The 60,948-nt window shown below is 39.9% G+C and overlaps 3 protein-coding genes across 9 annotated transcripts; 2 read left to right on the forward strand and 1 right to left on the reverse strand.

Moving 5' to 3' along the window:
* Positions 1-12,462: 12,462 nt before the first annotated feature.
* Positions 12,463-24,802, forward strand: LOC131220163 (vacuolar protein sorting-associated protein 32 homolog 2-like). Of its 2 annotated transcripts, none has more exons than XM_058215134.1 (7): positions 12,463-12,723; positions 19,976-20,075; positions 22,107-22,192; positions 22,601-22,692; positions 23,340-23,454; positions 23,540-23,738; positions 24,620-24,802. In XM_058215134.1, exons 1-6 carry the CDS (start codon positions 12,652-12,654, stop codon positions 23,732-23,734), a joined length of 660 nt encoding a protein of 219 aa, XP_058071117.1. In that variant the 5' UTR covers positions 12,463-12,651; the 3' UTR covers positions 23,735-23,738; positions 24,620-24,802. The 2 variants fall into 2 exon arrangements, with proteins under 2 accessions (XP_058071117.1, XP_058071113.1); XM_058215130.1 differs by having other exon boundaries at positions 12,464-12,723; positions 24,611-24,802.
* A 3,181-nt stretch (positions 24,803-27,983) lies between these two features.
* Positions 27,984-33,758, forward strand: LOC131220175 (thioredoxin-like protein Clot). The gene is made up of 2 exons (XM_058215141.1): positions 27,984-28,229; positions 33,332-33,758. Exons 1-2 carry the CDS (start codon positions 28,085-28,087, stop codon positions 33,583-33,585), a joined length of 399 nt encoding a protein of 132 aa, XP_058071124.1. The 5' UTR covers positions 27,984-28,084; the 3' UTR covers positions 33,586-33,758.
* Positions 33,759-37,112: 3,354 nt separating this feature from the next.
* On the reverse strand, positions 37,113-47,369 carry LOC131220183 (sister chromatid cohesion 1 protein 3-like). 6 transcript variants are annotated; one of them, XM_058215165.1, is made up of 16 exons: positions 47,159-47,369; positions 46,780-47,090; positions 43,388-43,649; positions 42,926-42,972; positions 42,780-42,829; positions 42,611-42,675; positions 42,156-42,532; positions 41,921-42,029; positions 41,368-41,504; positions 40,727-41,271; positions 40,603-40,639; positions 40,243-40,285; positions 39,999-40,132; positions 39,658-39,798; positions 38,832-38,925; positions 37,113-37,705 (listed from the first exon to the last, which is right to left on the reverse strand). In XM_058215165.1, exons 2-13 carry the CDS (start codon positions 46,904-46,906, stop codon positions 40,054-40,056), a joined length of 1,878 nt encoding a protein of 625 aa, XP_058071148.1. In that variant the 5' UTR covers positions 46,907-47,090; positions 47,159-47,369; the 3' UTR covers positions 37,113-37,705; positions 38,832-38,925; positions 39,658-39,798; positions 39,999-40,053. The 6 variants fall into 6 exon arrangements, with proteins under 6 accessions (XP_058071148.1, XP_058071143.1, XP_058071132.1 ...); XM_058215160.1 differs by lacking the exon at positions 46,780-47,090 and having other exon boundaries at positions 42,156-42,505; positions 47,159-47,367; XM_058215149.1 differs by lacking the exon at positions 46,780-47,090 and having other exon boundaries at positions 47,159-47,366.
* Between the last annotated feature and the right edge of the window lie 13,579 nt (positions 47,370-60,948).

The raw sequence follows: 60,948 nt of genomic DNA on the forward strand, positions 1-60,948 counted from the left end.
CCAATTGCAAATTCCCATCCTCGAAATTCATTCTATGCATTCTAGAAGGTGGCCACCAACCAAACGACCACTTCTTTGTTGGGTTGGGAAAAAACTCTATTTACACTCATTTTCTTTATACTAGGGATTTCTACTAGAAAATTTCACAAGACTACGATAAGCCTGTTCGGATATTGAAGCAATCAGTGTTTTCTAATGTTTTAGCCTAATGGGTTTGGAAAAAAAAAAGTGGGTTGTTTGGATAGTAAGTGTAAATCTCAATTTATTAGATAACAGTCACCCTACATCTTGTATTAGTTATTTGTTCTCACGGATAAAGTATATATATAAATAAATAAATAAATAAAGTGAAAATTTTTATTATAATCTAAATGAATTTTCTTGCAAATAGGAGGAAAACATTTTATTATTCACCAAATGCCTCATGTTAGCCGGTTGCAAATTACAAACCTTGTTTTGGGTATGTTTGGTTGCACTAAATATCATAAAATTGCATTGTCACATTTTGCATAATGAAACACTCTTAACCTCTTCTACCGCTTATACCCAAAATCCCTCAGCCAACCAATTGCAAATTTTCTCCCACGGAATTCATTCCATCCATTCTAAAATCTGGCTCAGCAAACGGCCACTCCCTTTCCAAGGAAAACTCTATTTACATCCATTAACTTTTTAATTGAAATTTCTACTATAAAAAAATAATTTCAAGATTTTATTAAGCCTGCTTCGAAATACGAGGAATTAGCGATTCCTAAGATTTTATAAGCCCAGTAGATTCAAAATTTTAAATAAATAAATAAATAAGAAGAGTATTGGTTGAATAGCAAGTACAAATCTTCAATCTTTGTGTGGTCCATTTGGGTGTTGGATTTGCCTTATTTTTGGGCTCATGCCTTAAAATGATATGAGAAATTGAATGAATGGCGTGGATAAACAGATAAATCACAGTGACCTTCACATAGATCTACCCATTCCTGGCTAGAGAACAGCGGGGGTAGGCTGCAATCCGCCCTGCCCTGCCCGGAAAATTACCCATCCAGGCAGGGCTCTGGGGCCCACCATGATGTATAGGTTTCTCTATGTCATTTACCCATTTTTTTTAAAGATCATTTTAAGATATGAACCCAAAAATGAGGTAGATCTAAGGCCTAAGTGGACCACATAGTGGGGATTAAATTTCCGCCATTAAAAACTTCTCGTGAGCAGTAAAAGTTTTGGATCAGTCTGATATTTGTATTTTCCCTCCATTTAGGTTTATATAACCTTATGAACATATAGGACAGAAAATAAACATCACGGTAGCTTGGGAAGGTTTCAATTGCGAGTTTTTTTATTTTATATTGTTGTTGCTTTCTATGGTGTGGTCCACTTTATCTAAAAAAATGGATGGACGGCGTGGATAAAACCCATACATCACGGTGGGTCCGATGAAACCCTTGCCTAGATGCATTAAGTATTTAATGTGTCCAAGATGGGGAGGACACAAACGGCTTCCTTAATTTTGATTTTTGGCAATTTAGTTTGAATTATCTACTTGCGATGTATTCTAACTCATATTTTAATTTACCATGAAAATATTTGTTGCAGGTTAAATATTTTTATAAGAAACTACATAATTATTATAGAATTTACATTCAATGACTTCTCCAAAAAGTTTTTTAAAAAGCTACTTTATTAATCAATATAATCATCATTCTATTTGGGTGCGGATGGGGTACGGCCAACTAGAGAGGGATGGTCTTATCAAGGGCCCTGTGGGGCTATTGTGATATATGAGTTTTATCCAAGCCGCCCATCCATTTTGAAAGATTATTTTAGGTCATGGGCCTAGAAAGGAGGTGGATCAAAGGCTCAAGTAGAACACGCCATTGGAAGCAGTGGTGACAATGACCCTCACCATTGAAACCTACCTAGAATCCACCGTGAAGTTTATTGGCCATCCAAAACATAAATATTAGCTTGATCCAAAACTTCATTGCCCCCAAGAGGTTTTTAGTGGTGGGCTATCAATCCCCAATGTTTCCTATGTTGTGGTCCACTTAAACATTTGATCTGACTCAATTTTGGGCTCACCACCTAAAATGATTTTTCAAAATATATGTATAGGGTGGATAAAACAAATACATCATAATGGGCCCCACAAAGGCCTTGACAAGACCGTTTGTTTCTAGTTAGTTCATCGTGGGCAGTACCCAATCCCCCCCCGGCATGAAAGCAAATGGATAGGCTACCTGAGTGCGACTTTATGATGTTTATGTAAAATCCACTCCACGTGGTGCACATCTTGTTAGGCCAAGGCCCCTCATTTATTTGGTGGATGATTTGAAAGAGTGTTCAAGATAATGATAATGATCGTCCTCCAACCTGTTTCCTTGGCATGGCTGGCCTGAATCATAGATAGAAAGTCAACATTACCTCATACATTGTTTTCAATTATGTGGTACACTTAAATCACAAATGGAGCTGAATTTTTGGACTATAGCCTAACATTAAATCACGGATGGAGCTGATATTTTTTGGACTATAGCCTAACACAATGAGACACACCTAATGGTTGGTTGGGTTGTATTTTACATAAACATCAGAGTGGGGTCCACCCAAGCCATTGAGTCAATCACATGCTTGCTTATATTAGGAAAGGTAATGGGATAGCTTATTGAAAATCCTTTTGAAAAAGTTAAATGGAATCTTAGATAGTGTATAGTAAAATACCCTACCGAAAACTTTTCCCTACATACCCTATACATCAAATGTTTCTTTGTCGGCAACCAATTAATAGGTTGATCACATTCTCAATTTGACCTTAAGAACAAGTTAGATGACAAATAAACACCACACTGTGCCCTAGAAAGGTTTCAACAATGGGTATCATTATCCCCATTGTTTTGTATAATGTGGTCCACCGGAGCTTTGGATCTACCTTATTTTGGCTTAGGCTCTAAAATGTGCTATCAAATCAAATGAACAATATTATAAATCGAGCACCGTCTTCCTCAAGAGGATAACTATTCCGAATCCAGGGAACTTCTCTGGACTCCTCACAAAGACTTCTCGAATCCACGAGGAAAGAAAGTAGAAAATAGAAATAAACTCTAATAAATTCGAAATTGATTGATGCATAATTAATGATTCCATAATGTGTGTCCTTACACTATTAATATAGAAAAAAAAAAAAACTAAAATTCGTAATTACCAAAAATAGCAAAATTCTAACTCTAATAAAAATCCTAATTCTAATAAAACTCTTCTACAGCCTAATTTCTAAAAATAAAAATTGCAAATAAACTTTCTCTAGAAGAGTCCTAGTATAACTAAAATTTATTTCTAAAAGGAAAGAAAATCTAAAACTCTAAAAAATATTAAAAAATCGGAATTACTAAAAATAGTAAAATTTTTCTAAAAATTCGTTTTTGAGCTGAAAGCATGCCTTTTCTGATGAAATGGACAAATGCGACCCACAAAGTGGGTCGGTTCACCTCGGATGGCCCATTTCAGTAAAGATTGATAGGTTGTGCGCCCCGTAACGATACCCGGATCAAAAGTTATAGTCAATTCACGGTCCATCTTCTTTTGGCTCAATCATGCTAGGAACGTGTCTGTGACAGGTTCTACAAGACCCCTCCACTTGGGAAAAACTCGTCCTCGAGTTACGAAAGAGACTTGGCACATGAGTCCGAGATAACTGACGCCGATGTTCATTAAACTTTTTTTTGTACTTGGCATTAAGCTTTTGAGCCGATACGATACATATACTCATGCTTTCCTTGACTTGACTAATATCGATTAATTCCTTCACATCTGTCTTCAAGATTTCATATTTTTTCTGATAATGTGAGCAATTAAGTGGACTTACCCCTGCGATAGGATCAACGTGATTTTGCATATCTCGTATGAGAGGTAATTTATTAGGGAGTTCATCGAGTACAACCCCCTTGAACTCCTGCGATACTGGTTCCAAATCCTCTAGGATATTTACAGGCTCCACATATTTTTTCTCTTCAACTACTGCATATATGTCTCCCGTTTTCTCAGATTGTTTAACAAAGGCCTGTTCAGTCATGAGAGATTGTCCCTCCACTTTAGAAGTCTTGAGTTGGCTCACCGTTCCCATAGAGGTCACATGTTTTCCACTGATGAATCTTGTGGTTTGTTGTAACTCCGTTTTGACCCGGTCACCTCTCGCCGACAAATAATAGGATTTCTCTGCATAACCCTTTAATGATTGGTTATCTTGCCAATAATTTTGATTTTGTTGGAATAATACCTGATCGTAATTGGTAGGAAAGAATCGCATGCACAATAACTTCTTCATCCGCGACCATGTGTGGATTGGCGCCTTCATCCGTCTCGTTCGCTCGAGTTGAAGTTGTTCCCACCAATCTGAAGTTGCCCGTCAACTTGTAGGCCACGAGTTTAACTTTCTTTTCTTCCATTATGTTCATGTAGTCAAAGAAACGTTCGACTTTAAGCAACCAATCGAGGAAGTCCTTGAAGTAGAGTTGACCATTAAAACTAGGAAGATCGACTTTCATCTTGAATTCTTGATCCATCTGATCAATGCCTCGTCTAGGATGCTTGTAAAATCATGTCGCTAGATCCCACTTTATTAGAAGGGATCCTGCGGTTCACGGATAGCGTCGCCCTACGATCAATATGATTACTAATTCTCTCAATTGTTAATGGTGGATCACCACTCTGAACACGGAGCGGCCCTAGGGCTCCGTTTTGCGATCCACCATGCGATCAATGGAAGCTGCGGCCCTTGCATGGCTTGCCGATTCTCTCGCCGTGTTGCTTCGAAGCCGCCGTTAAAGGTAAATTCCACGGAGCACCGCCCATGGGATTGTTGCCCGACCGTCGTTAGAAGCCATCAATCCAGGAGAAACCTCGCTTTGATACCAAACGCGCAAGGGAGGACGTGAGGTCGAGCACCGTCTTCCTCAAGAGGATAACTATTAGAATCCACGGAACTTCTCTGTACTCCTCACAGAGACTTCTCGAATCCACGAGGAAAAAAAAAACACAGAAATAAATTCTATAAAATTTATAATTTGATTGATAAGTGTTTGATATCTATGTGTCCCTATTACACCATTAATATAGAAAAAAAAAAAAAAACAAAAATTCGTAATTTCCAAAAACAGCAAAATCCTAGCTCTAATAAAAATTCTAATTCTAATAAAACTCTTATAAATCCTAATTTATAAAAATAAAAATTTCAAATAAACTTTTACTAGAAGATTCCTAACATGATTAAAAGTTAAATTCTAAAAAATACGAAAATCTAAAACTCTAAAATTTAAAATTTAGAATAAAAATTGGAATTACAAAAAAAAAAAAAAAACAAAAAATTAAAATTTTCATTTTTGAGCCGAAAGCACGCGTTTTCTAGTGAAACGGACAGACACAAATCACTTTGTGGGTCGGTTCACCTCGGATGGCCCATTTCAGTAAAGATCGATAGGTTTTGCACCCAAATCAAAAGTTATGGCCAATTTATAAATCACCTTCTTTTGGTCTAACTATGCCAGGAATGTATCTGTGCCATGTGCTATCAAATCAAATGAACAATATTATAAATAAAATGCATACATCATGGTGGGCCCCATGAAACTTAGGACATGTCCTGCTCTAAGGATATTCTCGGAGACCTTGCTTTAAGACCGTCGGTATCTTTATTCCAAAATGCCATGACCATATCTTAATGCTTCATATTGATATGAATGGAACAGGATGTGACCCAAGTTCCATGGATCCATTGTAATGTATGTGTTTTATCCACACAAGGCATGAGCCCAAAATGAAACGGATACAAAGCTCAAGCGGACCATACCACAAGCATAGTAGCATTTAATTCCCAACATTAAAAACTCTTTGGTAGGAGGAAATTTTGAATGAAGAAGATATTTGTGTTTTCCCTTCATTAAGGTGCACGTGTCCTCATGAGCAGGTTGGTTGGCATTTGGCGAATGCATATTATTGTGGGTTTTGGAATGTTGTGAAAAAACACTTGTATTTAATCAATAAACAACACAAAAGATACAATATATATATATATATATATATACTAATAAACATATGATGTAAAGAAATAAAAATAAAAGATAAGATATAGAGTTTTACATGGTTCGGTAATATGCGTATTTCGTGGGATAATACAGAGCTTTCTTCTTCACTAAAAATAAGAGAAACATAAATACATAACTTATCTCTCTCTTTTACTGTACAATAAATCCTCAAAAGATGAATACCTTAGAGTACATCTCTACAAAGTTCTCTTCATATATATAGAGAGCAGGTGATAAAAACTTAGAAGAACTAAGCCTTTGTAACAACATACATCCCTGTCCTTATGCCCAAACGAGAGATAGAGAGAGAAGGAGAGAGATCGTCTCTCAAAAAGAGGTGTGAAAGTCTCCTCCTCCACCTTAACATGGAAAGGTCTCAACAGTGAAATTGTTATCCCCATTGTTTTATGTGATGTGGTCCCTTGAAATTTGCATCTGCATCATTTTTGGATCATGCCCTTATCATGGCATGTGCAGAATGCAGAATGGATGTATCATGTATGGACATAGGGGTGCACATTTAACCGTTGAAACCATGTAATTGGACCGGAACTGTTGGATCGGTCCGGTTTGGTCCGGTTCCAAGGTGCTAACGGTCCGGTTCCGGTTCTCAAAATTTGAAAACCGTTGATTACGGATCGGTTCCGGTTTAGGGTCTTGTAGAACCGATCCGAACCGTAGAACCGACCCGTGACAGGAACTGTGGATCCGAACCGCCGCTCCGATGTATTTAAAACCAAAAAAAAAAAGAAGCCCCAAGTTGCCTAAGTCCAATATCAAAGTCAAATCTCTCTCTCTCTCTCTCTCTCTCTCTCTCTCTCTCTCTCTCTCTCTCTCTCTCTCTCTCTCTCTCTCTCTCTCTCTCTCTCTCTCTCGTACCAATACCAGATTAAAATTCGCATGCGTGACAAAGCTAAAGCCAAAGCGTGTGTGTTTGGGAAAGGAGGAGATGTGTTTGAATTACAGTCCTTGTTTTGACTTCCCACTCAGAATTAAAAGGCTCATTATAAAATTCAAGACAAATAAAGTCCTATGGAGGCACTTAGGAAGTGCAATCCATCTATCTGGACTGTCCATTAGGTCCATTAAACATTTCACATGCTACCATGCAAAAATCACAGTAATTGGACCACTATAACCAATCAATCGACTAGGATGGTCAAGATTTTTCGAAGAGAACCATCCATTTGTTTGGGTCCATCATGCTAGGTAAAGTTAATGGGTGTATGTATGTCTGAGGCCGCGTTCAAACTGGGGGCCTCTAGTCTGTAAGACTTGCATAGCAGCCGACAACACTGCCGAGACATGGGGCCCAATTCAGGCCATTGAAAACAGAAGACCAACACACAAATCGATCCATTCATACGGTTGATGTGATATTTGAATGGCAGCCTACAGAAAGTGTAGACCTAATGGACAGAGTAGATGAATAGAATTGGAATCTGCAAGTGTGACGGTTCCATACACCATATGCCAATGCCATCCAAAAAGCAATTCAACACAATCAGCTTTTCTTATCCAAAACTACTTTACTATGTCTTAATCAGAGAAATAAAATCACTCCCATCTCATCTCATAAGCCTCAACCCCACTCAAGATTTGCAATGCCTGGTCCCACGTATTTAAAACCAAAAATCAACTAACTGGGCTGGATTTTTAAAAGCCCAAAACCGTGGATCCGATTCGGGACCGAACTGTTCTTCACGGTCTGGTTCCGATTTGGTTCTAGAGTGCTAACGGTCCGGTTCCGGTTCCAATATTTGCAGAATCGTTAGGAACGGTTCAGTTCCGGTTTCACCCCAAAACCGGACCGAACCGACCCGTGTGCACTCCTATATGAACGTGATGTTTACATCGCCGGTGGCAAGAGAGAGATAGAGAGAGAAGTATGTTAGGGGTGCACTTCGAACCAGTAGAACTGTGGAACCAAACCAGAACCGATCAAATGGTCCGGTTTGGTCTGGTTCTAGAGTGCACCGATTCTAATTCTAGTTCCAAAAAACAAAGAACCATTTAGTACAGTTCGGTTCTGGTTTAGGGGTATGTAGAACCAAATCGAACTGTGAACTGAACCGTGGAACCGAACCTAGAACCGAACTTGGAACCAAACCAGGAGTCGAACCTAAGTTTAAAATAAACAAAAAAAAAAAAAAAACCTAATTCTACCCAACCCAACCCTGCTACGTGTGTATGGCTGCTCTCTCTCTCTCTCTCTCTCTCTCTCTCTCTTCCACAGAGGCCAATTGGGCTGAATTTTAAAAAGCCCAGAACCGTGGAACCGAGCCAGAACCGAACCGGTTTTCATGGTCCGATTCCGGTTCGATTCTAGGGTGCTAACGGTCCAATTCCGGTTCCGAAATTCCTAGAACTGCATGGAACGGTTCGGTTCCAATTTCACCCCAAAACCATACCAAAGCGACCCGTGTGCACCCTTAAAGTATGCATGTGGGTGAGACAAAAGAGATGCTATGTGCGGTCTGTGATGTGTAGTTACATCTTAAGTGCAGACATGGCACACGTGTTTGATATATGAGCTGCTCATCAGTTAATCCCTACGATTGCATTCCATTTCTCAGAATCGGGAAGATGGGGCCGTCGTTTCTTTTCTAACGCACGGAGGGACTCTACCAATAGAAATGGAGAATTACAGGGTGTTATGACGTGTTCCAATAACATAGGTAGGATTATTGCGGTTGGATTTGTGTTTTGTAGTGATCCGGACCATTTATTTGATAGGGAGGGGCTCACGTAGTACTGGTACTTCCCTAATGATATGGGCCATATGAAGCTTGAACGACATCCAACCCACCCATCAGAATGTGTCATCAGAAATACGCTTAAGGCTCAAAAATCAGGCCGATCAAAAGCTCAGTTGGGCCACAGCAGAGGGAACAAAGAAGAAGGGGACGACACCCTTGATTTGCATGGGTCACCATGTTTTGTATATGGAGTCCAGGCTGTTCAGACCCTTCATCTGGCCTGGAATGAATGGTCAGGCCAAAAAATCAGATGATTTAGCAAGTAAGGTGGGTCCCGATGGAAATCAAGGGTGGGTATCCCATCCCACCTTGTTTCCTGTTATGTGGACCACTAAAGTTTTGGATCAAGCTGATTTTTTAGGCATGGAGCCTATGGTGGTGAGGCATCCGATGGACAGGTTGGATCATGTGGTCCTGCATTTGTTTGGCGCACACCTCTAATCTGATAGAGGATACCTTGACGTATAAACGTATTCTTGGATTGGACACTTCAAATTTCATAATTTTGAATAGAGGATACCATACATGCTCCGTTAAAAGTGTCCAATTAGTGGGGCCCACTATAGAAACACATGGGTGGCGCTAGTCGGTAGACATCTTAATTGTCTCTCCACCCTACAAATTGTGAGACAGAGACACTTTTTGTGGTGAAAAGATCGCATACCTAATATGTAGGATGCAACAAATCAAGGATCCAGATTTGGAAGATATTGATTGTCATTTTAACATTCTGTAGTGAAAAGCATATGCCTATTCAACGTGGGATGCAACAAATAAAGGGTCCGAAATCTAGATTAGTGAAGGAGACAGAGCCCAATTGGAACCATTGAAAACTCATGCAATTTAGAGGTGGCAATGGTCCGGTTGGAGTCTAGTCCAGGCCAGGCCTGGCTCAACACTTAAAGACCCAAGACCCATGACCAGCGTAGGCCTCTAGCATTACAGGCCCAGGCCCATGGTTAGGCTGGGGCTGTCCGTAAAATTGATAAAATCCCTATTTTACTAAGTGAGCATTCCTAATCAATCTATCAGGTGGGTCACACATGCACTAAGAAAAAGACTTTTTAGATGAAAAAAACAGACGCATAACCAGGATTAGAATGGCATATTTGTAGGATATAACACATGTAATTGTAAATCCGGCTGGGCTGGGCTGAAGTGGGTTAAAACAACTTGACCCAAAGCTCCACCCGAAGAATGATTAGGCCATGCATGTGAGGATCAGAGCCCAGTCCAAAGCCAAATCAGGCAAGTCAGCTGGCCCATTGCCACTGTTACTTGCAATATCAAGGGTGGGTGAGTCACATACCTTATAATTCAGCTCGGAGAGCAAGGCGAGGTACACTTGCTGGCATGAGCTGGTGGGGTGCATTTGCTATGTTAGAATATGGACCAGGAAAATACTTTCACAATCTAGGTACTCTTTTTCAGTGTGCATCTTTGCAATGTTCCTCTTCTTAACCGTTGATAGTGTGGGCCATAGAACAAAGATTCATTGCGACATAATCATCCATTCATCCATTGTTGGGTACATCACAAAAGAAACCTATTCCACAATAGATCCAGTTGTCAAAATTCATGAAAAACCCACGCTGTGGATTGCATCTTATAGAACTCCTCTTCCGGACAACCTCTCCATCTCAAACTCTAATCAATACGGTGCGCTCATTGTACCGAGAGCGGATTGGGTGAGACCCTAGCCTCACCCAAGATGTTGCGGCCTTACTGTGGGGTTACCATGGGACCCTCCTTCATGTATGTATTGTGTATCAACGTAGTCTATCTATTTTCCTAGATTATTTTAAGATATTATCCCAAAAATGAAGTAGATCAGATTATCAGGTGGACTATACCATAAAAAACAAAGCTTATTAACTGCCCTACCATTAAAAACTTTTTAAGGCGCACCTTAATGTTTTCGTAAGGTCAAGTAAGCATAGATAAAGGGAAAAAACAAATATCTAATTGATTAAAAACCTTTGTGGGCCATTAATGGTCAACAATCATTGTTTCTCACAGTATGGTCCACCTAATAATTGGATCTACTTCATTTGTTGGATAAACAGATGGGCAGTGTTGATACATGATACATGCATCAAGGTGTTGATATATATATATATATATATATATATATATATATATATATATATATATATATATATCTCGTAATATGGAAAAACGGATGGACAATGTCGATAGATAATACATGCAAGGTGGGCCCCACGTAACTCCATAGTAAGGGTCGCGCCATCTTGGGTGAGGCATGGTCTCACCTAATCCATCTCCACTGTACTTAAGTACAAGGAGAAAAAGTCTATGAAATCTCAACTTGCGTTAATCATTGTTGCACCTGCATGGTAACCCACTTTCCTTAGGAAACGGATTGGCTACTCCCCAGCCACCAGCCAGTGGCTGGTGGTCGGTGCTCTATGGGCTCCACCATGATGTATGTGTTACATCCATTCCATCCATCTATTTTTATACATTATTTCATGGCATGAGACCAAAAACGAGATATATATCAATCTCAAGTGGACCACATCACAGCAAACAGTGTTGAATGAATGTCAATCATTAAAAAATTTCGGGGGCCATAAAAGTTTTGGATCAAGATGATATTTGTAGTTTCCCTTCATCTGGTTTTGTATGACCTAATTAACAGATTGGATGTCAAATAAACAGTGCAGTGGGCCTTAGGATGATTTTAACGGTGGCTATCTAATCACTACTGTTTTCCTATGGTGTGGTCCACCTGAGATTTATATCACTCTAATTTTTGATATTTAAACTAAAATGATCTGTAAAACTGGATGAACGGAATGGATGAAACACATACATCATATTGGGGCCCAAAGAGCACCGGCCATCAGCCACTGGGTTGGTGGCAGGGGGAGTAGCCAATTTCCTGCGAGCCTACCTGCGGACGGGGATTACCTGCGAAAGCCTTTCGCAGGAAGTTCCTGCTCTGGGAACTTAGGTGGGGCCCGAGGTGATGTTTTTGAGAAATCCACTCCATTCCTCCGTTTTGTAAGCTCATTTTAGACATTCGGCCAAAAATGATCCGGATCCAATAATCAGGTGGGCCAAAAACGTGAGTATTGAACGTCAACAGTTGAAATATTCGTGTGGCCACGGAAGCCTTGAATCAGGATAATATTTGTGTTTTCATTTCATCCCAATATTAATGACGTTATAAACAGTATAGATGGCATATAAACAACACCGTTGATGCTAGGAACGTTCAACGGCAGGAATTTCCCTACACACATTTTTCTTTAGTGCGGCCCGTTTGAGTCTTTTACCCTGTTCAATTTTGGTCTTAAGTCCTAAAATGATCTCAAAAAACGGATGGACGGAGTGGATTTTTCACAAACATCACGGTAGGCCCCACCTAAGTTTCCACCACAGGAACTTCCTGCGAAAGGCTTTCGCAGGATTGCGTCCTACCCCCGCCAGTCTCCAGCTGGGAACGGGCAGCAGCTTTAAGTAGCTACAGTGATGTATGTTCTCATCCACACGGTTTTCTTCTTTTCGTATTCCTACGAGGAACCGCCAAATTCCCTCATTCCACCTTCAAAATCCAATTCCTTTTAATACGATTTCTTCGATCCGATTCATCAGGGAAAAAAACAAAACCCAGCGCAATTGATTTTAATTCCAAGTTACGTTTCTTCGTTCCCTCTCATCTTTCTTTCTCAATTGTTATTTTCGTTCTCCTGGACGGATAGCTTGGAGAATCCCCTGCAATTCTCCCATCTGGGTTTAGGGATTTGAAATCTTTTCCTTCTTATCCAGGGCGGGGGATCTTAGCGGAGGAGGAAACCATGTTTACGAGGATCTTCTGCAAACCTAAGCAGGAAACCAATCCCCTGGCAACTCTCGACAAGCTTACTGAGGTATTCCGAGGCTAACTTCCTAGTTATTTCATGATTCCTTTGTTTGATGGCCTGGTTTTTAATGGGTTTGCCATTCTTGTTGCTTTTGATCCTTTCATATGGTTGGTTTTGTTAATTGGTCGACTAGATGCGATTCCAGTTAGAATTTGAAATTACGCATGTAATTGAGTTATGGTTACGTCTTTTTGGTGGAAAGACCGGGCATTAAAAGATCCGCCATTATATCGACCAGGTTTTTGATATTTTATTGCAATGGAGTCAGATGCAGTGTTTGGCTTCCCTGATGATTTTATCACGATCGCCACATACTGTTTGGAGCATGCTGCACATCCAAATAGGACCCTACTGTGTTTCTAGATTTTGGGTTCCGGTTCTGATATCTCAGCCGTTGCATCTTTCATGAATTGTGGTACTTTAACATACTCTAGATCAAGTTACCTTTCTAAGTAGAGAAACAAGAGTGATTCATGTATAAATGTGTGTGCTATGTGTTTTTATGTGTCTGTGCCTGCATGCTCTTGGATGTCACTCTTGCTATGTTGAATGTTTTGTGTCTGTGCCTGGCCAGTCACATGTGTGTGGGTGATGCATTTATCAAAAGATGGAGATCAAACATCTTCAGCTTTTTTTATCTATGGCTTTTGAAACAACTGGAGTTTGCTTGTTTTACATCCTTAGTTTATGAATTGAAGATTGATATTCTGGGATATTGTTTTTGAGGAAACATACAATGTTTGATAAATCGTTTGCTCGGCTCAAAAACTATAAATGGAAGGTTGGCATCTGAAGTGATACATATTGTTTGTATGGTGAACCTTGTGGTGGATAGGACTTGGGAGATACCTCAAATTCTCCCGCACAATTACCGTCCAATTGGATCCGTTAAATGCGAACCAATGGTTATGAATTGTAATTGTTCATTTTCATTAGATGGCTAGGATCATTTCATAGGGAGATATTGGGGCATGGCCCATCCCATGATGTGACTCACCAGATCAGTGGCTTAACTTACTAAAAGTTGATGCCACTTGTACCACGGCTAGTTTAAGGCTGTGAGCAGAAAATTTGTATTGATTTTAAATGATTGGCCAAATTATTGTAATTCCTAGTCTACGTTAGCATTTCTTTTCTTTTCTTTTTTAAAGATAGGATTGTTAAGAGGTCTACGAGTCCTTCGGACATTGTACAATGCTTTTAAGGCTCTAGTCAGGTTCTATAAGGCAGAAAAAATGTGTATAAAATATTCAAAACTCAGAAAGTGGTAATAGTATTAAAAATAAAAATTTTAAAAAAGAAAGAAAGAAAGAGGTAATGGTAGAAAAAAAAATTGCAAACTTTTTTTACACACTCACTCCACAGTGGGATTTCACCACAATGGGTACTGGAACACATGACCTCGTGTTAAAACTCCTGTGAGTCTACCACCTAGGAAACATAATGTGCTTGGCATGTAGCATGAATCAGTCAAACAGCTATTAAATATAATTGGTTGATTTGTGATGAAATGTAGTGAACTACTGGTGCCAATAGGAAAATGCAATAAATGAATAAATTTAATAAATAAAAGAAAAGACACGGAGTCTCTAACTACTAAGACTGCTATGTCTTAGCCTCTTAGACAATGCCGAAAGGCCTAAATGGTCAGTTCCAAAGGCCAGGGAAAAAACCAAGTACAGTTAAAATAAGTAAAGAGCATGTCCCAAATGTCAAACTGACCAATGCCAAAGTTCCAAATCATGCCAGTTTGGTATAAGACATAACCATTAAAGTCAATATCCAAAAGCTTATCGTGGAGTGATATTATATTTGCAATTGCATGGAAAGAGGGACCGTCCCATTCAGAAACTTTGGGATTCCTTAGCTTCTCCAGGTTAGCCTCTCTTTGGGGCAATGACTAGATCTCTCCTTGTTTGAATTAGAGCAAATGTATGGGAAAAAAAAATATCTTTGAAAATGTTACAATTTTCTCACTATCTAGAAGCTAAAGAATTATTTACTTCCAAGTAATGATTGGTATGAGACAGTGTGGAGGATATTTCAATTTAATTTCTTTTATTTCAGAAAGTATTGGTTCTTTGGGTTGATGCTTAGGCCATTAGGGGCATTTTGCATGAAGAAATTGCCCTCAGCCCTTTCATAAGTTCAGGAGGAGCAAAATCAAGTTTTTTTACTCTGTGGACTTGGATTTCTACCTTTTGGAGGAGGAGATAAAGTGGAGACAGAAGTACAGGGCTATGTGACTAAAAAGGGTGATAAAATATCAAACATTTTCATGGTATTGCTACTTGGAGATTGAGATCACATAGAATTCTGAGTCTTGAGGTAAATGGCAATAACGTCATAAGCATGCATGAGAATCTGATGAGGTATTCTGTCAATATCTGTTAATGATGGTACAACTGGCCTACACAAAAACTCCATAATTTGCAGTTTATATCAGTGATGAAGAATCTGATGTTTTAGAGTTCACTTTTGGTGAACAAGCGGTCAAAGCAGTGGTGAATTGAGCTGGGTGGAGATAAAGCCCTGGGGTCGGACAGATTTCCAAGGACCTTCCAACTATTATAGGAGGAGTTGGCTAATATGGCCTCATGTCTTTCTGATTTTTAGCCAATAAGTCTGCTAGGAGGGCATAAGAAATAATGGCAAAGGTACTGTTCCCCAGATCACGGAAGTTGTTGTTGTTGTTATCTCTTTGCCCCAAGGTGCTTCCATTATGAGGAGACAAACATGGGATGGTACTTCAATTGCTTGTATGTGTTTCAACTCTCGTCGTAGGCTGGGCAGGTGGGCAAGGTCTACCTTTAAAAAGCTTATGATCTTGTGGATTTGGACATGCCGAGATGTATAAGTTTCAGGGTTAGAGGGAAAGAATGGATGAAGGAATGCATTTCATTGGTGCGGATCTTGGCTGTTGATCAATTGCTCCCCAAAATGCTTCTTTACTACCATGTGGTGCTCATTAAGGCAAACTTGTCTCTGTATCCATTTCTTATAGTATCAGGAGCTTTAAGCTATATGTTAGCCAAAGCCACAGAAGGTCTCCTTAGCCAATTCAAAGGTGAAGAGTCTGCAACCATCCTCCAGTTTGCTAAGAATCCCACGTTAATATGTATGCAAATAGGGAGTGGGTACAGAATTTGGAAATGATTCTAACATGGTGTTTTGAAACACAATCTGTGTCGAGACTTGAGGGTGCTTAGGCTACAGCCTAGGGGATTCAATTTGTCAGCAGAATCGATGCATTAGTATCTCAGTACTTGTGCTGACTAAATCGATCATTATACAGACCTGTGCATCCTCACCAATAGTAGTCACAAGATTCTTCAACATCAGTCGGTTCGGACCTCCACTTAGCTGAAAGACCTACACCCCACCCCAAGCCTGTTTTCCCAGCTGTCAGTTTTCATGGTACCTCAATGATTTTTCTGTGGGTGTTCTAAGAGGGTTCATTCTATGCTTTGCTTAGCAGTTCTAGTTATTAGACCAGGATGCTTGTCATGTACTCCACTGGTCGAGGAAGTTACAAAGATCTCGTCTACCTAGCCAATCAATTTAGGTGGCTATGTTAGAGCACGGGTCCCTGCCATTTTTTGAGATCCCCAACTAAGACGTGGCAGCTCCACATTCGTCCGAGCAGGCAAGTTGGGCTGATTGAGCAATTTTTGATTTCCTAAGGTGAGGCTGTTCCTGAATTGTTCCAGCTCATAGCAGCCTGCCTATTGACATGGGATGTTTCAATTCATAAAACTTTAGGTGACCTCCCCTACTGAGCACCTAATATCAAGAACCTTAAGCGGTTCAATGCCTCTAGAAACCCCTGAGAGGTGAGGACTATTCATGAGAACAGGCTTGTAGCTTCCTTTTAGCTCATCTATCTCCATCTGTTTTCTCCTCAGTTTTAATCATCTTGATGACATGTTTCAACCTGCGTGCTGCCAGTAGTAGTAACCTTTTTGCTTTTAGCTTCTTTTTCTTCTTCTTCTTCTTCTTCTTCTTCCTCTTCTTCTTTTTAATAATTCTGTTTGAATTTGCAAGAGTGAGCCCTGTCCTTCTGAACATCTTGGTTTAGCATGATGGTGGTTGGAGGATTTGGGTACTTTCATGGTCTAATTTTTCTATGCTAGCCTCCCTTGCAAGGTTGCAGTCAATATGATGCTCCTACTGTGCATGTCTGGTCCTTTCATTGGCTCCTCATCTAATGGCATTTTCCTCGTTGGTGGGGTTGGATGAAGTGCCAAATGTAGTTGTGACTTGTGAGGCTTTGGAAACTATAAAGATTTGGGATTTGGAATCCAAGAGGTCACATTTTAGGGAATGTTAGCATTATTGTCATTCTTTGGTTGATTTGGACATATAAATGCTAGAACCTGTGATAAGGAGGTGGTGACGGTTTTTTGGTGCATTTGTAGTGGAATCATCACTGCCCTTGTCTTGAAGTCCAAGATGTGCATCAGGCAGATTTGATGTGAGGTTGGGTGGCAAGATGGAAGTAGCTCTGACAACAGGATCTTTATATTGAATCCTGCACTTCATGGGATTTTGAAGGTTAAATTTTGGTTGTTCTTATGACAACTCAGGTTTGGCAGGAATTGGAGGCATCATCATGGTTGAGATGAGGGAGATGAGAAAATTTTGCTCAAGCCTGATTGCAAATTGTACTTCAAACAAGTAGACGTCAGGGCATTGTGGATGGGTGTGAGAACTTGTTCTAGCTAAATTGGCGATGCAGTTTCGCTGAAGAAAGGGAGGAAGTGCACGAATTTAGGATACCCAGAGGAGAGATGACATCAGAAATTTGATGGCATGGTCCTTTCGTTTCATAAATATGGTTTTGTGCATGGTTTGGGAAGCCTTTGTGGACTTCCTATTTGTCCCGCATGGACCCACTCATATCTTTTCTCATTGATGTTTCACGCATCCTTCATTTGTTTCCCTTAGTTTTTTGTTATAAAGGCTAGGATTAGTTTAATCTAAGGGTCAAGATTTAGTTTAGGTTTGAGGGTTATTAGTAGAGAAAATTTTATCTCTATATTCATAAGGTAAATATTGGAGAATATGATTGGTGTTTTCTGGGATTTCTTTGTTTATAACAGAAAAGGCGGGCTACATTTGGGTATTTGGAAGTGTGTTTGAACCCTAGTTCTTCTTTGGGTTGAGCCCACCGCTTAGCAGAAACAATAGAGCCCACCGCTTGTATAAAGATAACCTGCCCGTTTCCGCACTTTCAATGGGATTATGTGATCAAGATTGCCTAAGATATTGGAAAATCAATTATTGTACATATAGAAATAACATATATGATATATCTGTCTTTGGCACATACCTAGCCTATCTTTTGCCCTTAGACATAATCATGAACTAATATATTCATCTCAGCCTGGTAGCGATGTGCCAGCCAATCACAAGCCTTGGTAAGTGATGGTAGGAAGTAGGCAGCTGATCATTTATTTCTTTACCAACCAATAATGGAAGGTGACCGTAGGACAAGGTTATGATGTTGATGATTTTCTTGTGCTTCTGAACTCCTTCGTCGAGTTTCTTCTGTAGAGAGATATCAGTCATGGGATCATTTACCTAGTCAACCATGTACTCAAAATATCCAAGGAGAGAAATTTGTTAGAATAGATTTAAGAGGTCTCTCCCAACTTATATTTGTGGTTTAGAAGCAAGAGCAGCAAAAAAGGCCAATGACAATAAGAACAAGAAATAATTTTTTTTTTTAAAGTCCCACTTGCCTAAATTATAGTTGCACGAAGCATGAATCAAAAATGGCAACAGATTCCAATGCGGAAGTGGGGAAGCATTTGTTTCAGCTAGCAAGTATCGAAGCAGGTGCAGGAGAGTGAGTTTGAAGCATGTGCTGAGGTGAGAGGGCACTTGGGTGGAAGGTCTTCCAATGAAGTCCTAGATACAAGATGTTTACACCTGTTGTGAGGCATGCATCTTGGCCATATTAGGCTTATTCTACCTTGGTGAGGAAAGGATATTTATTCATCAGTGAGGCAGCATTGACGAGACAATTGAAAGAATCAGAAAGGTGATGCCTAGTTGTTGTATCCTTATTTTCCTCACTTATTTTATGGTCACTTTTTTTGTACTAAATGGCATCTGAGTGATAAAAAAAAGTTATTTCTTTTGAAAGCCTGTTGTGTTAAACTTCAAACAAGCCAAGTTCTTGCATTTTGATATAAATTGAGTGTGTTGTGGCTGGTTTATGGAACAGCTATATGGTTCTGATAGAGTTAGGGTATTTTAGTCATTATACGTTGTCTATTAAAGTAGGTGGTTAGTATCAGAATTAATGAATGTTTAGGATTAGATCCAGGTTTCTTTTGCTTTGGGAAAAAAATAAATATTCATCTAAAAATGTCTTTAAGGGTCTGTTTGGGTTTGTGGAAAGGAAAGGAAAGGTAAACACTGCTAGCCATGAAACTTACTTTTCGTTGTTTGTGAGACATTCCCCACTTCCACTTTTTGTTGGAAAATCAATAATTTTATTTTCCCACCTTCACCTCTAAGAAATACGTCTTACCATGATGGAAGGAAAATGCGTTTCTCAAGCATTAAACCCACATGTGCCACCATACATCCTCTACCACCTCACATGAGCCACCGTCCATCTTTTGCTGTGCCCTTCATGTGCCATTGCCCATCTTTCCTTGCACCCAGCATATGCAAAACGTCCCACATGTTCCAATGTGCCACATATACTATCAGATCCATCTTCAATCAATCCATATGCTAATGTGCTGATGTGCACACACATATGACATCTAGCTTTAAGTGCGCACACACGTCAAATGTGCCAATGTGTCACTCACATGTGCCACGTCTACCACTATTCAGCTTCAATGCTCCACATGTGCTACATATGCCAAATGTGCCACCTTCCATCTTCAAGCATGCACATGTCCCACGCGTTAATATAGCACATTCCAGTAACTACAAGGAATTTTTTTTCCCAAATAACAAAATTTGGAATCATGCTCATATTTTCTAAGAAATCTTGTTGAAAAACAAACAGGGAAAATAATTTTTCCCTTCCCACAATTTCCTGGAAATGTGGTTTCCCAAGAAACATTATTTTCATTTCCTATGCTTTGTATGCACCAAACAGGCCTTTGGCCTTACAGAAGAGTTCAGTTTTGTTCCCCGTCTGCGATGCTTGTTGAGCTTCATGATATTACAGTTGCTATTTTATAAATTTCCATTGGATTATCTTCAACACATTGCTATGTAAATTATGCAGACACTTGAAGTGCTAGAGAAAAGGGAGAAAGTCCTTTTAAAGAAGGCTGCTACAGAGGTCGAAAAGGCCAAGGAGTTTACTAGAGCAAAGAACAAAAGAGGTATGCTTTACAGCTATTCCTGCAAAGCCTGTCCTTTGTTGTTCTGACAATACCATTGCTTTTCAACAAGTCTTTGTATTCTCTTTACCAATGTTTCAAAAAGCTGCCCCAGATCATACCATTTTTTTGTAGTTCCATCGAACTGCCAGTCTGACTGGGTTGTACTACCATTCCAAACCAGTACATATGCATTAGTACAATGGATAAAATGCAAGAGAACAATTAGTGGATGATACCTTTCACGCTTGAAGGGACATCATGGCTTCTAGTTTTACTGCTGTAATCATGTAAATGATAGTTCTCCAGACCTGGGTTTCAAGTGAACCAGACCTTGTTTGTGTCTGGTTTCAGTCCAACCTTGTCTAACCTTCTCGTCCTCTACTATTATTTTATCTAGGATGACCTTCTTTCTTTTACCTCTTGGTCGCAGTTCAGCCTTTCATTCTTTCCATTGGGTTGTAGAGTCCATAGGATCTTTATTCCAATGTCCATAGAAATGGGGTTGTTTTGGAGTAGGAAAAGACGGAGACTGACTCGATGAGATGAAAAGAAAAAATCCATTAAGTGGTTAAATTTTCTAATAACAAGGTCTACTTGCTAAGTGACAAAAAGCAATGAAGTAAAAGGGTTGTAGTGGTTGGACCTTTTGCAATAAATGCTTCTATCACAATATATGTTGTATCCAACTTCCAAATAGCCCTAATATGACTTGAAAATCTAGCATATCTGCAGATTGAATATTGTAATGGCTGTTCGTGTTACAAACCTCGTCTTTGTGTAAATGCACTGTTCACATCTCTTGTTGTTCGTGTGACATTTTCGAGCTACTATCATCAATTGCTACCTACTTTGCTCATGGTAAGTGTGTGCATTACAGAGCTACTATATGACAATATATCCATCAAGTTGGGTTAATACAAAGATACCTGACAACTCTTAATTGGTTGTATTGATCTTAATACCCCATATCTATACTACTTGGTAAGTGACTTGGCACCACAGGGTTTTCCCTTTTTGATGAATACTTGGAGCTTAACCTTAGAACCATTGTTTAAGGGTCCCATGAAGTTTGTTTTTGACATTTCACATATGTTTTGCCAAAATAAGATTCCTAATGGAGGACTTCATCTCTGTGTAGCCCTAAATGCTCTCGATGCATCTTATATCACTGATTGTAAAAGGAAGAAGCCAATCTTGAGGCTGTGCAAGCCCATTGGTTTGTAGGGCAATGTTCTTAAGACTGAACCCACAGTTTCAGCTTTGAGAATGAGAAGATTGATGGACTCATGCCTCTTTTGTCTTCTTGATCCTCATGTATAGGTTCGGTCACTTCTGTTTCTCAGTGGATGAGTAAAGTTTAATGCTCCAGATATAGTGGGATGTGATGCTCAAATTGGATCTAAAATGAAGAATTTATACATCTCATTTAAAAAGTACCATCTCTAGCATCATCTTGCATCGAGAAGCTGGCTGTGGTGTATTTTGGCTCTGAGGTGTGACACCTTTCTGTTATTTTTGTCCCTAAGGTTTGGTGATGTGGACCCATAGATACAAAATTCTCCACTTTTTTTTTGCTAAAACATTGTGAATTATATGAGAATTTTCAGGAAAAATGGCATTTTTACTCTAAATATTCGTGAGTTGTTCAAAATATTTACGTTTGGTGACTGAGAGTTGGGAGGTGGCCCCAAACCAAATATGAAAGCACAAATTGTGTCATTATATTGGGATTTGTGGTTGTTTGTCCTCCTGCATTGCCAGTATTAACCATCCATTAGAATTCAGACCTAGAAAATTTAGTTATGCAAACTGTAATGTGGAAAGTATCTGAAACTTCCAAGTGAATCCATTGTGCTCCATTTGCTTATGATGCCATCCGAGCAAGTTTTATGTTCAGTTGTCTTGGGGTTGTTTTGACAGTTGTGTTGCCTTCTCTCACATTCATTAAAGAAATGCACTGCAGTGATAGGGTGTGAACTGTGGAATATCATATATTTATGTAAGAATGTGTAATTTGATTCTTCTATCTAGCTGCCATACAATGTCTGAAGAGGAAGAGGATTTATGAACAACAAGTTGAGCAAGTTGGAAATTTCCAGCTGCGGATTCATGATCAGGTACGCTTGCAATTTTAGAATTTTAATTGATGATGTGTTTCCAATTTCTTTTGGCAAATTACAACTGTATTCAATTTCTTGTGGGACCTTACCTGGATTCAATAATTTTAAAAAATAATAATAAAAAAAATAAAAATTACTAAATAGCTTTTATTAATGCATCAAAAAGGCGAACAAATCCATCTAGGCAATTGTTCCCTATGGAAAGATTAGATCTACAGGCCCCTTTCTTCACAATAGGGTCACCGTACAATTTGCTTCTCTTGGAACACAACTGGAGCTAATAGATAAAAAATGAAAATGCATTCTAATCTCATTTAAAAGCTAGAGCCCAAGGAGGAGAGAGCTTTTCTGATGCGTCCAGTCCTATGCAGAGTCCCTTCAATGTCTTTCTGGTTGTGATTTCAGATGATAATGCTTGAAGGTGCAAAAGCTACGACGGAGACTGTTGATGCACTAAGAACCGGAGCAGCTGCAATGAAAGCTATGCAGAAAGTCACGTGAGTAGCTTCATTCTTTCTTTATCTTCAATGATTAATAAATATGCATTTGGACATTCTTAGTTTTCCCAGATTCAGATTTACAAGGAATCCCTGATTCCGATAAAGGTGAAGCGTGTTGCCTGCAGACCCTTTTAAAGTTTGAACAGACCCTTCAAACCAATAAAGAAAAGTTATGTTTTTAAACATCTGAAGTTTTCTGATTTAGAATGTTGGCCATATATCTGTACGCATTGAAAGTAAACAGCGGTTGCCTTCCAAAATGAGGGATTTAAATGGCAACCAGGTAATCATGATTTACAAACATCTGGTGCAAGGTTCTTCAAATGTTTCCCCAATGCAATGCAGCACCTCAAGATTGGACATGGCAGCACTTTGCACACATTCAAATTCCGATACGTAGTTCTAGTGAAAAATTTCTCCTCTTCCAATGCAAAATCGTGATACACGAACATCCAGTCCAGGATTCTTCAACCATTTCCCCATTGCATTTGAAATCACTTTCTTATGGCCTGATGGTGTTTTGAGATGACAGCACTTTGCACACATGTGAATTCCAATTCTTAGTTTTAAATGAAAATTTTCTCTCTACTCGTATATTGCAAAAACTGGTTTCAATAATTCCATAATGGTGTTTTATTTTACAGAAACATTGATGATGTGGACAAGACAATGGATGAGATCAATGAGCAGACTGAGAACATGAAACAGATTCAGGAAGCACTGTCTACTCCTATTGGCACAGCAGCTGATTTTGATGAAGTATGTTCATCCTCGCATAAATCTTCATTTGCCCATTTACTTTTTCTAGCTGGAGATTCTGAATATAATCTTTTCACCATGTTAGGATGAACTGGAGGCGGAGCTCGAGGAATTGGAGGGAGCTGAGTTGGAGGAACAGCTTCTTCAGCCTGCCACAACTGCCCCCGCCGCTCCAGTGCAACATGTTCCAGCAGGCAGGCAACCAGCTCGCCCTACCCCTCGGAAGAATACTGCTGAGGAAGATGAGCTTGCAGCATTACAGGCAGAGATGGCTCTTTGATTAGGTCTGTTCCGGTTCTTCTCCTTCGTCGTCTTCTTCTTGGGGTCTTTAATACTCTTGTGGTAGCCATTAAAGGGGGGAAAAAACTGTAAATGAGGGTGGCAGAATGTTCAGTCCAAGAGTTTCCATTTTACCCTTGGGTTTTCATCTATACAAGTGGTGCCATGGTTCAGTAATTCAAGCCATTGATATTATGTGCCCCTGCTCTGGATGACCCAAGGGGAGTAGGGCCACATAATATCAATGGTCCCTATTTAGCCAAGAAAAGGTCAATGATTCAACAGCTAGGATCTTCCAATTTGGGAATTCTTTAGTACATGGGTCGTGCATAGGGATGCAACTCAGGAGGGTTGGCCTGAGCCTAACCTGACCTCACCCAACCTGCAACACCCAAATACTTGTGATTATTCCCAACCCAACCCAAGTTTGCTCAACCTGAACCCCACCCGATTTTAAATATGGGTGGCGTTTTTCAACTGGAACCTAACACCATTTTAATTATGGGTGCTGTTTTTCAATCTGAACCCGACCCGAGGACCTTGACAACGTGACCTGACCCAAGGACCTTGACAACATGACCAGACCTGACTCGAACTCAGGTTGGGTCAATGGGGTTCGGGTTTACAAGAACCCTAGGTGCAGCCCTAGCCATGCACAGTGGGATCCATGCCAGTAGTTTGGATAATGGATTCATGGGAACCACTTGTACAAGGTAGTAACTGGAAACCTAGTGCACTGTAGTAAATCTGACACTGAGATTTGTATAATATCAATCCCAAACAATGATAGACTTGAACAAGCAAAGCACCAATACAAGGGATTGTATCATGTTTTTTCCTGGTCGCAATAAATCAAGGCATGGTTATATTGCTGTAGTTTGTGCAGGTGTTCTCAGATCTACAGAGTAGGAGAAACCATGTAAAGATTGGTTGTGTACTGCATCATGGAGGTGATTCCTTAGCAGCAACGACTCCAAAGCAAATATACATATTCGTTTCTTGGCGTGTCCAACTCTGCTAAAGATCTTATAATGGAAGCATAAGGGAAACAGCCTTGCCTTTTTTCAAATTCATATTTATACTGAGGTTCAAGTCATCTGCTGGTTTTGTGAGCACCTTTCACGTCCGTGCCTAATATAGGCTGGCGATGGCTGGGTTCAGATCAGGTCATTGTCATCTGGACTCTGACCTATTTATTGAGCAGGCCAGAATATTAGGCCCGAGCCTGACCTATGAGCTGAGATGAGATGAGACACCCTAGCCTGATTGAACCACCCTTTTCTACAATAGCAGGCCTTGATCTGACCTAACAACCCACTTGTAAAAGAATTGCATTGATGGGTCGGGCAAGTTGGACCATGCTCATTGAAAGCCTGACCCAGGTTACTTCAAGGGCCACACTTTTCTGACCCTGAGCCTGACCCAAAATCAAATAAACTCAACTGTTGCCCTTTTTCAAGTGGGTTGGGTTGGTCGGCCTGCGGGTTGGCCAAACCCATTGGCAGCCCAAAATGTCATCTCTCAGCCTAATTTCGTTGGACAAGAGATTGGTTGTATTTACTGTTTGGTCCTAAGGGTAAGTCAAGCTAATAAATTAAGAAATTTCCTGGCAATTTCAATTATATTACCCATTACCCTTTTGTTTTAGGCCGTCATTGGACAGCCATCAACCCAGTGGCCTCTTGAATCAGCACATCTGATCTCACCCCTTGTATTTGGCTCAACAACCGCTTCCTTCTCATCTATTCAGTTGATACCCACCAATTGCATGACAATCTTGTTGTCCCGCAGGCTATGCCATTGATTTGCCAGTTTTCTTACTAATTGCGACCCATCAGTGACTCTTTCAATATGCATGTGTAGCCCACTGGTTTTAAAAAGTTTGATCGTCAAAACAGCTGATTTTTGGTGTATGGCCTTATTCATTGTTCAACGGTTATGATCTCGTCCCTGTATGCTTCCGAAGGCACTAAAAGCATAGTTGCCTGCGGGGGGCCCATTGTAGGACAAGCAATCACATCACCGTTGAGAAGATGATCTCGACCTAACTATGACTAATCAAGATAGCAAAAGGACCTAAATCAGTTTGAGCTCAAGCCGGGCTAGCCGTACCCACTTTCCCCTCTAACCCCAATCCAACCCACTTGTTTTTGGTTTTGGGCCCACCTAACTATCGGATAGGTGTCTGCCAAGAATTGCCTTGATCAGATGATCACACATATCCAATCAAGGTAATGTAAAATAGAGTGTGAGATGATGTTTAATCTTATCATGGATTTTGGTGGTATGGAATTGTATTGATCAAATGTAAATTTCATCCAACATTTGGAAATGATAGGAAGGACTTGATTAATCCGGGTATCATATCATCCAGTCCCACATGGAGATATGGTGGGATTTCTAGTGGATTTTGAAATTCACTACATCTATGGGCCTCAAGTTGATGCATGTGCTGCACATACATGCTCTTTACATGTGACAATCGAGTTGCATATGCATACAGGTGATTGGTATCATTTGTGAAATCCGGTCCGTTGATTATAATTACATTGTCCACCAGATTATAATTACATTGTCCACCAAATGCAGGTTTCACTTGATGTAGTCGAATTTGATCCCAAATGTAGGGTTGGATGGCCAAAATACCTTGGTATTTCCAAATATAATCATTGTGCTATCATGGTGTTGATTCTACCTAATGCAATTTTATACCATTTAATCCTGCCTTCCAAACAGGCCCTTGAAAGCAAGACATGCATAGTGGTTATGTTGAATGAGAAGTCCATCTATGATAGGCCCACTATCTGGGCCCATCCTGATTTTTACAGCCCAGTAAACTCATCAGGCCAGGTATGGGCTGTTGTATGCCAACAAATACAATGGCCATCAGGATCCTTAGCCCACTAGCTAATTAGGGCCTGCACCTGGGTATTTTGATCATGGGACATGCTAGATTTGGGCTGGAGCAGCCCATTACTTGTAGTTCCATTTTCAATAGAATAGGGTACCTCCCTGGGCCATGGGCGGGCACTAAGAATTTGGACACCTTGTATAAAAACTTAGTCAATATAAACCGTCCAAATCATAGTTCCCTAATTTAGATAAATCATTAAAAAAATTAATGTTATTTGGTGCTCCATCTGATCGATTGGTGGACAATTAAACTGATGGCTGTAACAAAAACGATATCAATTAGTCAGATTTTTGGACCGTTCATTCCATCAAACTATGAGGTAATGACCTATCCATGTATTTCCACAAATTGGATGGTTTGAATGGACTCAACTTACGCCACAAGTACAATTTTTCAGTGCTTGCCAATCAAGCACAGTACGCTGCAAGAGTATCTCTATCTCTAATCTCTACTGGGCAAATGGACAATTTTGACAATCCAATTACTTTTAAGAGAGGTGGCCTAAGAGATTTTATAAGATATTGATGAGATTTTTAAAATAGCAAAGAAGTATTTATGGAATTGTGAAATTTTTATTGCTCATCAACAAACGGCTTGAATTTATTCACTCACTCCTGGCATTTCCTATCATTTGTTTTTTCTCTTACCTCGCATGATCTCTCCTGATTTTCCTCTCACCTTTTCTCCACATGCATTGCATGTACCACTTCCTCTTAAGTATATGATTTTCCTCTAACCTTTTCTGGACGTGCATTGGATGAACCACTTCCTAAGTGTAGATAATGCCAATAGCTTTGGACATTTTGTCCTCGCAAATAGTCTTCCTAGCATTAGTTAGGAGGTACTTTTGTCATAAAAATGTAGCTTCTTTGCAAGCAATTGTATTATCTGCTTGTTGCTTACAAAGAGGAGACATGGTGAAGTTTTATATGAATCCATATACATATGCAGATCCAATCCATGCATCACATGAGAAGCAGACCACACATTGGGGATTGAACGCTCACCATTATAAACTTCTCAGGAGCTGCAAAAGTTTTGGATAAAAGCTGATATTTGTTTTTTTGACTTCATCAAGGTCTATATGACCTTATGAACAGGTTGGATGGCAAATAAACATCAAGGTCGACCTAGGAAAGTCTCAATGGTGGGCGTCATCTTCACTGCTTCTTCTTGTGGTGTGGTCCACTTGAGCCTTTTATTTATCTCATATTTGCGCCTACGAAGTAAAATGACGAGAAAAATGGATGGACGGTGTGGATAAACCCATACATCACGGTAGGCCTCTCCTTCAGCCTGTTCTGAGCTCGGAATAGGATGGCGCAGTACCCAATCCGCGTCCCCTCGCGTCTGCCTACAAAAAGTCCCGTAAGCGCTTTCAAACCACGCTAGCGGAGCTCATCCTCTCTCTCTCTCTCTCTCTCTCTCTCTCTCAAAATGCCGGTGAAGACGGTGGATGCGACAGTCCCTACCTTTAATCAGGCATTCGAGAATTTCAGATCGGAAGCCCCCAAAAATCAAGCAAATCTCCTCCTTTTCTTAGCCGACAAAGACCCTTCTACCTCTCTTAGCTGGTGCCCTGGTACTCTCTCTCTCTCTCTCTCTCTCTCTCTCTCTCTCTCTAAATGAACAAGAACATCAAAAATAAGAAAACCCATTTCTGCAAGGTGTCGTTTGGATGCCTGTAAATGGTTTAAGTGGTAAATGATTGTGTGTGTTTAAATAGCCTGTAAATTGTTTAAGTCATGTAAATGAAGAGCCAATCTTCGATTAAATGGAGATCCTGTAAATGAAATCCCACCTTTTTGCCTGTAAATGAGATGGGGGTAAAAGATGTAAATCATTTACAGCCTGAAATGATTTACAGGCAAAAAAGGTCATCCAAATGCATAGTGTAAATGATTTCCCTGTAAATCATTTACAAGTTCCCTCATTTACAGGCATCCAAACGACCCCCAAATCCTGCAAATATGTCTGGCTAGCTCTTGGGCATTGGTCTTAAAGGAATTCTCTGATGCTAAGTGTGATGATTTTTTAGTGATTGGTCAGGATTTCTCCTGTAATGCTGTAATGTTCCTTTCTGCTTCATCTGTAGCTTGACCCTGGGGATATATTTTTCTAATAAAATCCTATTACCAACCAAAAAAGAACAAAAGAAAATGGACACTCCGATCGCTAAGGACCTGTTTGGGTGCCACTTAAAAATGAGTTCATTTCATTTTAGTTAATCACAATTATGTATTGGAGAACAATTTTTTGGAAGGGATTAAAACCAATTACCGACAATTTGTAGAAATTATGGTCTCTAATACATAATTCATACTAACTAAATGAGATGTAGTCATTTTTAAGTAGCACCCAAACATGCCCCAAGTTAAGGGTTGTTAAGGTGGTTTCATACGCACCCAAGGGGAAGTTGGTGAGTCTTGTGATCATGTTTATTATTGACATTTTTTCCGAGTTCTTTCTCATGTTATTTTGTACATGCTGAAAAATTCAGCTTGTGATCAATTACTCTTATGGTTTTAAGATCCGGACGAGTCTGCTCATCTGAGTCATCGCGGATTTGGTTGGACCAGATCTGGTTTTATACCACTAGTCACCCTCCTGAGCACCCCTTGACTTCGGTGAGTCAGGTCAATTCAACCCAACTTCGGCGAGTCCTGACTCGACTTAGGACCGAATGAGTCTATGCCAGTCAGCAAGTCTTTTAACCTTCCATATAAACATTGCTTTGAACATTTACTGATACTGTCTCCTCCATATTCATACAAGGAAGTTGCTCCATTGCTTTGAACATATGTTAATATTAGCACATCTATGCACTTTAGAAAATCACCTTGTGGGCTTGTTAAACCCTTAAATTGCTTCTCTGTGCTTTCGACATATTCTGATATTTATTTTTTTTGAAAGATCACTGAATATATATTAAAAGAGGAGAGGAAAAAAGGGGGGGAGGGATACAAAACAGAGGAGCATAGGGATATCGCCGAGGAGGCAATCAACGACTAAGCTCCAAGAAAAAGGAAATCTACATCTTTCATGCCTACAACGTAAACAGCCCATTCGATCAACGCTTAGCCTTGCTGGCGATAACCGAAACCAGGTTTGAGATGTCTCTGAAACATCTGTTGTTTCTTTCTTCCCAAACCGACCACCAGATGGCAATGATTGTCATTCGCCAAATCCGCGTCTTGTGCTTACCGAGACTATTCCCATGCCAAGCTTTGAGAAGGAGACTGACCGAACCGGGGAAGCACCACTTTAAATTGAAATAAATGAGGAATTCTGACCAGATTGATGAGATATACGGGCAGAAGAGCAGGAGGTGGTCGACAGATTCTTCGTTCTTCATGCAGCAGAGACAGATGTTGACGATGGGCATGCCCTTTTCCTCAGATTATCGATCGTGAGAATCTTTTTGGTCCCCACCAGCCAAACAAAGGCTGTGTGTTTAGGTGGGACAGGGTAATTCCAGAATTTTAAGGGAGGATGATTCACAGGGGGATTCGACATATTCTGATATTATTGCATCTAGGCACCACCTTGTGGGGTTTGTTAACCCTCAATTTGCTTTGAACGTACTCTAGTACTATGGCATTCATGCACTTTGGAAAACCACCCTGTGGACTTGTGAAACCCTTAATTGCTTCTTGGAGCTTGTAAGTGTTAATGTTTGTTTGGTTGTTCCTTTCTTCACTTCCCCATGTAAGAAGGCGTTCTCTCTGTTAGGCTGGCATGGGAGCAGTTGATCGTTTCAAAAGCTAGAGAATCATCTTTCCATAGTAGAATTTCATTGCCACTTAATGCGCATCAATTATCTCAGCTGTAGGAATGAGTTGCCATTGATGAAAGCTTCTTATGCATCATTCTTCATACAAAAAGCTCTTCAAAACCATTGTCAGATTGAAAATTTAAAGTTAAGGCTCAGGAGTCAAGAACATCAGCCAAGTCTCTATCAGTAAACCAGGAGATGATGGCCCATCCTAGTAGGAAGTAGGAAGGAAAAGGAAAAGCTTTAGAATACATCATAATGCTAGCTGTAACAGGAATGGAGACTCTGTATTAGACAATGAAAAATGCTCATTCTTATAACCAAATAACCACCTTTATTTACGTAGGATGGCTATTTTATATATAACATTGTTATGTTATACGATATCACACCTTTTTGAAAAACAACTATGATTTTCTTGTGGGCCTGACTTACCCTTCATATTAATGGCCGGTGTAAGATGATTACACCATTTGTAAACCTCAGATATAGATCAAAGAGGAAGGCGTCCTCTGAAATATTCACATAGATCTATTGAGTAAGTTCAAGTTGAAAACAATCTAAAAGGACAAGGGGAAGGCCCTTGTCTTTGTTTTATTTTCTTTCACATAGATCTTAGAGCTTAGTGGTGTCTGCCCTCTCAGCAGGCACTCTTAGCTTTACCTGTCTTTGTTTTGTTTTCTTTCCATTAATAAAATTTCAGTTGCCTTTCAAAAAAAACGAGGGGAAGGCCCAAAAGGTCATCGGTAAAGGTAGTAAAGAAAGGTTTAATGACCTTTGGTTTAACTAAGGACATGGTCCTTGATAGTGGAATGGCGGAATAGGATTCATGTAACCAAGGTATTCCAAAACAGTAACGGTGGCCGTTACGGCCACCGCCGTTACTGTTATGATACGGGCCGTTACGGCCATTTTTTATTTTTTGAAAAAACTGTTACGGGCCATTTTCCTATAACGGTTGTTTCGACCCCGTAACGCGTAACGGTTATGACCGTTACCGTTATACATTACGGTCGTTACATTAACCAATTTTGAATACCTTGCATGTGACTGACCCCAATTAGTTAGGATAAGACTTAGATGATGACGATGATGATGATGAGATCCACTGAGAAGTTCCCATCCTACTCGGTTTCTCAATTAGATTTTTTTATTTTTTATTTTTTGAAACAGTGTATTTCAATCTATAAAATGGCCGTAGCCAAAAATACAAATATACAAAAAAAAAAAAAAACAAAAAAAAAAAAAACAAAACAAAACCACAGGAAGGTACTACAAAGCACCCCACGAATCGGGCAAATGGATATCCACCTTCGACACTTTAAGCCATTCAACCACTTGCACCTTTGCTTTGCCGAAAACTTCATCTGCCCGCCCCCTCTTTAATAATTCCGGCAACTTTCAAAAATTACATATAAAACCGTCTTATAAATTTTAATAAACATGTTCCTAGTCTAAAGAGAATCTACTAAAATCACTCATAAGGGTGTCCAAATATAAAATAATTAAAAACTAAATCCTAAAAGATAATAAAGTCTAAAAAATTGATGTGGACGATCCATGATCAATGATCCGATCATGTGATCCATGCGATCTAATAGCCCGATCGTCACGTCCCTATGCATCTTCCCAGCGTGGGGTCTTCTAGATGCCCGCACATGCACATGGGGTCTTCATCACAATACGTACGCAATGGTACACATGAAGTGATGTCCTCATCAATACATCTTCCCATCTCATGAAATGAAACTTTTTTCTTCCATTCCTTTCCAGAAAAAGCCCCTCCTTATTTTTTTTCCAATTTATCTAATACCGACTTTGGGCATTTAAAAAGAGACAAAGTAAATCGGAATGTTGGACATAATTGCCTTAATCATAGTTATCCTTCCCCCAAGAGACAAATACCTGCTTCTCCACTGCGATAGTTTATTTTCCAATCTTTCAATGACTTTGTCCCATACCCATTTGGGAGGATTACCTATTCACAAAGGTAACCCAAGATACATGGTTGGGAATGATCCTTCCCTGCACCCAAATAACCTTGCAAATGAAGACGCCTCGGCCCCCAAGATACCAGCCAATATGTATCTTTACACCAAACATCACTTCAAAACAAACCACTATCATTCGTAAATTTTCCACCATCTCCTCATCATCTTTATAAAACAACAACGTATCATTTGCGTATTGCAAATGAGTAATGTAAAAGTCAGAGTCATCTATTCCGAAGCCCTTCACGAGATCTACCACTACCCCTCTCTCTATCATCTTGCGGAGCGCTTCCATTACCACTACAGGGATATGGAGATGATGGATCCCCTTGCAACAACCCCCTGGATGAATAGAAAAAGCCATTTGGAGAGCTGTTTACTAGAATAGAGAACTTTGGAGATGCGACATGCATCCATGATCACCATCTCCTTCTCCTCAATGTTCTCTCCCAATTCATCCACAGAAAATTGTCACATGGCATCCTAACTTCTATGACTTGTGACCCAAGTGAATAATATTGTTCTTGGCAGTTCCTCGGCAAAAAAAAAAAAAATCCCATCCCACTCAGATTCTCAATTAGATCCTCTATGTTCCCGCCGAATTCGCCCACAGACAATTATCTCATGGCATTGAATCTTCTGTGACTTGCAGCCAAATGAAAAATCATTGTTCTTGGCAGTTATTGTACAAAAATTCCTCTGGATATCCACAAATTTTAGGGTATTTATTGGGATCTTTCAAGAATGTAAACAAATGTGTGATTACAAAAGTGTACAAGTAAATAATAAAAGGGTGATTCGTGCTTGGGAATCTCATGGAAGTCTTACAAAAGCATTTTTGCGTAATGAAACTGCAATGTGGTGATTAGGAAATTCATCCAAACAATTGTTTCTACATTTCATTCTCTCATTTTACAGATTGTGTCAGAGCCGAACCAATAATATATAAGAAGCTCGAGGCGTCATCAGGTGATGTTGCACTCTTGAGAGCATTCGTTGGGGACAGACCCACATGGAGAAATCCTAACCACCCATGGAGAGTCGACCCAAGGTTCAAACTCACAGGAGTCCCGACGCTCATCCGTTGGGAGAATGATGCAGTTGGCGGGCGCCTTGAAGACCACGAGGCACATGTCGAACATAAAATCAATGCCCTCATTGCCAGCAAATGAGCCTATTATCATGCCATTTTCCTATTTCAAGGTTACTTTATTTTGGCGGGTTGCTTTTGAAAAATAATAAGTACATCCAAACTTATTATGAAATAAACTGATGTGACTTGATACATGTTGAGAATGCTAACACCATTTCACACAGGATTGATCAGTTGAATCATTGTACTTGTGCAAGATCCCAACAGAGTACAGCATGGCCCCTATAACTTGTCCCAATTTCTCATTTTAACACTTGGTTGGGCAGGAATCAAGTAAACTATGGAGAGAGAGAGAGAGAGAGAGAGAGAGAGAGAGAGAGAGTTTACTGCATATGGAAACCATTCATGTGCACCAAATTGCAGTCAAGACTCGTCGGGTATTCACATCGCCATTTTTTTGTACTGCCCATTATTCCGCTGTTGTGACAGCAATCTGATTGTCCCCAATATCCATCATTTGATTGATTGTTGTATGCCACTAACGGATCATCAGAACAGTGATATTTTCAAGGCAGCCCATGAAGAGTGATTGGAAGTAGGTGGGTGATGTGGATGGCTGGAATCAAAATTCAACTAGGTGCATTGGAAGGTTTCCATACAGTTAGCTCCCCAGATCATCACTCCTATGTAAGCACATGGAACTAAATTCAGCAAATGCCATGAAATAGGCTTCTCTGGTGATGCCACCCTTTTTCCATTAAATCCACAAGCAACAACCAGATGGCATGAAAGCTGCTTTGTCCGTTTTCCTATCCTTTTTAGTTTATTTTATTTTTTTTGCCAAAAAAGGGTTTGTTGCTGCATTGCCTGACTGCCTCTTGCGTGTCAAATATGAGATGTTTTCAAAAATCTGAACAATTCATCAGACTCAACATCACAAAGAAAGTGCAGGTAAATTTTCAGTACCCATTGTTGGCGACAATCTAAGATTTAATTCTAGTTGTTGGTATGCTTTGGACAGGCACAGGCACATTGAAAGAACTGCAATCTCCCACTGCTGCTCTTGCTTGATTGTTTTCCTGTAGACTCCTTTGGCAAAAATGAAATTCTTGTCATTCACAGATGAAAAAAAACAGCAGTCGTTTAAAGGCCAGGTTGGGTGAAAGAATTGATATTACTTTCATAATCTCCTCTATTCTGAATTTTTCCCTTTCACAAGGGAAATTCCCAGATCTTCTAGACATTCATCATATTGACCACCTTATATTTTGTGCACTATGAATAAAGCTAATGATTACGTTATTTGCAATCCCAGAAGAAATGCAATATTAGTGGAAACGATTTATTTTACACACAACACTTCTCTATGGGAAATGTAATATTAGTGGAGTCGATTTACTCTTCGGATATTCTCTATGGAAATGTAATATTAGTGGAGAAGTGATGTAGGATGATGGAAACTACCCTATGATAAAAGATGAAAGATCAATTTATACATTAATTTCAGCCATCAACATATAAAATCAAATATAACCACATAATATATTCGAAAATTTAGATTTATAACACGAAAGTCCTAAGTTATCACATACATGGTGCACAAAAATATAAAGTAATTCAAGAGTGGCGCACTTGGAAATATCGACTTCCAATCTAGCGTGAGTAGTGCAACAACGATGTGTATAGACAAAGATGCAAGTAGAATTCTAGTTTCGAGAAAGTTTCACAAAAATTCAAATTTTTATTAAGGTTTTGTATTCATGGATAGAAATTTAGGAATGGAATTTTTAGTTATTCAAATGATCTAGGGATTAGTGAGTTTTTTGGGAAAATCAAAGAGGGAAAACCCCAAACGGGGGCCCACACGTGTCTAGGTAAAGGTGGAGAAAGAAATGTAGGATTGAGTGTGATTTTGATGGGTTTAGAAGGTTATAATGGAATGGGAAAGGGGAACACAAGAGAATAAGAAGAATACATTTTAAATGAGAGAAATGAATGATGTACCTTAGGGAATCCACTATTAAACAAGCTTCTACCTTTCCACAATTCAATTGAAATGAAGAGTTTCTTACAAACCCTGAAATGTAAAGAGAATTTCTTTAACATTTTTTCTTTCTTCTCAATCAGTGTTTCAAATAGCGCCCGTAGCGTAGCGGTAGCGTACGCTACGTAGCGTGGTCATAGCGCTACGTAGCTTCCCAAATAGCGTAATCGTAGCGTATGCTACAGCTATGTAGCGTGTAGTGTCTGTAGCGTAAGCTACGATGTATTTTTTTACTATTTTTTTTCACGTTTTCTTTGTTTCTAATGTTGAGGAATGTTACACTTGTGGGATTTTTTACTATTTAAAAGTACTTGATACTTTTAACCTATGGGATTTTTATTTCTTTTCATAATTGTGACTTGTGGTTTCAATTAGACATTATTAATTAAAGTGGTTTGCTTAGAAAGTTGTTGATGTAATAATTATTTGATTTGGCTTATATATGTGGATTGGCTTTTGATAAATGATAACTAATAACTTTTTCAAACATGCTTATAATTGATAAAATGAATCATCTTTTAGGCATTTTTATATTTTTTCCCATTTTTTTCACTATTTATTGTATTTGTCCTATTTTTAAATTTAAAAATAGAAGTATCGTGTAGCTTACGCTACATGCTACGTATTTACGCTACACACTATAGACAGCTGGGCACTACGCATCACGCTACCGCTATTTAAAACACTGTTCTCAATAACACCAGTAGGGTTGGAACCTTCCTTACTTTTATAATTAAAAATTCAGAATAATTACAACTATGCCACTCACCCAAGTGAAATGGCCTATCATAAAAAATAAGAAAACTAAAATACTTTTTATCAATCTCAACCATCAAATAAATTTTTTTTTAAATAATAATAATAATAAAGTAAGCAAGATTAGAGTCCAATGGACCCAAATTTAGAAGATTTGGCGGTCCAATGGCCTGATCGACAAGATCTAACGGTCGGATCGACACGAAATAAAAATCGTATTACTAAAATGGTCTCCTTAGCAGCCCACATACATCATCCCAAAGTGGAGTCTTTCTGATGCACATCCAATGCATGCGGGGTCTTCGAAATGGCTCGGCGGGCCACATCTAGAACTCGTCTCCCATCCACAAAGGAAGTTGCGTTGCTGTGGGTGGTCGTCTCCATCTCTAGTACACCTGAGTAGGTCATCTCATGTTCCCATCAAGAAGATTTACTTTACAGGACTGATATTCTCTATGGAAATATAATATTAGTGGAGACTATTTCTTTTACGAAGGACTCTTTATCTATGGGACTCTTTATCTATCTGAAAAGACGCTAATTAGAAAGGCTTTTAAAGCATGGGCAGTGCTGCTCACAATCCATGGCTTGCAGTAGTGTTTCCCAATTTTATGTTTTATGAACATCTAATGATATGCGAATTCATCTAATCCTCTTCTACATCCAAACATTTACAACTCGCTCAGAAGCATCCAAACAGCCTCATCGAAGGCAGGATGTATCTTAGCCAACAAAGACCAAATGGCAGTGTTTGCTTGGGAATGGTCTACTTAAATCATTTGATTATCACACATCAGAGGGGGCCATGCTGAAAGGAACAGATACAAGACATTGTGAAAAACACAAGCATTGTGATTGGGTCCTTACATACTGGCAACAATGTGAACAACGTCCAAAACAGATGCATATTGCCTGATATATATGCAAACAAGTCATAGTCCAAAACAGATGCATTTTGCCTTAACATGTATGACCTGGTTTTGGTGCTGATCAATACAGTACATAAACCAGTATTCATACCTTGATGGTTTAGTATGATTTGGGCTCACTGGATGTGGGCCGTTGCTCCTTTTAATGTTTCTGCCAGTGATGCTCCGTTCTCAAATCCTTCTCCAGCAAGTGATGATCCAGCTATCAAAGAATCTCACTGATAGGAGATCACCACCATTCATGTTTAGTTAGAAGCTGATTTACTGAACCATCGTTTCTGAGTCACTTTGCCTAGATGCTGCTGATGAGTGAGATCTTTACAAAATGGGCCATATGTGGTAGGGCCTTCTAGATGGACTGTCTGGATTGTTACATGGAGGAAAAGAGGTGAGCAGATTAGATGAGCCTCAACTTGCCACTAAGTGAGAGCCTTGCTAGCAAACCTGTTTGTCCATCAGATGGTAAGAACCTGCAGACAAGGAAGCACTTCATAAACAGCCTAATTAGAGCGTAATAAAAACAGATCAAATGACTTGGGGGCAGAAATCAAGAAGTTGTAGCAACAGATGCAAGCAAACATGCATTCTAGGGAGTATAATAAGATACAAATAGAGTAGAGTTGCACCAAATCAAAACAGAGTTTTCTCATTTTTCTTTTTCCTGAGTTTTAACTTGGTCATAACCAGATCAAGGTTTTCTAGAGTCTTGGTGAAATATGATCGAGTCGAGTTGACTTGGGTGTGTTTGAGTCAAGCTTTTTGAGTTTTTGGACTATGGAAAGGACAAACATTTGTGCCACAAGGATACCTAACAAAAAATCAATTCAGTAGACATCCAGACAGCACCAGACAAGCCATTCCAGTGGTCATAATTTCTGGCCTGTCACCGTCCACTTTGTGGCCCCCTGAATCTATGGTCCCAATCGCCACAATCACACTACATGGTACATTTAACTGTGTGATTCAGTAGCACAGATCCATCGAGAAAAAAAATATATGTTTGGGCTGAGGCTGAAAACAGAAAACACGATGAGTTTTCAAGGCCCAGCCAATGCAGCAAGACTTGGTATGGCCTGATTAGTGCGATACTAGGGGTGCAACTCATGCAGGATGATGGAGTTGAGGGTCAACCCAACCTCAAGAGCACCCAACCTGCCACCCGGTCCAACTTAAATTCCAACCCGAGGTGCACAGCTTGAACACAATCTGAATTCCTCCATGCTCAACCCTAACCTGACCCAACCCAACCCAAATACATGCGATTGATCCCAACCCGACCAAATTTACTCAACCCGAACCTAACTTGATGTCAAATAAGTTTAGATTTTTCCAACCCTAAGCCCCGAGTACCTGACCTGAACTCGCGTTGGGTCAGTCAAGTTGGGGTCATCCCGAATCCAAGTTGCAGCCAAATGCATAGTGCTAAAGGGTTTGGTCATGAGCAGATCTTATGGCAATGTGAATTTTGTGTTAGTCACAGCAAACAAGAAGACAATATAGAGACAAGTCTCAGAGAACCAACACCATTTTATTTGCTAAAGACCAAAAATACACTTCATAAAAGAAAATGGTTATAACTACAATGATTGGCCATACCTGCAGCGTTGCTACAGAATAAACTAGCTGACTTTGCCCTTGCAGAGAACTTCAAGCTATATATAACCTCCTTGCTGCCAGAAACTTGTTGATACTGCCACAGCAATTCATAGCAAAAAAAGGCGACTGACATTAGTTTCAGATCTGAACAGAACCAGGTTGTAAGTTACAACAAACACAACCAAAACCAGATATTAACACGAAATGGACTCCTGACACCAGATCATTTCAGTGAATTGCATCAACATGATTACTCATAAGATTGGAATATGGAAATCAATCCAGACCAATCAACTGGTAGGCCACCTCATGGATAAGGCCCCTGGCAAATAGTTGCAGCATTTGGCCACCTCTAACATTCAATCTATTAGTTTTTCTCGACAGTTCTAGGCCATCCAAAAGAAGGTGATGGACCATGTAGCTATGTACTGCTGATTGGATACATTTTTGGACCATGGGCCTGTGCCTCATAATAGATATCCCTATAATATATAATGCTGGTAAGTCTTGGACACTTTTGTTCCTGCAATTAGTTTTTCTGGATGGAGAATCTTGACTATTTTAAGGACATGGTAGGATATTTAAATGGTATTTTAGGAACTTGAACATGTGTCCGTCAGCTGGTTTAGATTTCTCCTGCAAAAGGCCATGAATGGCTTATATTTTACCCTAAAAAAGCCTGGCATGCTGCTGACTCTCTCTCCCCAAACTCTAGTGCCGATTTTCCCTCCCACAAATTCCTCTCTTTCTTCCTCTCTCAATGTGCTTGCAAGTGCCACACCCCTAGTTTGCTATAAGATGCAGGATCATCAGCTATCAGTTTTACCTTTGTACATGAAGGCCTGCTAAGCATTGTTGAAGAATGCATTCAGAGCTGAGTGTTCAAGAGCATAGGAGTCGGTGACAGAGTAATATCACCGAATGCTGCTTCTTGTTGTACATTAATAAACCCATAACTTGTTAAAACCTATAGCCAAACAACAATCAGCAATTAATAAAATGCCAAAAAAAAAAAAACCCATGCTTGGCTAGAATGGGTTAGAGACGGACTGCAGTGTGATCTAAACAATGCTCTACAGTTGATCTCTGGTAAAAGCGCATGGAAATGGATATCAGATTTTGTGCTAAATGGCAGTAGTAAAAGGAGGTACTATTCTAGATTATTACCAGTGTTTCAAAAAACATCCGGGCACATTGTTTTCGTGTTTTCCCTTCTAGGATTCTATTCGAGCTGAGATGATCTGATTGGCCTTTTGAAATTTGAGGTGAAGAATTTCTTTTTTAGATACTGTGCCACAGCCCTAAACCAGACAAACCATCATTAAAGTATACCACAAAGCAGAAAAGGTAGTAGAATATTTTTTTACTTCTTTCTGAGAAGTAAAAAATCATTAAAACATGGAAACCTTAACTGGTCATTGTAGGCAACATGCCAACTTCATTTTCTTCATTTCCTATTATAACAACAGAATATGGAATCTTTATACACCATAAACAAAACAAAAAATAATAATCCAAGTCAAAATGAAAAAGAATAAACAAGAATTCCAGCTCAAAACTTCACACGCCATAAATATCTTTCCAATTCTAAGTAAACAAGAATACTAACAAATGCAATTATTTCCCATGTAAGAGTATTCCTTTGTTGCATTCATGGAAGATGCAAAGAGCAGCAGAGGTTTGTTTTAAAAAAAAAAAAAAAAAAAAAAAAAATCTGAAACAAGTGGCCTCATCTAAAACAACCCCGTCAAAGGAAGTCTTTTCAGCTTACCAGCTTCTGTGGTATCTGCTTCCAAAAAACACAGCCCCTACAAGAAAGACAATAGACTCATACTTCTCTAATGCATTGAGAAGAAAACAAATTCAGAGAAAGATCCTTCCAGGATGAAACTCACTTCTGCCTCTGCAGAGTTCAGCACATTTGGAATCTCAGGAAGATTAGTGTCTCCTGCTGATAGTAGTTCCTCGAAACCAGCAACTGGTGTTTCCAGTTCAAGGCCATCTGATTGAGCAAAAGGCATTTCCGGTGTATGCAGTGCTTCAGTCTCTAGAGTCTTCCCTGTTTGAGACATTGACCCAAAGTTGCTAGCAAGGAAGGGTGTGAACTCTTCTCTTCTAGATGGAGATGGCATGAATTCAGGTAAACCACCGTCGACATGAACTTCCTTGAATCGGGGATGTTCAATTTCCACTTCGCATTCAGGCAAGCCAACAGGAGAGTGTGCATCCCTAGGAGGAAGTTCGATTTCCATCTCAAATACAGGGATGCCAGCAGGAGATTCTGCATTCATTGGAGGATGTTCGTTTTCCATCTCGAATGTGGGCATGCCAGTAGGAGATTGTGCATCCCTGGGCTCTAGATGAGCTTTTGTGGAAGTCGAATCAGCTTTGGAGGCGAGAAAGTCTTTCTTGAAAACTTCCTGAAGATTGGTACACATTCCTGTAAAGGATGCGAGTCTTATTCATACAAAACTAGTTTGACAAGCTAGACTGCATCAGTTTACCAAGCTGTGTATTGTATAAAGGGGACACTAACCAGAAACTGAGGGCTCAAAAAATATTTGCTCCATCTGCAAGCTCTTGTCAGATTTCCAAATATCAAGTTTTGTTACAGGGAGACTCTCTCTCTTGCGTTTCAATTTACTAGCATGTTTGAGTTGTTTCTTCATAAACCTGTATAATCAGCATGCATTAAGTGCTTTGAGAAAATCAAAACTCAGAGAGAGAGCTTCATATGGATTGTGAACTAAAATAGGGGATAATAACTTGCCTAGGACTACCACTAAGAAATATACATTAGTCTCCATTGCTGGTATAAGAATTTATGTGCCAATGCCGCATGTACCCATTTTAATATTACTTTATGATAGTTTGGCTAATTGACGCCTTTCCTTGATTTTAGTTGAAATATTATAGTAATATTACATTAACTCATCCACACATAGGAAATGAGATTGTGACAAGCACATTCAAATTCAGATACTCTTCCATGCAAGAGAAATGAACTAGCCATGGCAGTCATAACTATCCTACAAGTACACTTCTACCATACATAAGAATTGAGTAACCAAGAAAACAGGATCACATACTCATTAGTCAACACCAAGGACTCATCAAATAATTGTTTTCTCTTCCTTGACTTTGCCTTTTGCTTCTCAAGGGGAGTTGGTTGTATTGCCATTTCAGAAAATACAGGTCCTGGGCCATGAGAAACCAAGGGTTTAATAATAATTAAATACATCATAAAATCAATGGATAATATGGACATATTGTGCTAGATATAAAAAGAGAGATCAGTGAAATGGTGAAATGCAAGGAACTGACCCAAAGAGACATTCGAATAAAAAATCTCAGGTTCCTCTATAGATCTTGCGGTTGGTTCTAACAGATGTGGCTGGGATGGAAGAGATTCTCCTCCGGAATCTAAAAACCCTTCCACAATTGGAGAAAGGCTCTCCTTTTGATTCATGATTGGATCAAAAGGTTCTCGTTGTTCAACAATATTGTCGGCAAGATTAGGCCACTCTGGAAGGTTCTCCAACTCAAAGGGTTGTACAGCATCACGCAGAATCTCAATCTCTGGAAGATGTCGAGGGAATTGGTCCTCCAAAAACTCTTGATTGGATTCTTCTGCTTGACTACTTGGACCAGGATCTTGAATACCCACAGCACCACTCTCTCGAGGAAATGGAAGGAGGATACTAGAAGGAAGAACAATGTTAAATCAAGTTCCTTGTATAAATAAGTTCCAACTAAACCTTACAAGATTAAAAATATACTCTTCATCCATTGGTTCTGCTACAACATTGTGAAGCTCAGTTTGATAAGGATCCACCATGCTACCCTTCACAACAAAAGATCTTTCAACTTTCAGCCTCTAATGCAGATTATAACACTCAAGCATCTTGAAGACCAAAGAAAAATAAAACAACACTGAGAAAGTTTGACCTCATTGATAAAGAAAGCAACATATGGATTTTCTTCACCCATCACCTGATCTGTGAGCATGATAAATCCCAAACATTCAATGACTGATGCAGACAATTCGAAGAGGCTACCAAAAGAAAAAAGAATGCTATGCACCAACAGAATACCTGTAATTGTTATATCCTCACGAGCTTTAAGATGATTATCCGGAGCCCTGATAACATTGTTCATAGGGTAAGGAATGAGTATTTCTCCACATTAAGAGGAACCATACGGACCTCAAGCAAGGGAAATGACAATATTCTCAAGATTCACTATTGACATAGCCAATAGCTAGTTGGACCAAGTGGGCCCTGATAGTGATAGACCGTGCCTCCAAAATCCCCTGGATTAGAAGCTCATAGCCTCCAATATTCAGATTTCTTTCACAACAAATGCAATCCATTGCATCCCCATCCACGGAATGGTCCCTCAAATCAATGCTTTCGATCACTAATCCACAGGCCTCACTCGTCCAAACTCAAAGGCTGAAGGGATAATGTGCATATCATTGGCTCAAGGTTCATAGAATTCCACTCTATGAATAACTCAATCACAAAAAGAAAAAGACAAAAAAAGAAAGATCATACTCGGCTTGGAGTATTGCGTCATCCAGATCCAAAGCATCAAGTTCAAATGTCTTTGGCAAAGTGATTGAGTGAAACAGTGCATGTCTCGCGTCTTCTGGTAAATTGACTTGTTCTGAGGCAAAGGCAGATCTTATTTGGATCAGAACCATGTTGCAGTCATGGTAAAGATAGTCAACTTTCTTTGAGTATATCCGAACTACACCCAGTAGAAGATGCCCAGATAGTCTCAGTGCTATCGGGACCTCAGGGAACATGATGTAATCTGAAGAACATCAACAGAAATACACAGGCAGAAATTAGTCGACATGGTATGCTTACCAAAAAAATATCAGTATGTAACCATCAAAGTGAATTAGTAGTAAAGTGGAAGAAGCATGACTAATATGACAGGTTATCAGGCTGTGTTTTAGATGTACAAGCGAATCAAATTGCAAAACCTCAGTTTATTTTATTTTTTTAAATGCCAAAAAATAATGGTGTTTCCTAGCATTTGTAATTTCATATAAGTTAGTAACTTAGTATCACTCATGCAAGTCCAACTTCAGAATGATATGATTGCAACATGGAGCCTCCCTGAACATGTAGATAAAGAAAAGGACTTACGGTTTGTTTATTTCAATTTAATCAGACTAATTATTGCAATTCAATCTAACGTTGCATCCAAATGCACCAGAAACCTCTAAAATTATCCTAGAAACTTGGAACAAGCCCAACATCTAACAAGGTCCCAACCAACCCTGGATTACAGCTTGAGAGAGAGAGAGAGAGAGAGAGAGAGAGAGAGAGAGAATCATAAATGATTAAAAAAAACAAAAATGTGAGTTATAGAAACAAGATGGTGCTGAGTCAAAACAAGAACAAGAACTACTTACAGAAAATAGTTATTACTGCTTCATGATGGAAACTCGCCCAAATGATATGAATTCTAATAGGATAAGTTCAAAAAATGTGGTTTATCGAAAATCATAATGAAAGAAAATAGAAATTCACAAAAATGTGATTTATTGAAAATTTTAATGAAAGAAAATAGAAATCCAATGGTTTTTTAAATCAAGAAGCCTATCAAAACAAGGATTTATGAGAAAGTAGGAAGACACAGATGGTTCAATCAATCTTGCAATTGAATGCTTCAAAAATGGAAGCTTGTGAATGAAACAATTCAAGAAAGCTCAAAAATCCCCGCAACTTCTTTATCCATCGTAAACATTTAACTAAGGGTCCGACTCTTACACCATGCATATCTCCCACAATCCAATGACAGCAGTGGGACTTTTTTGGGAGTTGATAATGCCAATACCGAACTACATTTAACAGCTCCCATCCACCGTATTTGGGAATGCTCGACTCTTTGGTGTACAGTGCATGCACAGCATTTTCCTGTTAATTAGAAGTAATATGAAAGGTTTAAGAAGCAAAAACGGTGAATTCGAAGGGGACTTGATACTCTGCCAAGTGAGATGTTTGGTATGCACACTCATAATCTGTACACATAGCAAACCCTCAACTCAAATTAAACCGTTCAAATTGTGGGACCCAAAAGTCATATTCGTTGAGGGATACTAACCTTTGATTGATGGGAATTGGATTTTCCAAATCAGACCTAAAACCATTTTTCATTTTCGACCACGCATCAACATCCACCAATAAGCCAGTTAGGAAATTAAATAAGCTAAAATTTCAAATTACCATCCTCCTAAATTGGGCCCCATAATTTGAATAGTTTATCTACAGTAAGTGTTTTAAATAGAGGTAGTGTGTTGCATAGTATTTAGCCCTTTGTAGCTTGTAGCGTAAGCTACACGAAACTTGTTCTTTTTAAAAAATTAAAAATATAAAAATATGATAAATAATAAGAATATATATAGGAATGCTCACCTAAGCACCTTTTTAAGTGAGCACCCGTGTCATGGGCACAGAATCTGAACGGTCCACATGATGCGGCACCCCTTGAAACTCCATAGACCCAAATTTCAACCTGATCCAAAACTCTAGTGGGCCATATCAAAGAGAAATACAAATCAAGGGAGGAAATAGTTTCCTTTTGCCATGGCCCACCATAATTTTATATCGGACTGAAAGTTAAGCTTCTGAGGTTTCAAAGGGCACCGCATCATGTGGACCGTTCAAATTCTATATCCATGACACATGTGTAGAGGTGTGCACTATATATATATAAATATATATATATTGATTCATTTTTTCAAGGACAAGCATGTTCAAATAAGTTATTAATTATCATTTTTGAGAACCCATCATACGTGATGTCGATCCAAAATCTGAACCGTTCATGTGAAGCAGCACCTCATGAAACACCCCGGGCCCAAGTTTTACTTTGATCTAAAACTTTGATGGGCCATGAAAAATGAAAACAGCTTTCCTCCCTTGATTTGCATTTCTCTTTGCTATGGCCCACCGAATATTAGATCGGGGTGAAAATTTATCACATAGGGTTTTATGGGATTTCACATCACATGGACCGTTCGATTAGACACCCATGGCACGTGCGCAAAGGTGCGCACGTGCGTAGGTGCGCAGGGGAACATGACTATATATATATATATATATATATATATATATATATATATATATATATATATGAGAGAGAGAGAGAGAGAGAGAGATGAGTCGGGTTTGGGATATTGGACAAAGTCTGCTCGGTTATCAAAAGTTGATCCACTCGTATAAATCAAATCAAATCATTATCATATCAATGACTTTCTAAGTAAATCACTTTAATTAATAATGTCTAATTGAAATCATAAGTCACAAGTATAAAAAGTAATTAAAATCGCATGCTTGAATATTAAGTACAAAATACAAAATGCTACATATATATTCTAGCCACACCCCCACACACACACAAATAATAATAATAATAATAATAATAATAATAATACAAAATACAAAATGTAACTATCATTTGTTAGAATAAAAAAAGTAGTATATTGTACATCTGCGTACATGCTACATGCGCTACATATATGGTACGTGCGCTACATATATTCTATAATCCATGTATCATACTACTACACCTACGCTACATACACTACGCATATTCTACAACTGTCGCGTACGCTATAGGAAATTTACGCTATTTGCTAACACTAGGAACGATATGTACGCTATTCAAAACACTATTCTTAGTAGCATGTATGCCACATGCATAATTTTGCTTATGTATCAACCCTAACACTCCTCCATAGTGTCAAAGATTCTCTTCTTAAAACATAATTTTACTATAAAATGACAGCAAGAGTTCTTTTGCCTATAGGTATATCAGAATATCCGGGATGTGTTGGCCTCCCTTGGGATCATGTGGTCTGATAACTTAAACCCAGATTGTCAATATTCATGATAAAAGTTGTAGCCTAAGTTTGAAGCCAGCTGCCAACCTGACGCAACCCTCCTCCTTAATCCGTGCTTTGGACGGGATGTGAGACTGCAAAACTCCCACCAGCAGAGTTTGATATCCATGTTGTTGATGCTATCATCAATAAGCTTCCCGCGATTGTGTTTCATTACTAATCCTGACGTTTGATTTTTGGAGTTGACTGTGAGCCACTGAAAAATCCGTTTTCAATGTTCTCAAAACATTTACAAGTAGAGTGACCTGCATAGCATAGAATCCGCAACATGGATGGTTCGGATCAACAGACCATCTCCGCATGCAGGCCCCAATACATACATGCTACTGTCCTGAATCCTGAAGAAGCAAAACCAATGACGATGGAAAATCGAAAAAGTAGAGAGAGATAGAGAAAAGAACGTTACCGGCGGAAGCAGAGATGTCGGTGACAGCAACTTGCGATTTCTGGAGCTTGTTCTGGAGATGAGCGGCGATCCAAACGGTTCCAAGAGGGCCTTTTCTGGCCAGGAAGGTGTGGGAATAGAACATATCTCTCTCTCTCTGGAATGAGATTTGAGGAAAGGAAGATTTGGACAACGTTGTATTAAATGAGCGGGAACCGCGTTCTACCGCAATTCCGACCATCGAGATATCAAACGGGGTTAAACTACTAAAAACTCCCTGACTTTCAAGAAATTGACTGAAACAACTTCTCATATACTTAGCAGGTGAATTCACGAAAACACCCTTTTCCGTTCGCTTTCTTTACGGTGGACGAGTCCTATTAGTTAAGGGGCGTTTTTGTCAGATGAGATCGCCATGCCACCTGTGGGAGGACAGGGGTACACGTGTCGTTGTGCACCCACGTGGAGTATACGATGAGTATATCTTATCTTGTTAGAGAGTTATCTCTCATTCACTCAACCTGCACGTGGCAGATTCAATCAGTCCAGCCATATACTGCGTTCCAACATGGATAGCATTGAGCCATCCGTTAACTTTATTTCTTTTTAGAAACTAAGCCGTCCATACTATTTCGCAGTGGTTGAATAGACCCGATTGATAGGTCATCCTTGCACGCACACTACAGAGAGATGGCTCTACCTTATTCCGGTCCACCCGGCTCCACCGTATCTTCTCCCACTTATAAAATAAAAAAATTCGCCGGATGGATTAATCGGTCCATTTGAGAAGCTTGCAGCATACGCTCGAGAATAGTGATTCAGTGGAATCGTCTCTACCGAATACTCCATGCAACCTATCTTCCAGCGTACGCCTGAGTAGATAGCTTCCACTGGGAAACGGATTGGCTACTCCCCCTGGCACCAGCCAATGGCTGATGGTCGGTGATCTATGGGCCCCACCATGATGTATTTGTTTCATCCATGCTGTCCATTTATTTTTAAAGATAATTTTAAGTTATGAGACCAAAGATGAGATATATCTCAATCTCAAGTGGACCACATTACGGGAAACTGTTTTGAATGAGTATCGACCATTAAAAACATTTTAGGGGCCATAAAAGTTTTGGATCAAGCCTATTTTTGTTTTTTACCTTCATCTGGGCCTGTATGACCTAATCAACAGATTGGATGTCAAATAAACAGTACATTAGCCCTTAGGAGGATTTTAATGGTGAATATCCAATAACTATTGTTTTCATGTGGTGTGGTCCACATGAGATTTATATCTCTCGCATTCTACAAATAAACACTAAAATGATCTTTAAAAATGTATGAACGGAATGGATGAAACACATACATCATGGTAGGGCCCACAGTGCACCGACCATCAGCCATGGGGCTGGTGGCAGGGGGAGTAGCCAATCCGTTCTCCTTCCACTGAAAGCTTGAAGGGAAGGACGGCCGATCTATATCGTTCCTTTGGTGGACCCAGCATTAGGTGGTGCACATATATATATATATATATATATATATATATATATATATATATATATATATATATATATATATATATATATATATATATATTAAAAAGGGCGAGACTCTATGAGAATTTTCCATCCACCTCACATGCGGCACTGATGTTGAGTAATCCAGAACCCCAACTTATTGTGGGTACCATTGTGGATATATCAAAAATCAAACTGATCAAGCCGTCCAAACTGTCCAATTAATGTTTATCAAATGGTAGTTAAAAAGAAAGTAGTGAGGGGCCCAGAGGGGGAAAAAATAAGATTGCCGATATCACTTTCTCGGTTTAAATTTTCAGTTATGCTCCATCCACAGCTGGGACAGGGATTTCTAACGGTCCAGATTGCTATGAAACTGTGCCATGTGTACCGCAGAGTCACTGACATTTCTTACCAATGAAGGCTTAGAGATAAGACCGTACACATGGTTCCATTTATTAAATAGTACTGAAGTAGCCACGCGTCCATGGAGCCTGCATGTACGTGGCCATTGCCTGAATATCAGGCTGAGGGGACAATCTAAGCCGTCCAAATTTGTCCGATCAACTTGAACGGTGTGTTTATTCATTAAAGCATCCATTAAATCGTTGTTTTTCTTCGTAGGATTTTTCAAACTTGCCAAATGATAGACCTTTATGTCTGTCATAGGCCCGAAGGTCGACCCAAATCCAACCATACAATTAAATGGGCCACGTTTTATGAATTGAGCCTGATGCGACGCGCAATTTATTCAATCCAAACCCATCTTTTAAATAGGTGGGCCCATCCAAAACAAGGAGGCAAATTTTCAATGGAGTTATTTAATACTCAATATGGGATGCAGATTGCCTACCGAGCGCCCCCCATCTACCTGTTTTTTTCGGATCATTTTAGGAGATTAGTTAAATAATGAGGTAGATCCAAATCTCATGTGGACCAGACCACAAGAAAATATTAGTGATTGGACACCAACTGTTCAAAACTTATTAAAGCCTACTGTAATGTTTTATTTGCCATACCACCTATTGATTAGATCACCTAGACTTGGCTAAAGGGAAACCACAAATATTAGCATCATCCAAAACTTTTGTGCCCTAAGAAGTTTTTAAAAATGGGCCTTTAATCGCCACTATTTCTAATAGTGTGGTCCACATAATACTTGGATTTATCTCTTTTTAGGCTTATATTTTAAAATGATTTGAGAAAATTGGATGAATAACGTTGTTAAAACACGCATGATGATAAGACCACAAAGCACAGTCCAGGAGCTATTAGCGACTGACCTGTCAGTAGATAATCCCCAATCCCAAAGCATGACGCTGGAGAATACACGTGGCGCGGATGACAGCAGAGTAAAATTACTGTACCGTGGAACCCACCATGGGTAGGCTATGAGCTGATGATCAACATAGGCCTGTTTCAACCTGAATTGCTCGACCCCTAGGCAACCCGTTTCCAAATTAGGTTGGCATGGCCAACGCAAACTTGAATGGGACAATGTAGCACAACATTGACCCGGTACTTTTGCATTGCTAGAAAAGCATTGTTGTCTCTGCCAAGGTATATATGTTTTATTCTTATATTCTACCCCAGGTTATCTTACCACATGAGCCTAAATATAAGGTAGATTTAAATCTCAAGTGGACCACACTACAGAAAATATTTATAACCGAACACCCGCCAATAAAAATTCCCTAACACCCACTACAATTTTTTTTTGCCATCCAGCATGTTGATTAGGTCACACAATTTTCGATCAAGGGAAATTACGAATATTAGCATGATTCAAAATTTTTATAGCTCTAAAAAGTTTTTAACAATAGGCATTCAATCACAGTTGTTTTCCCTTCTAAGATTCTGTTCTACCTTGCCTTTTTTGGCTAAAATGAGATGACAAAATGCACGATAGCATAGATAAAATACATAAGCCATGACCGGGCTCAGAGATGAACGGTGTTGCAACGAGCCCAAGTCACTTTGGATAGATGTGAACCCAAGTTGCAGCCATGACTATGGTAGTCCTGAAATTATTCCGATTAACACAATCCCCCCAGTCCCAGCCTATCAGTGGTGGACACTTTTTATGTTTTCCTTAAACATTGTTATTCGAGAAATTTCCAACTGTACGACCCAGATATGACCCATCAACCTTTTGAAGCCCACTGGCTTTTTACCTCCCATGAATAAGCTCCAGCTGTACGGCCCCATTTCTCAAGTCGAAAATGCCTTTGCTTTTTAAGCTTTTTGAACCTTTGGCTACGGATTATAACTGTAGTAATAGCCGTAGCTATAGCCATTACCATAAACCACCAATTACAAAAGGGTGGACTGCGAGTTGGGGTCGACCGGGTTTAGATCTGGTTAACCCCGAGTCACGGTCCCACTGACCCGGTCAACCCCAACTCGCTGTTCCACCTTTGTACTTTTTATTATTATTATTTTTCTTTTTTATAAGGAGAACTTTTTCTCTCCTACATTTTTCTCTAATACATATTTATATAAATATGTATATGTAAGCATATAAAAAAAAAAATTCTCTCTTTTTATTCATTTCGTTCTTTATTCATTTAATAAACATATCTCTTAAACCATAATGAGTTACTTGACGTACCATATAGGACTTGGGGGTAGGAGATGCTACTTTAGCTAACCAACCTACTTATTTTCCAAGATTCCATCAAGTCGATGGTCGAAAATTCATTTCATTCACTTTGTGGCCAATTTAAATCAGTTCGTGGTCAATTTCATTCATTTCATTTCACGGTCAATTCCCTTCACTTTCACGGTCAATTCATTTCACTTCATGATCAATTCCATTCATTTCACAGTCAATTCGCTTCACTTCACGGTCAATTCTATGCAATTCATGGTCAATTCCCTTCACTTCACGGGCAATTTACTTCACTTCACGGTCATTTCCATGCATTTCATGATCATTCCTGGCGATTCCGTATTGATTCACGGTCATTTCCATGCATTTCACGGTCATTTCCCTTCACTTCACGGTCATTTTCATGCATTTCACGGTCAATTCCCTTCACTTCACGGTCATTTTCATGCATTTCACGGTCATTTCCTATAAGACCCGTATCCTATACCGTACCGTTCCGTAGGCTTCCGCAGTACTCTCGGTCGAATTCCAGGAACCCTCGACATGTTACCGGTAGTTGCACACAGTCCTGAGTCATATCCCGTATATTTGAGTCAACTCGACTCGAGACTTATATCTTTACGACCGCGCCATCACCGCTGTTCCGATGCCGCGTCTCACGCGTCAAGGCGATACGCAGGCCAGGAGATATGGGCCCGCGTTTAGTTCGAAAAAAACCCCGACGTTGCAAATACCAAGGGAATCTCTACGACATATCACACCACTCCATCAATCAATGTCAAGTACAACCACCCCTCTCTTAAAGTTAACTCTCTCTTACAACTAAGTACATTCACCCATCACTCACCATCCCTCTCCCCATCACTCCATCACTCACATCACCTCTCTCCTTCTCTCTTACACTTCCCTCTCATTTCTCTCATTCTCCAAAAACAAGCAACCCACGTCTCAACCCCCCATGAGAGCTTGGTGTGGCCCACCTTCCTACCACCCAATCCAACCCTTGGATCATCATCTTAACCGTCAAAACTGTCCCCTTAGAGCTCTAGATTGCATGGGCGGAAGAAGGAGTTGATCTGGAGGTGGGTCTCTCTCTCTCTCTCTCTCTCTTTCTCTCTCTCTCTCTCTCTCCTTCCTTTATTTTGTGGCTCACTTAATGAGTGTATGTGATGTCCAAACCATGCATCAAATGGACCCTAGGGCCGTCAAAGCTATATGAGCTCTACCCTCTGGATGATGGGAAAACGTAAATATCATATTAATACAAATCAAGTGGGTCACGTTCACGTGGGACCCACCAGCTGTGGTCCCCACACGTGGGACCCACCCTGATAAATATGTACACGTCCAGCATCCCTGGACGCTGGACGTTGTGAAGAGTGATCAGACAATGAGGTGTACTCACCGCCAAAAAGGTAGTTGATTTTAAACTTTTTGGGTGGGCCACTCATACAGGCCCCACCTTGATGTGTGTATCTAATCCACACCGCCCATCCTATTTCCTAGATCATTTTAGGCGTTGAGCCGAAAAAAGAAGTCACTCTGAATCCCTAGCGGGCCATATTGTAGAAAACAATAGTTTTGGGTGATTTCAATTGTTAGGGCCTGCTGTGGTATTCTGTGCATCAAAACACACCCAATACTGGGCTTGTTAGACCCGTCACGAGCCTAGGGACCCAACCAGTGGAGTAGATCCTCCTGATGTGGGCCCCACCTATGAAATTCTTTTAAAAAATAATATTAAAAAAAAAAGTCGACGCTGCTGCTGCGGACGCTATCAGCGAGCAGCATCCTGGCGCTGACAAAACGGGCAGGGAGAGTGGACCCCACCTCAGGCCCCACCGTGATTCATTTGGGGTATCCACACCGTGCAATTGATGGGTCCCCTTTAGGCATGGGGACGTCCTAAAAGTCAGCCGTTCACGGCACCCAGGTGGTCTGCACCATCAACAACAGTGGGGTTGAAAGTTTGCCATTAAAACCCTTTTTTTTGTGTCACAGAAGTTTTGGATCATTATGAAATTTGTTTTTCCTCTTCATCAAGGTCTGTGTGACCTTATCAACGGCTTGGATGAAAGATAAACGTTATGGTGGGCCACATGTGGGAGCCACTGCATGAGGATTGGCTGGCGTACGGATACACCAGCTATACAGCTACTGTGTAAGACGTCAGCGAGTTCTGTGGGTCTAGCCGTGAGGCTGTGCCACATCCAGACCGTTCATTCATGGGGCCCATTGTGATGCTGGTGTGGCACTTACCTTCCATGTGTACGTGGAGCCCGCCTTGAACTTACGTGTTTTATCCCAGGCGTCCATCATCTAGACGGTGGGTGGCCACCTAATGTATGCGAAATATGCTCACACGGTGAAAACATTAAGATATGCTTTCTTTTATTTTTTTTTTCTTCTCTCTCATGGTATTACAAGAGGTTGGGATATAGATATATTTATATATATATATATATATATATATATATATATATATATATATATATATATATATATATATATATATATATATATGTATGTATATACATATATGTTATATAAAATATGTATAATATAATGTGTACCCACCTTGATTTATTTATTATAATCCACACCGTCCAGATTATGTTGGACAATGCTGGACAATGGTTGGATAGTGCCGATTTACATGGACAATGTTTGGATGGTGCTGATTTGTGCTGATCATCAATAGTGGGCCATGTGCTCCATAGAATGATAGTGTATAGTGATATACATGATGCACCTATGAAAAGGCCTAGCTATATGTCCTAGAGGGGGGGTGAATAGGACAATGCCAAATAAAACTTATAACGGCGGAATTAAAAAGAATATGATAGCCAAAGTAAATCACAATGCAGGAAAGTAAAACAGCCTCAAAATTCAAATCTTGAGAGGTTGATACAAATGTTGTTCTAAGGACAACCTTACACCAAAAACCAAAGTTTATGGTAGGACAACCTTATTTCAAGAAAGATCTTTGTATCAAATCTCAAACCGAAGAAGAATACAGAAATAAATACAAACTAAATTAAAATAAATTGTATTCACAAATGTATTGTTCTAGGGACAGTCATACATCATAAAAATGGCAGGGCAATCTTGCTGGAACAACTTTTAAAAGAAATAGAATATCAAGCTGATAAAGGAATAGCAGAAAATAAATTCTAAACTATTACAACATTCTCACAATGCTTGAATTAAATAATTACAACATTCACCACCATACATACATCCCACAAAAGAATAATTAAAGATCAGAAGTATAAATCATTCAACCACAACACAAGGGATTATAGTGGTTCGCCTGTGTGTTCACCAACTGTTAAACAACAGCCACACAAAATGCTACTCCACTCCTAATATCCTCACACAGGGGATATTAGCGTTCACTAACAAAATAGGTTTTTCCAGGTTCACCCAAAACCTTTACAATTGTGTCTTTGTCTGTGGGCTTACACAATTAAAAAACCCCACTTCTGAGTTTTCCTGGCTCTCCTCAGATAACCAATACAACAAAATTTTTCTGGCAAATCTTGAAAGAAACCAAAACAGAAAGGAATTTATAATTAAATGTAAAGTACCTGACTATCTCCTTCGTTGTAGCAGCCCGGTAGAACTAAATCAGAGTAGATGATTGAATGTCTAAGTTCAATGTCCAGTACTCAATTACAATGGTTCTAATTCTAATAGATTTTAAATTAAACCAAATAGGACTTGCCTTAATTGATTTTGATTCCAAAGAAAGGGAATAACAATTCCTCTTATCAAATTAGATTGGAATAGCAGAAACAAAATCAATTAAATAAAGCTAAGGAAAGAGAATATTAAACAAGCACACTTAGCTTAGATGGAGCACAGAATTATCTCTCAGAAGTTCGACGAAGATTGGCTTGAATGAATTAATTAATTCGATGATTTCTTCTGAGATTCGTGCACTATTTATAGGTGAGCAGATCGCGTCTTCGACTGGTCTAGGGAGCTCTTCGACTAGTCGAAGCAATAACAGATATTTGAAAAATCCAGCGGGATAAGCTTTGACCGTTCTACGACTGGTCGAAGGTCTCCTTCGACTGGTTGTAGGTCACCTACGACTGGTCGTAGATTTCCTTCGACTGGTCGAAGAACCTATAAAACATCGCTGGATTTCGAGTCGAAGATGTTCATCGAAGATGTAGTCGACACTGTTCCTTCGACTGGTCGAACAGATTCCTGAACTAGTTGAAGCCTAACAGATTTTATCCGAAATTTGTAACAAACTCACGACTGATCGAGGAATTTCTTAGACTGGTCGAAACAACTCTAGGACTAGTCGAAGAAGGCCTAGGACTAGTCGAAGAACAGACCAAACTTATATAAAATAAACATTCGATTTATGTATCCAAAGTGACCTACTTCTAAGGTCAACCTATGGTCAGTCAAACCTCAACCATGAAGTATGGACATTGAAACATTAGGAACAAGTGACCTTGAAGTATGAGCCTTGAAGTCTTGATGTAGTTGAAACCTTGATGAAGCTCAACCTTGAAAGTGTCTTGAGTTCTTTACAAACTGCCTTGTACTCTTCTTGAAGTACAGCTTGAGTCTTGTCTTGTGAGCAGTTCTTACATTCAAGATTGATCCTTGTACTTGTGAGCTTTGCTTGTTGCGAGCTTTAGCTTGTTCATGAATGTTGATCCTTGAGAGAGCTTCACTTATGCAAGTTATATATAACAGAGTATAATAGTGATTTTGGCACCACAAATTTGACAACAGACGGGGATATAAACTATAACACTTACAACCTACCACTATTAAAATGATTTGAGATGTAATCCAAGTTCTCACCCACATCATGGTGGGACGCACCATGATATATATGTTGTATATTCATATTGTCCATTCATGTGGCCCCCACATAATGAACGTGTTGTATCTACTTCGTCCATCCATTTTGACGTGGGCCACACCTTGATTTATTTATTGTATCCACATCGTTCATCCCTGGATGTGGGGCCCACCTTGGCGATGTATCTGCCACATCGTCCAGCATGGGACAATGGGCCTACCATAATGTACTTGTTTTATTGATGCGGCCCACTTGATGAATATAAGGCCCATATGATACGACCCAATTGATGTATTTAAGGCCCAATGGGGCGCAATTAGGTCCATTGCAATGCGTGATTCCTCCGTGGTGTATATAATGATGTTTATAACGGGTAGTGCCTTGGGAACAATGATGGTTAGAGGCTCACATTATAAGGATGATGTCGGTTAAATGTCAACATTGTCACTCTCCCTAGGGCCCATTAATAGGCCCATACTTGCCGTGTGTAAGCCGTCTAGGCCCATCTTCGTTATGAACAGAGCCTATCATCACATAACATGCTTAGTATAGATCCATGATTCATGATCATACACATCATTTATATGCCTGATGTGAGGAGTGACTGATCATAGCACATGCCTTCAGGAAGATTGTTTATAGACTCCCTAATAGGCGGAGATGCCCGACATGAGCACTCGGTATGCGCAGGATTGTTGCATGTCTAAAAGCATGATTCATGCACTTACATTGTGTGATTATTGTATGCCCTAGCGACATCAGGGCCATAGCCTCCACAGACACATCGTGGGTGGCTGGATTGGATACCGAAAATATTGTTACTAAGCATCAGGGCATCATAGATGTCCCTGGGTGAAAATTCCTAAACCCCATGGTACCAGAGGATGACTCCAACATCGAGACCGAGTGGATATATGAGCGCACGAGAGCCGAATACTAGGAGGTCGCGTCTCCCACTATGTCGTGGTCGGTTGAAAAGGGGTGTGGCCTTACTCGCCCAAGGGTAGGGGGACAATACTAGGCTGAGTTTGACTAGCTCGTGAATGGGTCCGCTATCGACGTACCGGATAGGTATTGGCAAACTATTGGCCAGGCGGATAGTGAGGTTTCTTACGCTCACTTGGACTATGCGGCTGGAAGAGCGGCAATGCCATTTGGAGTGTACTAAACTCCGGTGATGATCCTAGAGAAGAACCGTACTGATATGTGGACTTATTGAGCAGGAGTTACATACTCATTCATTCATTCACTATCCACTCGGGCTGGTGGTGCGCAACTATTTGTTACGTGTACCTTCGCATGGCCAGGATTTCGGTTGGGGCGCGCAACTAACCTGAGATCAGGAGTTTACCACATCGAGTCTGACTATCCAAATTTAGGTATGGGACTGGTTTGGATAGAAGTCCCTTGTGATGGACCCCATAGCCGGTGATACCACGTACTATCATCCCGACCTCACACTTCAACGTGGTCATTCCATTCGCACCGCATATTGCATTACATCCGCGGCATATGACATTTTGGGTTACTGTGTTTCTGCATTTATATGGTCTAGATACGGCTGACGTATTTGTGAACACATAAGGAATTGTACATTACATTGCATTCTCGACATTTGATATTTGGCTCTTTATGACTTCTCATTTGCATAGCTGATCTATATTGCATACTCTGATACTGTATAACTCATGATCTTATCAGTATTTCTGCTTACTCTGTTATCGTATGATTTATGATCTTGTTAGTATTTCTGCTTATTCCGATATTGTACAATTTATGGATTTCCAGTATTTCTGGTATTATATGATTATGACATTTTATTAAATACTTGGCACTTACCTTGTGCACACACTTACGGCACCCTTTAAGCTTTCTATAAGCTTATGCACGATAGATGCATGCAGGTGATGTTAGGTTGCAACAGTGCTGAGCTTGGAGTGTGCAGCGGTCGTCTGGAGCTTGATTTTCGATTTATGTATTTTCCTTTCAGCATTGTACTCAAATGATAATATCAGTGGATATGTGATGATGATGTTGACTGTGTGAATTCGGTAATCTTGTGGTTATGCTTATTACGAGCTAAATGTATAAAAAAAATCCTCCTTATAAGATCCCAGGATCGGGATCTGGCGTATGGACGCTAGGAGCCGAGAATGGGGTAATACGGAGGCTGTCGGCACCAGATTCGGCGATCGGAATTCCTGTAAGTCCGATTTCCGGGTTTGGGGTGTGACATTCCCGGCGATTCCGTGTTGATTCACGGTCATTTCCATGCATTTCATGGTCAATTCCCTTCACTTCACGGTCATTTCCATGCATTTCACGGTCATTCCCGGTGATTCTGTGTTAATTCACGGTCATTTCCACGCATTTCACGGTCAACCGTGAAATGCGTGGAAATGACCGTGAAGCGAAGGGAATTGACCGTGAAATGCGTGGAAATGACCGTGAATCAACATGGAATCGCCGGGAATGACCGTGAAATGCATGGAAATGGGCGTGACAAAATGACAAAATATGTCCAGCGAGCAGGGGCGAAAATCCGAAAAATACTCGATGGCATCAACCGACTTTGATGGCATTGACCGACTTCGATGTCGTCGAACTGGCTTCAATGACATCGAAACTGGTTTGGTGTCATCGAACCCTCATTGACATATTTAAGACATCTGTCAGCAACAAAAAGCACAAAATGCATGGAAATGACCGTGAATCAACATGGAATCACCGGGAATGACCGTGAAATGCATGGAAATGGGCATGAAGTGAAGTGAATTGATCGCGAAGTGCGTGGAAATGGGCATGAAGTGAAGTGAATTGACCGTGAAGTGCGTCAAATTGACCGTGAATCAACATGGAATGGCCGTGAAATGCATGGAAATGACGGTGAAGTTAAGTGAATTGACCATGAAGTGCGTGGAAATGGGCGTGAAGTGAAGTGAATTGACCGTGAAGTGCATCGAATTGACCGTGAATCAACACGGAATTGCCTGGAATGACCGTGAAATGCATGGAAATGGGCGTGAAGTGAAGTGAATTGACGGCAAAGTGCGTGGAAATGGCCGTGAAGTGAAGTGAATTGACTGTGAAGTGCGTCGAATTGACCGTGAATCAACACGGAATCGCCGGGAATGGTCATGAAATGCATGGAAATGACGGTGAAGTTAAGTGAATTGACTGCGAAGTGCGTGGAAATGGGCGTGAAGTGAAGTGAATTGACTGTGAAGTGCGTCGAATTGACCGTGAATCAACATGGAATTGCCGGGAATGACCGTGAAATGCAGGGAAATGGGCGTGGAGTGAAGTGGATTGACCGCGAAGTGCGTGGAAATGGCCGTGAAGTGAAGTGAATTGACCGTGAAGTGCGTCGAATTGACCGTGAATTAACATGGAATCACGGGAAATGACCGTGAAGTGCATGGAAATGACGGTGAAGTTAAGTGAATTGACCGCGAAGTGCATGGAAATGGCCGTGAAGTGAAGTGAATTGACCGTGAAGTGCGTCGAATTGACCGTGAATCAACGCAAAATTGCCGGAAATGACCGTGAAATGCATGGAAATGGGCGTGAAGTGAAGTGAATTGACCAAGAAGTGCGTGGAAATGGTCATGAAGTGAAGTGAATTGACCATGAAGTGCGTCGAATTGACCGTGAATCAACACGGAATTGCCGAGAATGACCGTGAAATGCATGGAAATGGTGAAGTGAATTGACCACGAAGTGCGTGGAAATGGGGGTGAAGTCAAGTGAATTGACCGTGAAGTGCGTCTAATTGACTGTGAATCAACACGGAATCACCGGGAATGACGATGAAATGAACGGAAATGACGGTGAAGTGAAGTGAATTGACCGCAAAGTGCGTGGAAATGGCCGTGAAGTGAAGTGAATTGACCGTGAAGTGCATCGAATTGATTGTGAATCAACACGAAATCACCGGGAATAGCCGTGAAATGCATGGAAATGACGGTGAGGTGAAGTGAATTGACTGCGAAGTGCGTGGAAATGGCTATGAAGTGAAGTGAATTGATCGTGAAGTGCATCGAATTGACCGTGAATCAACACGGAATTACCGGGAATGACCGTGAAAGGCATGGAAATGACGGTGAAGTGAAGTGAATTGATCGCGAAGTGCATGGAAATGGCCGTGAAGTGAAGTGAATTGACCGTGAAGTGCATCGAATTGACCGTGAATCAACACGGAATCATCGAGAATGACCATGAAATGCATGGAAATGACGGTGGAGTTAAGTGAATTGGCTCCGAAGTGCGTGGAAATGGTCATGAAGTTTGTCGAATTGACCGTGAATCAACATGGAATTGCCTGGAATGACCGTGAAATGCATGGAAATGACGGTGAAGTGAAGTGATTGACCGTGAAGTGCGTGGAAATGGCCGTGAAGTGAAGTGAATTGACCATGAAGTGCATCGAATTGACCGTGAATCAACACGGAATCGACGGAAATGACCGTCAAATGCATGGAAATGACGGTGAAGTGAAGTGAAATGATCGTGAAGTGCTTGGAAATGGCCGTGAAGTGAAGTGAATTGATCGTGAAGTGGATTTTTAACCATCAAGCCGATGGAATCTTGGAAAATTACTATGTTGGTTGGATAAATTAGCTTTTCCTACCACAAAATCATATATGGTACGTTAAGTAACTCATTCTAGTTTAGGAGATATGCTTGTTAAATAAATAGATAAAGAAATGAATTAAGAGATAGAAAAATATTTTTATATACTTATATATATATATATATATATATATATATATATATATATATATATATATATATATATATATATATATATATATTTGAGAAAAATGTAAGGGAGAGAAAGTTCTCCCCGTAAAAACAA

The sequence above is a fragment of the Magnolia sinica genome, chromosome 1 (genome assembly GCF_029962835.1).
Source record: "Magnolia sinica isolate HGM2019 chromosome 1, MsV1, whole genome shotgun sequence".
In the NCBI taxonomy this organism is placed as follows: domain Eukaryota; kingdom Viridiplantae; phylum Streptophyta; class Magnoliopsida; order Magnoliales; family Magnoliaceae; genus Magnolia; species Magnolia sinica.

What these genes read in the sequence shown, in the direction of transcription:
- LOC131220183 (XM_058215165.1), bottom strand. Translation starts at nt 46,906, where the DNA reads ATGAAACACAATCGCGGGAAGCTTATTGATGATAGCATCAACAACATG. An exon ending in TTGCTTTCTTTATCAATGAG is followed by an intron (nt 42,676 to 42,779) that starts GTCAAACTTTCT and finishes TTTGTTGTGAAG; the next exon opens with GGTAGCATGGTGGATCCTTA. An exon ending in AGCAGATACCACAGAAGCTG is followed by an intron (nt 40,286 to 40,602) that starts GTAAGCTGAAAA and finishes TTGTTATAATAG; the next exon opens with GAAATGAAGAAAATGAAGTT.
- LOC131220175 (XM_058215141.1), top strand. Translation starts at nt 28,085, where the DNA reads ATGCCGGTGAAGACGGTGGATGCGACAGTCCCTACCTTTAATCAGGCA. An exon ending in CTCTCTTAGCTGGTGCCCTG is followed by an intron (nt 28,230 to 33,331) that starts GTACTCTCTCTC and finishes CTCATTTTACAG; the next exon opens with ATTGTGTCAGAGCCGAACCA.
- LOC131220163 (XM_058215134.1), top strand. Translation starts at nt 12,652, where the DNA reads ATGTTTACGAGGATCTTCTGCAAACCTAAGCAGGAAACCAATCCCCTG. An exon ending in CTCTCGACAAGCTTACTGAG is followed by an intron (nt 12,724 to 19,975) that starts GTATTCCGAGGC and finishes TAAATTATGCAG; the next exon opens with ACACTTGAAGTGCTAGAGAA. An exon ending in CAGCAGCTGATTTTGATGAA is followed by an intron (nt 23,455 to 23,539) that starts GTATGTTCATCC and finishes TCACCATGTTAG; the next exon opens with GATGAACTGGAGGCGGAGCT.